The sequence below is a fragment of the Equus asinus genome, chromosome 1 (assembly GCF_041296235.1).
Source record: "Equus asinus isolate D_3611 breed Donkey chromosome 1, EquAss-T2T_v2, whole genome shotgun sequence".
Lineage (NCBI taxonomy): Eukaryota > Metazoa > Chordata > Mammalia > Perissodactyla > Equidae > Equus > Equus asinus.
The window spans coordinates 67,085,159-67,157,247 of record NC_091790.1 but is presented as its reverse complement, the minus strand read 5'-3'; positions in this window follow the sequence as shown (position 1 = coordinate 67,157,247).

Sequence of the window (72,089 nt, the reverse complement as noted above, 5' to 3'; positions counted from 1 at the left end):
CCTCGAGGGCATTATGTTAAGCGAAATAAGTCAGTCAGAGAAAGACAGACTCTATATGACTCCACTCATAGGTGGAAATTAGTATATTGAGAAGGAGATCTGATCGGTGGTTACCAGGGAAAAGGGGGGGTGGGGGGAGGGCACGGAGGGGGAAGTGGTGTTCCCACAACATGACTAACAAAAATGTACAACTGAAATTTCACAAGCTTGTAATCCATCATAAGATTAATAAACAACAACACAAAAAAAAGATGCTTTGGGGCCCATCTGCCCCTATGGAAAGAACGCAGCACTTTGTGCCTTGCAGCTCTAGGGCAATGTAGCACACCCAGAGCAGAAGTTCTACTTCAGCCAGATCAGGCCCGCAAAGAAACTGCGTTTCACAGGCCTTTGTAAGAGATGTTCCCGGTAGGCTGTTAGAGCACTGTGCAGAGCGAGTTGTTTCTTAGCTTCCCAACGAGCTGGAAGCAAGATGCTTTAGGGGCCATCTGCCCTTAAGGAAAGAAGGCAGCACTTTGTGCCTTGCAGCTCTAGGGCAAAGTAGCACACCCAGAGCAGAAGTTCTACTTCAGCCAGATCAGGCCTGCAAAGAAACTGCGTTTCACAGGCCTTTGTAAGAGATGTTCCCAGTAGGCTGTTAGAGCACTGTGCAGAGCGAGTTGTTTCTTAGCTTCCCAGAGAGCTGGAAGCAAGATGCTTTGGGGCCCGTTAATTTTATACCCTGCTACTTTGCTGTAGTTGTTGATTATTTCTAATAGTTTTTCTGTGGATTCTTTGGGGTTTTCTATGTATAAGATCATGTCGTCTGCAAGCAACGCGAGTTTTACTTCTTCGTTACCCATTTGGATTCCTTTTATTTTTTTTTCCTGCCGAATTGCTCTGGCCAGCACCTCCAGTACTATGTTGAATAGGAGTGGTGAAAGTGGGCACCCTTGTCTTGTTCCTGTCCTCAGAGGGATGGCTTTCAGCTTTTGTCCATTGAGTATGATGTTGGCTGTGGGTCTATCATATATGGCCTTTATTATGTTGAGGTACTTTCCTTCTATACCCATTTTACTGAGGGTTGTTATCATAAATGGGTGTTGGATCTTGTCGAATGCTTTCTCTGCGTCTATTGAGATGATCATGTGGTTTTTGTTTTTCATTTTGTTGATGTAGTGTATCACGTTGATTGACTCGCGGGTGTTGAACCATCCCTGTGTCCCTGGTATAAATCCCACTTGATCATGGTGTATAATCTTTTTGATGTATTGCTGTAATCGGTTTGCCAAAATTTGGTTGAGGATTTTTGCATCTATGTTCATCAGTGATATCGGCCTGTAGTTCTCCTTCTTTGTGTTGTCCTTGTCAGGTTTGGGGATCAGAGTGATGTTGGCTTCATAGAATGTGTTAGGGAGTTCTCCATCTTTCTCAATTTTCTGGAACAGTTTGAGGAGAATAGGTACAAAGAACTCACACTGCTTAACAACAAAAAAACAAACAACCCGATCAAAAAATGGGCAGAGGACATGAACAGACATTTCTCCAAAGAAGATATGAACATGGCCAATAGACACATGAAAAGATGTTCATCATCGCTAATCATCAGGGAAATGCAAATCCAAACTACACTAAGATATCACCTTACCCCCGTTAGATTGGCAAAAACATCCAAAACCAAGAACGACAAATGTTGGAGAGGTTGTGGAGAAAGAGGAACCCTCATACACTGTTGGTGGGAATGCAAACTGGTACAGCCACTATGGAAAACAGTATGGAGATTTCTCAAAAAGTTAAAAATAGAAATACCCTATGACCCAGCCATCCCATTACTGGGTATCTATCCTAAGAACCTGATATCAGATATCTCAAGAGTCCGTTGCACCCCTATGTTCATCGCAGCATTATTTACAATAGCCAAGACGTGGAACCAGCCTACGTGCCCAGAAACTGATGATTGGATAAAGAAGATGTGGTATATATACACAAAGGAATACTACTCAGCCATAAAAAAAGACGACATTGGCCCATTCACAACAATGTGGATGGACCTCGAGGGCATTATGTTAAGCGAAATAAGTCAGTCAGAGAAAGACAGACTCTATATGACTCCACTCATAGGTGGAAATTAGTATATTGAGAAGGAGATCTGATCGGTGGTTACCAGGGAAAAGGGGGGGTGGGGGGAGGGCACGGAGGGGGAAGTGGTGTTCCCACAACATGACTAACAAAAATGTACAACTGAAATTTCACAAGCTTGTAATCCATCATAAGATTAATAAACAACAACACAAAAAAAAGATGCTTTGGGGCCCATCTGCCCCTATGGAAAGAACGCAGCACTTTGTGCCTTGCAGCTCTAGGGCAATGTAGCACACCCAGAGCAGAAGTTCTACTTCAGCCAGATCAGGCCCGCAAAGAAACTGCGTTTCACAGGCCTTTGTAAGAGATGTTCCCGGTAGGCTGTTAGAGCACTGTGCAGAGCGAGTTGTTTCTTAGCTTCCCAACGAGCTGGAAGCAAGATGCTTTAGGGGCCATCTGCCCTTAAGGAAAGAAGGCAGCACTTTGTGCCTTGCAGCTCTAGGGCAAAGTAGCACACCCAGAGCAGAAGTTCTACTTCAGCCAGATCAGGCCTGCAAAGAAACTGCGTTTCACAGGCCTTTGTAAGAGATGTTCCCAGTAGGCTGTTAGAGCACTGTGCAGAGCGAGTTGTTTCTTAGCTTCCCAGAGAGCTGGAAGCAAGATGCTTTGGGGCCCGTTAATTTTATACCCTGCTACTTTGCTGTAGTTGTTGATTATTTCTAATAGTTTTTCTGTGGATTCTTTGGGGTTTTCTATGTATAAGATCATGTCGTCTGCAAGCAACGCGAGTTTTACTTCTTCGTTACCCATTTGGATTCCTTTTATTTTTTTTTCCTGCCGAATTGCTCTGGCCAGCACCTCCAGTACTATGTTGAATAGGAGTGGTGAAAGTGGGCACCCTTGTCTTGTTCCTGTCCTCAGAGGGATGGCTTTCAGCTTTTGTCCATTGAGTATGATGTTGGCTGTGGGTCTATCATATATGGCCTTTATTATGTTGAGGTACTTTCCTTCTATACCCATTTTACTGAGGGTTGTTATCATAAATGGGTGTTGGATCTTGTCGAATGCTTTCTCTGCGTCTATTGAGATGATCATGTGGTTTTTGTTTTTCATTTTGTTGATGTAGTGTATCACGTTGATTGACTTGCGGGTGTTGAACCATCCCTGTGTCCCTGGTATAAATCCCACTTGATCATGGTGTATAATCTTTTTGATGTATTGCTGTAATCGGTTTGCCAAAATTTGGTTGAGGATTTTTGCATCTATGTTCATCAGTGATATCGGCCTGTAGTTCTCCTTCTTTGTGTTGTCCTTGTCAGGTTTGGGGATCAGAGTGATGTTGGCTTCATAGAATGTGTTAGGGAGTTCTCCATCTTTCTCAATTTTCTGGAACAGTTTGAGGAGAATAGGTACAAAGAACTCACACTGCTTAACAACAAAAAAACAAACAACCCGATCAAAAAATGGGCAGAGGACATGAACAGACATTTCTCCAAAGAAGATATGAACATGGCCAATAGACACATGAAAAGATGTTCATCATCGCTAATCATCAGGGAAATGCAAATCCAAACTACACTAAGATATCACCTTACCCCCGTTAGATTGGCAAAAACATCCAAAACCAAGAACGACAAATGTTGGAGAGGTTGTGGAGAAAGAGGAACCCTCATACACTGTTGGTGGGAATGCAAACTGGTACAGCCACTATGGAAAACAGTATGGAGATTTCTCAAAAAGTTAAAAATAGAAATACCCTATGACCCAGCCATCCCATTACTGGGTATCTATCCTAAGAACCTGATATCAGATATCTCAAGAGTCCGTTGCACCCCTATGTTCATCGCAGCATTATTTACAATAGCCAAGACGTGGAACCAGCCTACGTGCCCAGAAACTGATGATTGGATAAAGAAGATGTGGTATATATACACAAAGGAATACTACTCAGCCATAAAAAAAGACGACATTGGCCCATTCACAACAATGTGGATGGACCTCGAGGGCATTATGTTAAGCGAAATAAGTCAGTCAGAGAAAGACAGACTCTATATGACTCCACTCATAGGTGGAAATTAGTATATTGAGAAGGAGATCTGATCGGTGGTTACCAGGGAAAAGGGGGGGTGGGGGGAGGGCACGGAGGGGGAAGTGGTGTTCCCACAACATGACTAACAAAAATGTACAACTGAAATTTCACAAGCTTGTAATCCATCATAAGATTAATAAACAACAACACAAAAAAAAGATGCTTTGGGGCCCATCTGCCCCTATGGAAAGAACGCAGCACTTTGTGCCTTGCAGCTCTAGGGCAATGTAGCACACCCAGAGCAGAAGTTCTACTTCAGCCAGATCAGGCCCGCAAAGAAACTGCGTTTCACAGGCCTTTGTAAGAGATGTTCCCGGTAGGCTGTTAGAGCACTGTGCAGAGCGAGTTGTTTCTTAGCTTCCCAACGAGCTGGAAGCAAGATGCTTTAGGGGCCATCTGCCCTTAAGGAAAGAAGGCAGCACTTTGTGCCTTGCAGCTCTAGGGCAAAGTAGCACACCCAGAGCAGAAGTTCTACTTCAGCCAGATCAGGCCTGCAAAGAAACTGCGTTTCACAGGCCTTTGTAAGAGATGTTCCCAGTAGGCTGTTAGAGCACTGTGCAGAGCGAGTTGTTTCTTAGCTTCCCAGAGAGCTGGAAGCAAGATGCTTTGGGGCCCGTTAATTTTATACCCTGCTACTTTGCTGTAGTTGTTGATTATTTCTAATAGTTTTTCTGTGGATTCTTTGGGGTTTTCTATGTATAAGATCATGTCGTCTGCAAGCAACGCGAGTTTTACTTCTTCGTTACCCATTTGGATTCCTTTTATTTTTTTTTCCTGCCGAATTGCTCTGGCCAGCACCTCCAGTACTATGTTGAATAGGAGTGGTGAAAGTGGGCACCCTTGTCTTGTTCCTGTCCTCAGAGGGATGGCTTTCAGCTTTTGTCCATTGAGTATGATGTTGGCTGTGGGTCTATCATATATGGCCTTTATTATGTTGAGGTACTTTCCTTCTATACCCATTTTACTGAGGGTTGTTATCATAAATGGGTGTTGGATCTTGTCGAATGCTTTCTCTGCGTCTATTGAGATGATCATGTGGTTTTTGTTTTTCATTTTGTTGATGTAGTGTATCACGTTGATTGACTTGCGGGTGTTGAACCATCCCTGTGTCCCTGGTATAAATCCCACTTGATCATGGTGTATAATCTTTTTGATGTATTGCTGTAATCGGTTTGCCAAAATTTGGTTGAGGATTTTTGCATCTATGTTCATCAGTGATATCGGCCTGTAGTTCTCCTTCTTTGTGTTGTCCTTGTCAGGTTTGGGGATCAGAGTGATGTTGGCTTCATAGAATGTGTTAGGGAGTTCTCCATCTTTCTCAATTTTCTGGAACAGTTTGAGGAGAATAGGTACAAAGAACTCACACTGCTTAACAACAAAAAAACAAACAACCCGATCAAAAAATGGGCAGAGGACATGAACAGACATTTCTCCAAAGAAGATATGAACATGGCCAATAGACACATGAAAAGATGTTCATCATCGCTAATCATCAGGGAAATGCAAATCCAAACTACACTAAGATATCACCTTACCCCCGTTAGATTGGCAAAAACATCCAAAACCAAGAACGACAAATGTTGGAGAGGTTGTGGAGAAAGAGGAACCCTCATACACTGTTGGTGGGAATGCAAACTGGTACAGCCACTATGGAAAACAGTATGGAGATTTCTCAAAAAGTTAAAAATAGAAATACCCTATGACCCAGCCATCCCATTACTGGGTATCTATCCTAAGAACCTGATATCAGATATCTCAAGAGTCCGTTGCACCCCTATGTTCATCGCAGCATTATTTACAATAGCCAAGACGTGGAACCAGCCTACGTGCCCAGAAACTGATGATTGGATAAAGAAGATGTGGTATATATACACAAAGGAATACTACTCAGCCATAAAAAAAGACGACATTGGCCCATTCACAACAATGTGGATGGACCTCGAGGGCATTATGTTAAGCGAAATAAGTCAGTCAGAGAAAGACAGACTCTATATGACTCCACTCATAGGTGGAAATTAGTATATTGAGAAGGAGATCTGATCGGTGGTTACCAGGGAAAAGGGGGGGTGGGGGGAGGGCACGGAGGGGGAAGTGGTGTTCCCACAACATGACTAACAAAAATGTACAACTGAAATTTCACAAGCTTGTAATCCATCATAAGATTAATAAACAACAACACAAAAAAAAGATGCTTTGGGGCCCATCTGCCCCTATGGAAAGAACGCAGCACTTTGTGCCTTGCAGCTCTAGGGCAATGTAGCACACCCAGAGCAGAAGTTCTACTTCAGCCAGATCAGGCCCGCAAAGAAACTGCGTTTCACAGGCCTTTGTAAGAGATGTTCCCGGTAGGCTGTTAGAGCACTGTGCAGAGCGAGTTGTTTCTTAGCTTCCCAACGAGCTGGAAGCAAGATGCTTTAGGGGCCATCTGCCCTTAAGGAAAGAAGGCAGCACTTTGTGCCTTGCAGCTCTAGGGCAAAGTAGCACACCCAGAGCAGAAGTTCTACTTCAGCCAGATCAGGCCTGCAAAGAAACTGCGTTTCACAGGCCTTTGTAAGAGATGTTCCCAGTAGGCTGTTAGAGCACTGTGCAGAGCGAGTTGTTTCTTAGCTTCCCAGAGAGCTGGAAGCAAGATGCTTTGGGGCCCGTTAATTTTATACCCTGCTACTTTGCTGTAGTTGTTGATTATTTCTAATAGTTTTTCTGTGGATTCTTTGGGGTTTTCTATGTATAAGATCATGTCGTCTGCAAGCAACGCGAGTTTTACTTCTTCGTTACCCATTTGGATTCCTTTTATTTTTTTTTCCTGCCGAATTGCTCTGGCCAGCACCTCCAGTACTATGTTGAATAGGAGTGGTGAAAGTGGGCACCCTTGTCTTGTTCCTGTCCTCAGAGGGATGGCTTTCAGCTTTTGTCCATTGAGTATGATGTTGGCTGTGGGTCTATCATATATGGCCTTTATTATGTTGAGGTACTTTCCTTCTATACCCATTTTACTGAGGGTTGTTATCATAAATGGGTGTTGGATCTTGTCGAATGCTTTCTCTGCGTCTATTGAGATGATCATGTGGTTTTTGTTTTTCATTTTGTTGATGTAGTGTATCACGTTGATTGACTTGCGGGTGTTGAACCATCCCTGTGTCCCTGGTATAAATCCCACTTGATCATGGTGTATAATCTTTTTGATGTATTGCTGTAATCGGTTTGCCAAAATTTGGTTGAGGATTTTTGCATCTATGTTCATCAGTGATATCGGCCTGTAGTTCTCCTTCTTTGTGTTGTCCTTGTCAGGTTTGGGGATCAGAGTGATGTTGGCTTCATAGAATGTGTTAGGGAGTTCTCCATCTTTCTCAATTTTCTGGAACAGTTTGAGGAGAATAGGTACAAAGAACTCACACTGCTTAACAACAAAAAAACAAACAACCCGATCAAAAAATGGGCAGAGGACATGAACAGACATTTCTCCAAAGAAGATATGAACATGGCCAATAGACACATGAAAAGATGTTCATCATCGCTAATCATCAGGGAAATGCAAATCCAAACTACACTAAGATATCACCTTACCCCCGTTAGCTTGGCAAAAACATCCAAAACCAAGAACGACAAATGTTGGAGAGGTTGTGGAGAAAGAGGAACCCTCATACACTGTTGGTGGGAATGCAAACTGGTACAGCCACTATGGAAAACAGTATGGAGATTTCTCAAAAAGTTAAAAATAGAAATACCCTATGACCCAGCCATCCCATTACTGGGTATCTATCCTAAGAACCTGATATCAGATATCTCAAGAGTCCGTTGCACCCCTATGTTCATCGCAGCATTATTTACAATAGCCAAGACGTGGAACCAGCCTACGTGCCCAGAAACTGATGATTGGATAAAGAAGATGTGGTATATATACACAAAGGAATACTACTCAGCCATAAAAAAAGACGACATTGGCCCATTCACAACAATGTGGATGGACCTCGAGGGCATTATGTTAAGCGAAATAAGTCAGTCAGAGAAAGACAGACTCTATATGACTCCACTCATAGGTGGAAATTAGTATATTGAGAAGGAGATCTGATCGGTGGTTACCAGGGAAAAGGGGGGGTGGGGGGAGGGCACGGAGGGGGAAGTGGTGTTCCCACAACATGACTAACAAAAATGTACAACTGAAATTTCACAAGCTTGTAATCCATCATAAGATTAATAAACAACAACACAAAAAAAAGATGCTTTGGGGCCCATCTGCCCCTATGGAAAGAACGCAGCACTTTGTGCCTTGCAGCTCTAGGGCAATGTAGCACACCCAGAGCAGAAGTTCTACTTCAGCCAGATCAGGCCCGCAAAGAAACTGCGTTTCACAGGCCTTTGTAAGAGATGTTCCCGGTAGGCTGTTAGAGCACTGTGCAGAGCGAGTTGTTTCTTAGCTTCCCAACGAGCTGGAAGCAAGATGCTTTAGGGGCCATCTGCCCTTAAGGAAAGAAGGCAGCACTTTGTGCCTTGCAGCTCTAGGGCAAAGTAGCACACCCAGAGCAGAAGTTCTACTTCAGCCAGATCAGGCCTGCAAAGAAACTGCGTTTCACAGGCCTTTGTAAGAGATGTTCCCAGTAGGCTGTTAGAGCACTGTGCAGAGCGAGTTGTTTCTTAGCTTCCCAGAGAGCTGGAAGCAAGATGCTTTGGGGCCCGTTAATTTTATACCCTGCTACTTTGCTGTAGTTGTTGATTATTTCTAATAGTTTTTCTGTGGATTCTTTGGGGTTTTCTATGTATAAGATCATGTCGTCTGCAAGCAACGCGAGTTTTACTTCTTCGTTACCCATTTGGATTCCTTTTATTTTTTTTTCCTGCCGAATTGCTCTGGCCAGCACCTCCAGTACTATGTTGAATAGGAGTGGTGAAAGTGGGCACCCTTGTCTTGTTCCTGTCCTCAGAGGGATGGCTTTCAGCTTTTGTCCATTGAGTATGATGTTGGCTGTGGGTCTATCATATATGGCCTTTATTATGTTGAGGTACTTTCCTTCTATACCCATTTTACTGAGGGTTGTTATCATAAATGGGTGTTGGATCTTGTCGAATGCTTTCTCTGCGTCTATTGAGATGATCATGTGGTTTTTGTTTTTCATTTTGTTGATGTAGTGTATCACGTTGATTGACTTGCGGGTGTTGAACCATCCCTGTGTCCCTGGTATAAATCCCACTTGATCATGGTGTATAATCTTTTTGATGTATTGCTGTAATCGGTTTGCCAAAATTTGGTTGAGGATTTTTGCATCTATGTTCATCAGTGATATCGGCCTGTAGTTCTCCTTCTTTGTGTTGTCCTTGTCAGGTTTGGGGATCAGAGTGATGTTGGCTTCATAGAATGTGTTAGGGAGTTCTCCATCTTTCTCAATTTTCTGGAACAGTTTGAGGAGAATAGGTACAAAGAACTCACACTGCTTAACAACAAAAAAACAAACAACCCGATCAAAAAATGGGCAGAGGACATGAACAGACATTTCTCCAAAGAAGATATGAACATGGCCAATAGACACATGAAAAGATGTTCATCATCGCTAATCATCAGGGAAATGCAAATCCAAACTACACTAAGATATCACCTTACCCCCGTTAGATTGGCAAAAACATCCAAAACCAAGAACGACAAATGTTGGAGAGGTTGTGGAGAAAGAGGAACCCTCATACACTGTTGGTGGGAATGCAAACTGGTACAGCCACTATGGAAAACAGTATGGAGATTTCTCAAAAAGTTAAAAATAGAAATACCCTATGACCCAGCCATCCCATTACTGGGTATCTATCCTAAGAACCTGATATCAGATATCTCAAGAGTCCGTTGCACCCCTATGTTCATCGCAGCATTATTTACAATAGCCAAGACGTGGAACCAGCCTACGTGCCCAGAAACTGATGATTGGATAAAGAAGATGTGGTATATATACACAAAGGAATACTACTCAGCCATAAAAAAAGACGACATTGGCCCATTCACAACAATGTGGATGGACCTCGAGGGCATTATGTTAAGCGAAATAAGTCAGTCAGAGAAAGACAGACTCTATATGACTCCACTCATAGGTGGAAATTAGTATATTGAGAAGGAGATCTGATCGGTGGTTACCAGGGAAAAGGGGGGGTGGGGGGAGGGCACGGAGGGGGAAGTGGTGTTCCCACAACATGACTAACAAAAATGTACAACTGAAATTTCACAAGCTTGTAATCCATCATAAGATTAATAAACAACAACACAAAAAAAAGATGCTTTGGGGCCCATCTGCCCCTATGGAAAGAACGCAGCACTTTGTGCCTTGCAGCTCTAGGGCAATGTAGCACACCCAGAGCAGAAGTTCTACTTCAGCCAGATCAGGCCCGCAAAGAAACTGCGTTTCACAGGCCTTTGTAAGAGATGTTCCCGGTAGGCTGTTAGAGCACTGTGCAGAGCGAGTTGTTTCTTAGCTTCCCAACGAGCTGGAAGCAAGATGCTTTAGGGGCCATCTGCCCTTAAGGAAAGAAGGCAGCACTTTGTGCCTTGCAGCTCTAGGGCAAAGTAGCACACCCAGAGCAGAAGTTCTACTTCAGCCAGATCAGGCCTGCAAAGAAACTGCGTTTCACAGGCCTTTGTAAGAGATGTTCCCAGTAGGCTGTTAGAGCACTGTGCAGAGCGAGTTGTTTCTTAGCTTCCCAGAGAGCTGGAAGCAAGATGCTTTGGGGCCCGTTAATTTTATACCCTGCTACTTTGCTGTAGTTGTTGATTATTTCTAATAGTTTTTCTGTGGATTCTTTGGGGTTTTCTATGTATAAGATCATGTCGTCTGCAAGCAACGCGAGTTTTACTTCTTCGTTACCCATTTGGATTCCTTTTATTTTTTTTTCCTGCCGAATTGCTCTGGCCAGCACCTCCAGTACTATGTTGAATAGGAGTGGTGAAAGTGGGCACCCTTGTCTTGTTCCTGTCCTCAGAGGGATGGCTTTCAGCTTTTGTCCATTGAGTATGCTGTTGGCTGTGGGTCTATCATATATGGCCTTTATTATGTTGAGGTACTTTCCTTCTATACCCATTTTACTGAGGGTTGTTATCATAAATGGGTGTTGGATCTTGTCGAATGCTTTCTCTGCGTCTATTGAGATGATCATGTGGTTTTTGTTTTTCATTTTGTTGATGTAGTGTATCACGTTGATTGACTTGCGGGTGTTGAACCATCCCTGTGTCCCTGGTATAAATCCCACTTGATCATGGTGTATAATCTTTTTGATGTATTGCTGTAATCGGTTTGCCAAAATTTGGTTGAGGATTTTTGCATCTATGTTCATCAGTGATATCGGCCTGTAGTTCTCCTTCTTTGTGTTGTCCTTGTCAGGTTTGGGGATCAGAGTGATGTTGGCTTCATAGAATGTGTTAGGGAGTTCTCCATCTTTCTCAATTTTCTGGAACAGTTTGAGGAGAATAGGTACAAAGAACTCACACTGCTTAACAACAAAAAAACAAACAACCCGATCAAAAAATGGGCAGAGGACATGAACAGACATTTCTCCAAAGAAGATATGAACATGGCCAATAGACACATGAAAAGATGTTCATCATCGCTAATCATCAGGGAAATGCAAATCCAAACTACACTAAGATATCACCTTACCCCCGTTAGATTGGCAAAAACATCCAAAACCAAGAACGACAAATGTTGGAGAGGTTGTGGAGAAAGAGGAACCCTCATACACTGTTGGTGGGAATGCAAACTGGTACAGCCACTATGGAAAACAGTATGGAGATTTCTCAAAAAGTTAAAAATAGAAATACCCTATGACCCAGCCATCCCATTACTGGGTATCTATCCTAAGAACCTGATATCAGATATCTCAAGAGTCCGTTGCACCCCTATGTTCATCGCAGCATTATTTACAATAGCCAAGACGTGGAACCAGCCTACGTGCCCAGAAACTGATGATTGGATAAAGAAGATGTGGTATATATACACAAAGGAATACTACTCAGCCATAAAAAAAGACGACATTGGCCCATTCACAACAATGTGGATGGACCTCGAGGGCATTATGTTAAGCGAAATAAGTCAGTCAGAGAAAGACAGACTCTATATGACTCCACTCATAGGTGGAAATTAGTATATTGAGAAGGAGATCTGATCGGTGGTTACCAGGGAAATGGGGGGGTGGGGGGAGGGCACGGAGGGGGAAGTGGTGTTCCCACAACATGACTAACAAAAATGTACAACTGAAATTTCACAAGCTTGTAATCCATCATAACATTAATAAACAAACAAACAAAAAAAAGATGCTTTGGGGCCCATCTGCCCCTATGGAAAGAACGCAGCACTTTGTGCCTTGCAGCTCTAGGGCAATGTAGCACACCCAGAGCAGAAGTTCTACTTCAGCCAGATCAGGCCCGCAAAGAAACTGCGTTTCACAGGCCTTTGTAAGAGATGTTCCCGGTAGGCTGTTAGAGCACTGTGCAGAGCGAGTTGTTTCTTAGCTTCCCAACGAGCTGGAAGCAAGATGCTTTAGGGGCCATCTGCCCTTAAGGAAAGAAGGCAGCACTTTGTGCCTTGCAGCTCTAGGGCAAAGTAGCACACCCAGAGCAGAAGTTCTACTTCAGCCAGATCAGGCCTGCAAAGAAACTGCGTTTCACAGGCCTTTGTAAGAGATGTTCCCAGTAGGCTGTTAGAGCACTGTGCAGAGCGAGTTGTTTCTTAGCTTCCCAGAGAGCTGGAAGCAAGATGCTTTGGGGCCCGTTAATTTTATACCCTGCTACTTTGCTGTAGTTGTTGATTATTTCTAATAGTTTTTCTGTGGATTCTTTGGGGTTTTCTATGTATAAGATCATGTCGTCTGCAAGCAACGCGAGTTTTACTTCTTCGTTACCCATTTGGATTCCTTTTATTTTTTTTTCCTGCCGAATTGCTCTGGCCAGCACCTCCAGTACTATGTTGAATAGGAGTGGTGAAAGTGGGCACCCTTGTCTTGTTCCTGTCCTCAGAGGGATGGCTTTCAGCTTTTGTCCATTGAGTATGCTGTTGGCTGTGGGTCTATCATATATGGCCTTTATTATGTTGAGGTACTTTCCTTCTATACCCATTTTACTGAGGGTTGTTATCATAAATGGGTGTTGGATCTTGTCGAATGCTTTCTCTGCGTCTATTGAGATGATCATGTGGTTTTTGTTTTTCATTTTGTTGATGTAGTGTATCACGTTGATTGACTTGCGGGTGTTGAACCATCCCTGTGTCCCTGGTATAAATCCCACTTGATCATGGTGTATAATCTTTTTGATGTATTGCTGTAATCGGTTTGCCAAAATTTGGTTGAGGATTTTTGCATCTATGTTCATCAGTGATATCGGCCTGTAGTTCTCCTTCTTTGTGTTGTCCTTGTCAGGTTTGGGGATCAGAGTGATGTTGGCTTCATAGAATGTGTTAGGGAGTTCTCCATCTTTCTCAATTTTCTGGAACAGTTTGAGGAGAATAGGTACAAAGAACTCACACTGCTTAACAACAAAAAAACAAACAACCCGATCAAAAAATGGGCAGAGGACATGAACAGACATTTCTCCAAAGAAGATATGAACATGGCCAATAGACACATGAAAAGATGTTCATCATCGCTAATCATTTGGGAAATGCAAATCCAAACTACACTAAGATATCACCTTACCCCCGTTAGATTGGCAAAAACATCCAAAACCAAGAACGACAAATGTTGGAGAGGTTGTGGAGAAAGAGGAACCCTCATACACTGTTGGTGGGAATGCAAACTGGTACAGCCACTATGGAAAACAGTATGGAGATTTCTCAAAAAGTTAAAAATAGAAATACCCTATGACCCAGCCATCCCATTACTGGGTATCTATCCTAAGAACCTGATATCAGATATCTCAAGAGTCCGTTGCACCCCTATGTTCATCGCAGCATTATTTACAATAGCCAAGACGTGGAACCAGCCTACGTGCCCAGAAACTGATGATTGGATAAAGAAGATGTGGTATATATACACAAAGGAATACTACTCAGCCATAAAAAAAGACGACATTGGCCCATTCACAACAATGTGGATGGACCTCGAGGGCATTATGTTAAGCGAAATAAGTCAGTCAGAGAAAGACAGACTCTATATGACTCCACTCATAGGTGGAAATTAGTATATTGAGAAGGAGATCTGATCGGTGGTTACCAGGGAAATGGGGGGGTGGGGGGAGGGCACGGAGGGGGAAGTGGTGTTCCCACAACATGACTAACAAAAATGTACAACTGAAATTTCACAAGCTTGTAATCCATCATAACATTAATAAACAAACAAACAAAAAAAAGATGCTTTGGGGCCCATCTGCCCCTATGGAAAGAACGCAGCACTTTGTGCCTTGCAGCTCTAGGGCAATGTAGCACACCCAGAGCAGAAGTTCTACTTCAGCCAGATCAGGCCCGCAAAGAAACTGCGTTTCACAGGCCTTTGTAAGAGATGTTCCCGGTAGGCTGTTAGAGCACTGTGCAGAGCGAGTTGTTTCTTAGCTTCCCAACGAGCTGGAAGCAAGATGCTTTAGGGGCCATCTGCCCTTAAGGAAAGAAGGCAGCACTTTGTGCCTTGCAGCTCTAGGGCAAAGTAGCACACCCAGAGCAGAAGTTCTACTTCAGCCAGATCAGGCCTGCAAAGAAACTGCGTTTCACAGGCCTTTGTAAGAGATGTTCCCAGTAGGCTGTTAGAGCACTGTGCAGAGCGAGTTGTTTCTTAGCTTCCCAGAGAGCTGGAAGCAAGATGCTTTGGGGCCCGTTAATTTTATACCCTGCTACTTTGCTGTAGTTGTTGATTATTTCTAATAGTTTTTCTGTGGATTCTTTGGGGTTTTCTATGTATAAGATCATGTCGTCTGCAAGCAACGCGAGTTTTACTTCTTCGTTACCCATTTGGATTCCTTTTATTTTTTTTTCCTGCCGAATTGCTCTGGCCAGCACCTCCAGTACTATGTTGAATAGGAGTGGTGAAAGTGGGCACCCTTGTCTTGTTCCTGTCCTCAGAGGGATGGCTTTCAGCTTTTGTCCATTGAGTATGATGTTGGCTGTGGGTCTATCATATATGGCCTTTATTATGTTGAGGTACTTTCCTTCTATACCCATTTTACTGAGGGTTGTTATCATAAATGGGTGTTGGATCTTGTCGAATGCTTTCTCTGCGTCTATTGAGATGATCATGTGGTTTTTGTTTTTCATTTTGTTGATGTAGTGTATCACGTTGATTGACTTGCGGGTGTTGAACCATCCCTGTGTCCCTGGTATAAATCCCACTTGATCATGGTGTATAATCTTTTTGATGTATTGCTGTAATCGGTTTGCCAAAATTTGGTTGAGGATTTTTGCATCTATGTTCATCAGTGATATCGGCCTGTAGTTCTCCTTCTTTGTGTTGTCCTTGTCAGGTTTGGGGATCAGAGTGATGTTGGCTTCATAGAATGTGTTAGGGAGTTCTCCATCTTTCTCAATTTTCTGGAACAGTTTGAGGAGAATAGGTACAAAGAACTCACACTGCTTAACAACAAAAAAACAAACAACCCGATCAAAAAATGGGCAGAGGACATGAACAGACATTTCTCCAAAGAAGATATGAACATGGCCAATAGACACATGAAAAGATGTTCATCATCGCTAATCATCAGGGAAATGCAAATCCAAACTACACTAAGATATCACCTTACCCCCGTTAGATTGGCAAAAACATCCAAAACCAAGAACGACGAATGTTGGAGAGGTTGTGGAGAAAGAGGAACCCTCATACACTGTTGGTGGGAATGCAAACTGGTACAGCCACTATGGAAAACAGTATGGAGATTTCTCAAAAAGTTAAAAATAGAAATACCCTATGACCCAGCCATCCCATTACTGGGTATCTATCCTAAGAACCTGATATCAGATATCTCAAGAGTCCGTTGCACCCCTATGTTCATCGCAGCATTATTTACAATAGCCAAGACGTGGAACCAGCCTACGTGCCCAGAAACTGATGATTGGATAAAGAAGATGTGGTATATATACACAAAGGAATACTACTCAGCCATAAAAAAAGACGACATTGGCCCATTCACAACAATGTGGATGGACCTCGAGGGCATTATGTTAAGCGAAATAAGTCAGTCAGAGAAAGACAGACTCTATATGACTCCACTCATAGGTGGAAATTAGTATATTGAGAAGGAGATCTGATCGGTGGTTACCAGGGAAATGGGGGGGTGGGGGGAGGGCACGGAGGGGGAAGTGGTGTTCCCACAACATGACTAACAAAAATGTACAACTGAAATTTCACAAGCTTGTAATCCATCATAACATTAATAAACAAACAAACAAAAAAAAGATGCTTTGGGGCCCATCTGCCCCTATGGAAAGAACGCAGCACTTTGTGCCTTGCAGCTCTAGGGCAATGTAGCACACCCAGAGCAGAAGTTCTACTTCAGCCAGATCAGGCCCGCAAAGAAACTGCGTTTCACAGGCCTTTGTAAGAGATGTTCCCGGTAGGCTGTTAGAGCACTGTGCAGAGCGAGTTGTTTCTTAGCTTCCCAACGAGCTGGAAGCAAGATGCTTTAGGGGCCATCTGCCCTTAAGGAAAGAAGGCAGCACTTTGTGCCTTGCAGCTCTAGGGCAAAGTAGCACACCCAGAGCAGAAGTTCTACTTCAGCCAGATCAGGCCTGCAAAGAAACTGCGTTTCACAGGCCTTTGTAAGAGATGTTCCCAGTAGGCTGTTAGAGCACTGTGCAGAGCGAGTTGTTTCTTAGCTTCCCAGAGAGCTGGAAGCAAGATGCTTTGGGGCCCGTTAATTTTATACCCTGCTACTTTGCTGTAGTTGTTGATTATTTCTAATAGTTTTTCTGTGGATTCTTTGGGGTTTTCTATGTATAAGATCATGTCGTCTGCAAGCAACGCGAGTTTTACTTCTTCGTTACCCATTTGGATTCCTTTTATTTTTTTTTCCTGCCGAATTGCTCTGGCCAGCACCTCCAGTACTATGTTGAATAGGAGTGGTGAAAGTGGGCACCCTTGTCTTGTTCCTGTCCTCAGAGGGATGGCTTTCAGCTTTTGTCCATTGAGTATGATGTTGGCTGTGGGTCTATCATATATGGCCTTTATTATGTTGAGGTACTTTCCTTCTATACCCATTTTACTGAGGGTTGTTATCATAAATGGGTGTTGGATCTTGTCGAATGCTTTCTCTGCGTCTATTGAGATGATCATGTGGTTTTTGTTTTTCATTTTGTTGATGTAGTGTATCACGTTGATTGACTTGCGGGTGTTGAACCATCCCTGTGTCCCTGGTATAAATCCCACTTGATCATGGTGTATAATCTTTTTGATGTATTGCTGTAATCGGTTTGCCAAAATTTGGTTGAGGATTTTTGCATCTATGTTCATCAGTGATATCGGCCTGTAGTTCTCCTTCTTTGTGTTGTCCTTGTCAGGTTTGGGGATCAGAGTGATGTTGGCTTCATAGAATGTGTTAGGGAGTTCTCCATCTTTCTCAATTTTCTGGAACAGTTTGAGGAGAATAGGTACAAAGAACTCACACTGCTTAACAACAAAAAAACAAACAACCCGATCAAAAAATGGGCAGAGGACATGAACAGACATTTCTCCAAAGAAGATATGAACATGGCCAATAGACACATGAAAAGATGTTCATCATCGCTAATCATCAGGGAAATGCAAATCCAAACTACACTAAGATATCACCTTACCCCCGTTAGATTGGCAAAAACATCCAAAACCAAGAACGACGAATGTTGGAGAGGTTGTGGAGAAAGAGGAACCCTCATACACTGTTGGTGGGAATGCAAACTGGTACAGCCACTATGGAAAACAGTATGGAGATTTCTCAAAAAGTTAAAAATAGAAATACCCTATGACCCAGCCATCCCATTACTGGGTATCTATCCTAAGAACCTGATATCAGATATCTCAAGAGTCCGTTGCACCCCTATGTTCATCGCAGCATTATTTACAATAGCCAAGACGTGGAACCAGCCTACGTGCCCAGAAACTGATGATTGGATAAAGAAGATGTGGTATATATACACAAAGGAATACTACTCAGCCATAAAAAAAGACGACATTGGCCCATTCACAACAATGTGGATGGACCTCGAGGGCATTATGTTAAGCGAAATAAGTCAGTCAGAGAAAGACAGACTCTATATGACTCCACTCATAGGTGGAAATTAGTATATTGAGAAGGAGATCTGATCGGTGGTTACCAGGGAAATGGGGGGGTGGGGGGAGGGCACGGAGGGGGAAGTGGTGTTCCCACAACATGACTAACAAAAATGTACAACTGAAATTTCACAAGCTTGTAATCCATCATAACATTAATAAACAAACAAACAAAAAAAAGATGCTTTGGGGCCCATCTGCCCCTATGGAAAGAACGCAGCACTTTGTGCCTTGCAGCTCTAGGGCAATGTAGCACACCCAGAGCAGAAGTTCTACTTCAGCCAGATCAGGCCCGCAAAGAAACTGCGTTTCACAGGCCTTTGTAAGAGATGTTCCCGGTAGGCTGTTAGAGCACTGTGCAGAGCGAGTTGTTTCTTAGCTTCCCAACGAGCTGGAAGCAAGATGCTTTAGGGGCCATCTGCCCTTAAGGAAAGAAGGCAGCACTTTGTGCCTTGCAGCTCTAGGGCAAAGTAGCACACCCAGAGCAGAAGTTCTACTTCAGCCAGATCAGGCCTGCAAAGAAACTGCGTTTCACAGGCCTTTGTAAGAGATGTTCCCAGTAGGCTGTTAGAGCACTGTGCAGAGCGAGTTGTTTCTTAGCTTCCCAGAGAGCTGGAAGCAAGATGCTTTGGGGCCCGTTAATTTTATACCCTGCTACTTTGCTGTAGTTGTTGATTATTTCTAATAGTTTTTCTGTGGATTCTTTGGGGTTTTCTATGTATAAGATCATGTCGTCTGCAAGCAACGCGAGTTTTAATTCTTCGTTACCCATTTGGATTCCTTTTATTTTTTTTTCCTGCCGAATTGCTCTGGCCAGCACCTCCAGTACTATGTTGAATAGGAGTGGTGAAAGTGGGCACCCTTGTCTTGTTCCTGTCCTCAGAGGGATGGCTTTCAGCTTTTGTCCATTGAGTATGATGTTGGCTGTGGGTCTATCATATATGGCCTTTATTATGTTGAGGTACTTTCCTTCTATACCCATTTTACTGAGGGTTGTTATCATAAATGGGTGTTGGATCTTGTCGAATGCTTTCTCTGCGTCTATTGAGATGATCATGTGGTTTTTGTTTTTCATTTTGTTGATGTAGTGTATCACGTTGATTGACTTGCGGGTGTTGAACCATCCCTGTGTCCCTGGTATAAATCCCACTTGATCATGGTGTATAATCTTTTTGATGTATTGCTGTAATCGGTTTGCCAAAATTTGGTTGAGGATTTTTGCATCTATGTTCATCAGTGATATCGGCCTGTAGTTCTCCTTCTTTGTGTTGTCCTTGTCAGGTTTGGGGATCAGAGTGATGTTGGCTTCATAGAATGTGTTAGGGAGTTCTCCATCTTTCTCAATTTTCTGGAACAGTTTGAGGAGAATAGGTACAAAGAACTCACACTGCTTAACAACAAAAAAACAAACAACCCGATCAAAAAATGGGCAGAGGACATGAACAGACATTTCTCCAAAGAAGATATGAACATGGCCAATAGACACATGAAAAGATGTTCATCATCGCTAATCATCAGGGAAATGCAAATCCAAACTACACTAAGATATCACCTTACCCCCGTTAGATTGGCAAAAACATCCAAAACCAAGAACGACAAATGTTGGAGAGGTTGTGGAGAAAGAGGAACCCTCATACACTGTTGGTGGGAATGCAAACTGGTACAGCCACTATGGAAAACAGTATGGAGATTTCTCAAAAAGTTAAAAATAGAAATACCCTATGACCCAGCCATCCCATTACTGGGTATCTATCCTAAGAACCTGATATCAGATATCTCAAGAGTCCGTTGCACCCCTATGTTCATCGCAGCATTATTTACAATAGCCAAGACGTGGAACCAGCCTACGTGCCCAGAAACTGATGATTGGATAAAGAAGATGTGGTATATATACACAAAGGAATACTACTCAGCCATAAAAAAAGACGACATTGGCCCATTCACAACAATGTGGATGGACCTCGAGGGCATTATGTTAAGCGAAATAAGTCAGTCAGAGAAAGACAGACTCTATATGACTCCACTCATAGGTGGAAATTAGTATATTGAGAAGGAGATCTGATCGGTGGTTACCAGGGAAAAGGGGGGGTGGGGGAGGGCACGGAGGGGGAAGTGGTGTTCCCACAACATGACTAACAAAAATGTACAACTGAAATTTCACAAGCTTGTAATCCATCATAACATTAATAAACAAACAAACAAAAAAAAGATGCTTTGGGGCCCATCTGCCCCTATGGAAAGAACGCAGCACTTTGTGCCTTGCAGCTCTAGGGCAATGTAGCACACCCAGAGCAGAAGTTCTACTTCAGCCAGATCAGGCCCGCAAAGAAACTGCGTTTCACAGGCCTTTGTAAGAGATGTTCCCGGTAGGCTGTTAGAGCACTGTGCAGAGCGAGTTGTTTCTTAGCTTCCCAACGAGCTGGAAGCAAGATGCTTTAGGGGCCATCTGCCCTTAAGGAAAGAAGGCAGCACTTTGTGCCTTGCAGCTCTAGGGCAAAGTAGCACACCCAGAGCAGAAGTTCTACTTCAGCCAGATCAGGCCTGCAAAGAAACTGCGTTTCACAGGCCTTTGTAAGAGATGTTCCCAGTAGGCTGTTAGAGCACTGTGCAGAGCGAGTTGTTTCTTAGCTTCCCAGAGAGCTGGAAGCAAGATGCTTTGGGGCCCGTTAATTTTATACCCTGCTACTTTGCTGTAGTTGTTGATTATTTCTAATAGTTTTTCTGTGGATTCTTTGGGGTTTTCTATGTATAAGATCATGTCGTCTGCAAGCAACGCGAGTTTTACTTCTTCGTTACCCATTTGGATTCCTTTTATTTTTTTTTCCTGCCGAATTGCTCTGGCCAGCACCTCCAGTACTATGTTGAATAGGAGTGGTGAAAGTGGGCACCCTTGTCTTGTTCCTGTCCTCAGAGGGATGGCTTTCAGCTTTTGTCCATTGAGTATGATGTTGGCTGTGGGTCTATCATATATGGCCTTTATTATGTTGAGGTACTTTCCTTCTATACCCATTTTACTGAGGGTTGTTATCATAAATGGGTGTTGGATCTTGTCGAATGCTTTCTCTGCGTCTATTGAGATGATCATGTGGTTTTTGTTTTTCATTTTGTTGATGTAGTGTATCACGTTGATTGACTTGCGGGTGTTGAACCATCCCTGTGTCCCTGGTATAAATCCCACTTGATCATGGTGTATAATCTTTTTGATGTATTGCTGTAATCGGTTTGCCAAAATTTGGTTGAGGATTTTTGCATCTATGTTCATCAGTGATATCGGCCTGTAGTTCTCCTTCTTTGTGTTGTCCTTGTCAGGTTTGGGGATCAGAGTGATGTTGGCTTCATAGAATGTGTTAGGGAGTTCTCCATCTTTCTCAATTTTCTGGAACAGTTTGAGGAGAATAGGTACAAAGAACTCACACTGCTTAACAACAAAAAAACAAACAACCCGATCAAAAAATGGGCAGAGGACATGAACAGACATTTCTCCAAAGAAGATATGAACATGGCCAATAGACACATGAAAAGATGTTCATCATCGCTAATCATCAGGGAAATGCAAATCCAAACTACACTAAGATATCACCTTACCCCCGTTAGATTGGCAAAAACATCCAAAACCAAGAACGACAAATGTTGGAGAGGTTGTGGAGAAAGAGGAACCCTCATACACTGTTGGTGGGAATGCAAACTGGTACAGCCACTATGGAAAACAGTATGGAGATTTCTCAAAAAGTTAAAAATAGAAATACCCTATGACCCAGCCATCCCATTACTGGGTATCTATCCTAAGAACCTGATATCAGATATCTCAAGAGTCCGTTGCACCCCTATGTTCATCGCAGCATTATTTACAATAGCCAAGACGTGGAACCAGCCTACGTGCCCAGAAACTGATGATTGGATAAAGAAGATGTGGTATATATACACAAAGGAATACTACTCAGCCATAAAAAAAGACGACATTGGCCCATTCACAACAATGTGGATGGACCTCGAGGGCATTATGTTAAGCGAAATAAGTCAGTCAGAGAAAGACAGACTCTATATGACTCCACTCATAGGTGGAAATTAGTATATTGAGAAGGAGATCTGATCGGTGGTTACCAGGGAAAAGGGGGGGTGGGGGGAGGGCACGGAGGGGGAAGTGGTGTTCCCACAACATGACTAACAAAAATGTACAACTGAAATTTCACAAGCTTGTAATCCATCATAAGATTAATAAACAACAACAAAAAAAAAAGATGCTTTGGGGCCCATCTGCCCCTATGGAAAGAACGCAGCACTTTGTGCCTTGCAGCTCTAGGGCAATGTAGCACACCCAGAGCAGAAGTTCTACTTCAGCCAGATCAGGCCCGCAAAGAAACTGCGTTTCACAGGCCTTTGTAAGAGATGTTCCCGGTAGGCTGTTAGAGCACTGTGCAGAGCGAGTTGTTTCTTAGCTTCCCAACGAGCTGGAAGCAAGATGCTTTAGGGGCCATCTGCCCTTAAGGAAAGAAGGCAGCACTTTGTGCCTTGCAGCTCTAGGGCAAAGTAGCACACCCAGAGCAGAAGTTCTACTTCAGCCAGATCAGGCCTGCAAAGAAACTGCGTTTCACAGGCCTTTGTAAGAGATGTTCCCAGTAGGCTGTTAGAGCACTGTGCAGAGCGAGTTGTTTCTTAGCTTCCCAGAGAGCTGGAAGCAAGATGCTTTGGGGCCCGTTAATTTTATACCCTGCTACTTTGCTGTAGTTGTTGATTATTTCTAATAGTTTTTCTGTGGATTCTTTGGGGTTTTCTATGTATAAGATCATGTCGTCTGCAAGCAACGCGAGTTTTACTTCTTCGTTACCCATTTGGATTCCTTTTATTTTTTTTTCCTGCCGAATTGCTCTGGCCAGCACCTCCAGTACTATGTTGAATAGGAGTGGTGAAAGTGGGCACCCTTGTCTTGTTCCTGTCCTCAGAGGGATGGCTTTCAGCTTTTGTCCATTGAGTATGATGTTGGCTGTGGGTCTATCATATATGGCCTTTATTATGTTGAGGTACTTTCCTTCTATACCCATTTTACTGAGGGTTGTTATCATAAATGGGTGTTGGATCTTGTCGAATGCTTTCTCTGCGTCTATTGAGATGATCATGTGGTTTTTGTTTTTCATTTTGTTGATGTAGTGTATCACGTTGATTGACTTGCGGGTGTTGAACCATCCCTGTGTCCCTGGTATAAATCCCACTTGATCATGGTGTATAATCTTTTTGATGTATTGCTGTAATCGGTTTGCCAAAATTTGGTTGAGGATTTTTGCATCTATGTTCATCAGTGATATCGGCCTGTAGTTCTCCTTCTTTGTGTTGTCCTTGTCAGGTTTGGGGATCAGAGTGATGTTGGCTTCATAGAATGTGTTAGGGAGTTCTCCATCTTTCTCAATTTTCTGGAACAGTTTGAGGAGAATAGGTACAAAGAACTCACACTGCTTAACAACAAAAAAACAAACAACCCGATCAAAAAATGGGCAGAGGACATGAACAGACATTTCTCCAAAGAAGATATGAACATGGCCAATAGACACATGAAAAGATGTTCATCATCGCTAATCATCAGGGAAATGCAAATCCAAACTACACTAAGATATCACCTTACCCCCGTTAGATTGGCAAAAACATCCAAAACCAAGAACGACAAATGTTGGAGAGGTTGTGGAGAAAGAGGAACCCTCATACACTGTTGGTGGGAATGCAAACTGGTACAGCCACTATGGAAAACAGTATGGAGATTTCTCAAAAAGTTAAAAATAGAAATACCCTATGACCCAGCCATCCCATTACTGGGTATCTATCCTAAGAACCTGATATCAGATATCTCAAGAGTCCGTTGCACCCCTATGTTCATCGCAGCATTATTTACAATAGCCAAGACGTGGAACCAGCCTACGTGCCCAGAAACTGATGATTGGATAAAGAAGATGTGGTATATATACACAAAGGAATACTACTCAGCCATAAAAAAAGACGACATTGGCCCATTCACAACAATGTGGATGGACCTCGAGGGCATTATGTTAAGCGAAATAAGTCAGTCAGAGAAAGACAGACTCTATATGACTCCACTCATAGGTGGAAATTAGTATATTGAGAAGGAGATCTGATCGGTGGTTACCAGGGAAAAGGGGGGGTGGGGGGAGGGCACGGAGGGGGAAGTGGTGTTCCCACAACATGACTAACAAAAATGTACAACTGAAATTTCACAAGCTTGTAATCCATCATAAGATTAATAAACAACAACACAAAAAAAAGATGCTTTGGGGCCCATCTGCCCCTATGGAAAGAACGCAGCACTTTGTGCCTTGCAGCTCTAGGGCAATGTAGCACACCCAGAGCAGAAGTTCTACTTCAGCCAGATCAGGCCCGCAAAGAAACTGCGTTTCACAGGCCTTTGTAAGAGATGTTCCCGGTAGGCTGTTAGAGCACTGTGCAGAGCGAGTTGTTTCTTAGCTTCCCAACGAGCTGGAAGCAAGATGCTTTAGGGGCCATCTGCCCTTAAGGAAAGAAGGCAGCACTTTGTGCCTTGCAGCTCTAGGGCAAAGTAGCACACCCAGAGCAGAAGTTCTACTTCAGCCAGATCAGGCCTGCAAAGAAACTGCGTTTCACAGGCCTTTGTAAGAGATGTTCCCGGTAGGCTGTTAGAGCACTGTGCAGAGCGAGTTGTTTCTTAGCTTCCCAGAGAGCTGGAAGCAAGATGCTTTGGGGCCCGTTAATTTTATACCCTGCTACTTTGCTGTAGTTGTTGATTATTTCTAATAGTTTTTCTGTGGATTCTTTGGGGTTTTCTATGTATAAGATCATGTCGTCTGCAAGCAACGCGAGTTTTACTTCTTCGTTACCCATTTGGATTCCTTTTATTTTTTTTTCCTGCCGAATTGCTCTGGCCAGCACCTCCAGTACTATGTTGAATAGGAGTGGTGAAAGTGGGCACCCTTGTCTTGTTCCTGTCCTCAGAGGGATGGCTTTCAGCTTTTGTCCATTGAGTATGATGTTGGCTGTGGGTCTATCATATATGGCCTTTATTATGTTGAGGTACTTTCCTTCTATACCCATTTTACTGAGGGTTGTTATCATAAATGGGTGTTGGATCTTGTCGAATGCTTTCTCTGCGTCTATTGAGATGATCATGTGGTTTTTGTTTTTCATTTTGTTGATGTAGTGTATCACGTTGATTGACTTGCGGGTGTTGAACCATCCCTGTGTCCCTGGTATAAATCCCACTTGATCATGGTGTATAATCTTTTTGATGTATTGCTGTAATCGGTTTGCCAAAATTTGGTTGAGGATTTTTGCATCTATGTTCATCAGTGATATCGGCCTGTAGTTCTCCTTCTTTGTGTTGTCCTTGTCAGGTTTGGGGATCAGAGTGATGTTGGCTTCATAGAATGTGTTAGGGAGTTCTCCATCTTTCTCAATTTTCTGGAACAGTTTGAGGAGAATAGGTACAAAGAACTCACACTGCTTAACAACAAAAAAACAAACAACCCGATCAAAAAATGGGCAGAGGACATGAACAGACATTTCTCCAAAGAAGATATGAACATGGCCAATAGACACATGAAAAGATGTTCATCATCGCTAATCATCAGGGAAATGCAAATCCAAACTACACTAAGATATCACCTTACCCCCGTTAGATTGGCAAAAACATCCAAAACCAAGAACGACAAATGTTGGAGAGGTTGTGGAGAAAGAGGAACCCTCATACACTGTTGGTGGGAATGCAAACTGGTACAGCCACTATGGAAAACAGTATGGAGATTTCTCAAAAAGTTAAAAATAGAAATACCCTATGACCCAGCCATCCCATTACTGGGTATCTATCCTAAGAACCTGATATCAGATATCTCAAGAGTCCGTTGCACCCCTATGTTCATCGCAGCATTATTTACAATAGCCAAGACGTGGAACCAGCCTACGTGCCCAGAAACTGATGATTGGATAAAGAAGATGTGGTATATATACACAAAGGAATACTACTCAGCCATAAAAAAAGACGACATTGGCCCATTCACAACAATGTGGATGGACCTCGAGGGCATTATGTTAAGCGAAATAAGTCAGTCAGAGAAAGACAGACTCTATATGACTCCACTCATAGGTGGAAATTAGTATATTGAGAAGGAGATCTGATCGGTGGTTACCAGGGAAAAGGGGGGGTGGGGGGAGGGCACGGAGGGGGAAGTGGTGTTCCCACAACATGACTAACAAAAATGTACAACTGAAATTTCACAAGCTTGTAATCCATCATAAGATTAATAAACAACAACACAAAAAAAAGATGCTTTGGGGCCCATCTGCCCCTATGGAAAGAACGCAGCACTTTGTGCCTTGCAGCTCTAGGGCAATGTAGCACACCCAGAGCAGAAGTTCTACTTCAGCCAGATCAGGCCCGCAAAGAAACTGCGTTTCACAGGCCTTTGTAAGAGATGTTCCCGGTAGGCTGTTAGAGCACTGTGCAGAGCGAGTTGTTTCTTAGCTTCCCAACGAGCTGGAAGCAAGATGCTTTAGGGGCCATCTGCCCTTAAGGAAAGAAGGCAGCACTTTGTGCCTTGCAGCTCTAGGGCAAAGTAGCACACCCAGAGCAGAAGTTCTACTTCAGCCAGATCAGGCCTGCAAAGAAACTGCGTTTCACAGGCCTTTGTAAGAGATGTTCCCAGTAGGCTGTTAGAGCACTGTGCAGAGCGAGTTGTTTCTTAGCTTCCCAGAGAGCTGGAAGCAAGATGCTTTGGGGCCCGTTAATTTTATACCCTGCTACTTTGCTGTAGTTGTTGATTATTTCTAATAGTTTTTCTGTGGATTCTTTGGGGTTTTCTATGTATAAGATCATGTCGTCTGCAAGCAACGCGAGTTTTACTTCTTCGTTACCCATTTGGATTCCTTTTATTTTTTTTTCCTGCCGAATTGCTCTGGCCAGCACCTCCAGTACTATGTTGAATAGGAGTGGTGAAAGTGGGCACCCTTGTCTTGTTCCTGTCCTCAGAGGGATGGCTTTCAGCTTTTGTCCATTGAGTATGATGTTGGCTGTGGGTCTATCATATATGGCCTTTATTATGTTGAGGTACTTTCCTTCTATACCCATTTTACTGAGGGTTGTTATCATAAATGGGTGTTGGATCTTGTCGAATGCTTTCTCTGCGTCTATTGAGATGATCATGTGGTTTTTGTTTTTCATTTTGTTGATGTAGTGTATCACGTTGATTGACTTGCGGGTGTTGAACCATCCCTGTGTCCCTGGTATAAATCCCACTTGATCATGGTGTATAATCTTTTTGATGTATTGCTGTAATCGGTTTGCCAAAATTTGGTTGAGGATTTTTGCATCTATGTTCATCAGTGATATCGGCCTGTAGTTCTCCTTCTTTGTGTTGTCCTTGTCAGGTTTGGGGATCAGAGTGATGTTGGCTTCATAGAATGTGTTAGGGAGTTCTCCATCTTTCTCAATTTTCTGGAACAGTTTGAGGAGAATAGGTACAAAGAACTCACACTGCTTAACAACAAAAAAACAAACAACCCGATCAAAAAATGGGCAGAGGACATGAACAGACATTTCTCCAAAGAAGATATGAACATGGCCAATAGACACATGAAAAGATGTTCATCATCGCTAATCATCAGGGAAATGCAAATCCAAACTACACTAAGATATCACCTTACCCCCGTTAGATTGGCAAAAACATCCAAAACCAAGAACGACAAATGTTGGAGAGGTTGTGGAGAAAGAGGAACCCTCATACACTGTTGGTGGGAATGCAAACTGGTACAGCCACTATGGAAAACAGTATGGAGATTTCTCAAAAAGTTAAAAATAGAAATACCCTATGACCCAGCCATCCCATTACTGGGTATCTATCCTAAGAACCTGATATCAGATATCTCAAGAGTCCGTTGCACCCCTATGTTCATCGCAGCATTATTTACAATAGCCAAGACGTGGAACCAGCCTACGTGCCCAGAAACTGATGATTGGATAAAGAAGATGTGGTATATATACACAAAGGAATACTACTCAGCCATAAAAAAAGACGACATTGGCCCATTCACAACAATGTGGATGGACCTCGAGGGCATTATGTTAAGCGAAATAAGTCAGTCAGAGAAAGACAGACTCTATATGACTCCACTCATAGGTGGAAATTAGTATATTGAGAAGGAGATCTGATCGGTGGTTACCAGGGAAATGGGGGGGTGGGGGGAGGGCACGGAGGGGGAAGTGGTGTTCCCACAACATGACTAACAAAAATGTACAACTGAAATTTCACAAGCTTGTAATCCATCATAAGATTAATAAACAACAACAAAAAAAAAAGATGCTTTGGGGCCCATCTGCCCCTATGGAAAGAACGCAGCACTTTGTGCCTTGCAGCTCTAGGGCAATGTAGCACACCCAGAGCAGAAGTTCTACTTCAGCCAGATCAGGCCCGCAAAGAAACTGCGTTTCACAGGCCTTTGTAAGAGATGTTCCCGGTAGGCTGTTAGAGCACTGTGCAGAGCGAGTTGTTTCTTAGCTTCCCAACGAGCTGGAAGCAAGATGCTTTAGGGGCCATCTGCCCTTAAGGAAAGAAGGCAGCACTTTGTGCCTTGCAGCTCTAGGGCAAAGTAGCACACCCAGAGCAGAAGTTCTACTTCAGCCAGATCAGGCCTGCAAAGAAACTGCGTTTCACAGGCCTTTGTAAGAGATGTTCCCAGTAGGCTGTTAGAGCACTGTGCAGAGCGAGTTGTTTCTTAGCTTCCCAGAGAGCTGGAAGCAAGATGCTTTGGGGCCCGTTAATTTTATACCCTGCTACTTTGCTGTAGTTGTTGATTATTTCTAATAGTTTTTCTGTGGATTCTTTGGGGTTTTCTATGTATAAGATCATGTCGTCTGCAAGCAACGCGAGTTTTACTTCTTCGTTACCCATTTGGATTCCTTTTATTTTTTTTTCCTGCCGAATTGCTCTGGCCAGCACCTCCAGTACTATGTTGAATAGGAGTGGTGAAAGTGGGCACCCTTGTCTTGTTCCTGTCCTCAGAGGGATGGCTTTCAGCTTTTGTCCATTGAGTATGATGTTGGCTGTGGGTCTATCATATATGGCCTTTATTATGTTGAGGTACTTTCCTTCTATACCCATTTTACTGAGGGTTGTTATCATAAATGGGTGTTGGATCTTGTCGAATGCTTTCTCTGCGTCTATTGAGATGATCATGTGGTTTTTGTTTTTCATTTTGTTGATGTAGTGTATCACGTTGATTGACTTGCGGGTGTTGAACCATCCCTGTGTCCCTGGTATAAATCCCACTTGATCATGGTGTATAATCTTTTTGATGTATTGCTGTAATCGGTTTGCCAAAATTTGGTTGAGGATTTTTGCATCTATGTTCATCAGTGATATCGGCCTGTAGTTCTCCTTCTTTGTGTTGTCCTTGTCAGGTTTGGGGATCAGAGTGATGTTGGCTTCATAGAATGTGTTAGGGAGTTCTCCATCTTTCTCAATTTTCTGGAACAGTTTGAGGAGAATAGGTACAAAGAACTCACACTGCTTAACAACAAAAAAACAAACAACCCGATCAAAAAATGGGCAGAGGACATGAACAGACATTTCTCCAAAGAAGATATGAACATGGCCAATAGACACATGAAAAGATGTTCATCATCGCTAATCATCAGGGAAATGCAAATCCAAACTACACTAAGATATCACCTTACCCCCGTTAGATTGGCAAAAACATCCAAAACCAAGAACGACAAATGTTGGAGAGGTTGTGGAGAAAGAGGAACCCTCATACACTGTTGGTGGGAATGCAAACTGGTACAGCCACTATGGAAAACAGTATGGAGATTTCTCAAAAAGTTAAAAATAGAAATACCCTATGACCCAGCCATCCCATTACTGGGTATCTATCCTAAGAACCTGATATCAGATATCTCAAGAGTCCGTTGCACCCCTATGTTCATCGCAGCATTATTTACAATAGCCAAGACGTGGAACCAGCCTACGTGCCCAGAAACTGATGATTGGATAAAGAAGATGTGGTATATATACACAAAGGAATACTACTCAGCCATAAAAAAAGACGACATTGGCCCATTCACAACAATGTGGATGGACCTCGAGGGCATTATGTTAAGCGAAATAAGTCAGTCAGAGAAAGACAGACTCTATATGACTCCACTCATAGGTGGAAATTAGTATATTGAGAAGGAGATCTGATCGGTGGTTACCAGGGAAAAGGGGGGGTGGGGGGAGGGCACGGAGGGGGAAGTGGTGTTCCCACAACATGACTAACAAAAATGTACAACTGAAATTTCACAAGCTTGTAATCCATCATAACATTAATAAACAAACAAACAAAAAAAAGATGCTTTGGGGCCCATCTGCCCCTATGGAAAGAACGCAGCACTTTGTGCCTTGCAGCTCTAGGGCAATGTAGCACACCCAGAGCAGAAGTTCTACTTCAGCCAGATCAGGCCCGCAAAGAAACTGCGTTTCACAGGCCTTTGTAAGAGATGTTCCCGGTAGGCTGTTAGAGCACTGTGCAGAGCGAGTTGTTTCTTAGCTTCCCAACGAGCTGGAAGCAAGATGCTTTAGGGGCCATCTGCCCTTAAGGAAAGAAGGCAGCACTTTGTGCCTTGCAGCTCTAGGGCAAAGTAGCACACCCAGAGCAGAAGTTCTACTTCAGCCAGATCAGGCCTGCAAAGAAACTGCGTTTCACAGGCCTTTGTAAGAGATGTTCCCAGTAGGCTGTTAGAGCACTGTGCAGAGCGAGTTGTTTCTTAGCTTCCCAGAGAGCTGGAAGCAAGATGCTTTGGGGCCCGTTAATTTTATACCCTGCTACTTTGCTGTAGTTGTTGATTATTTCTAATAGTTTTTCTGTGGATTCTTTGGGGTTTTCTATGTATAAGATCATGTCGTCTGCAAGCAACGCGAGTTTTACTTCTTCGTTACCCATTTGGATTCCTTTTATTTTTTTTTCCTGCCGAATTGCTCTGGCCAGCACCTCCAGTACTATGTTGAATAGGAGTGGTGAAAGTGGGCACCCTTGTCTTGTTCCTGTCCTCAGAGGGATGGCTTTCAGCTTTTGTCCATTGAGTATGATGTTGGCTGTGGGTCTATCATATATGGCCTTTATTATGTTGAGGTACTTTCCTTCTATACCCATTTTACTGAGGGTTGTTATCATAAATGGGTGTTGGATCTTGTCGAATGCTTTCTCTGCGTCTATTGAGATGATCATGTGGTTTTTGTTTTTCATTTTGTTGATGTAGTGTATCACGTTGATTGACTTGCGGGTGTTGAACCATCCCTGTGTCCCTGGTATAAATCCCACTTGATCATGGTGTATAATCTTTTTGATGTATTGCTGTAATCGGTTTGCCAAAATTTGGTTGAGGATTTTTGCATCTATGTTCATCAGTGATATCGGCCTGTAGTTCTCCTTCTTTGTGTTGTCCTTGTCAGGTTTGGGGATCAGAGTGATGTTGGCTTCATAGAATGTGTTAGGGAGTTCTCCATCTTTCTCAATTTTCTGGAACAGTTTGAGGAGAATAGGTACAAAGAACTCACACTGCTTAACAACAAAAAAACAAACAACCCGATCAAAAAATGGGCAGAGGACATGAACAGACATTTCTCCAAAGAAGATATGAACATGGCCAATAGACACATGAAAAGATGTTCATCATCGCTAATCATCAGGGAAATGCAAATCCAAACTACACTAAGATATCACCTTACCCCCGTTAGATTGGCAAAAACATCCAAAACCAAGAACGACAAATGTTGGAGAGGTTGTGGAGAAAGAGGAACCCTCATACACTGTTGGTGGGAATGCAAACTGGTACAGCCACTATGGAAAACAGTATGGAGATTTCTCAAAAAGTTAAAAATAGAAATACCCTATGACCCAGCCATCCCATTACTGGGTATCTATCCTAAGAACCTGATATCAGATATCTCAAGAGTCCGTTGCACCCCTATGTTCATCGCAGCATTATTTACAATAGCCAAGACGTGGAACCAGCCTACGTGCCCAGAAACTGATGATTGGATAAAGAAGATGTGGTATATATACACAAAGGAATACTACTCAGCCATAAAAAAAGACGACATTGGCCCATTCACAACAATGTGGATGGACCTCGAGGGCATTATGTTAAGCGAAATAAGTCAGTCAGAGAAAGACAGACTCTATATGACTCCACTCATAGGTGGAAATTAGTATATTGAGAAGGAGATCTGATCGGTGGTTACCAGGGAAAAGGGGGGTTGGGGGGAGGGCACGGAGGGGGAAGTGGTGTTCCCACAACATGACTAACAAAAATGTACAACTGAAATTTCACAAGCTTGTAATCCATCATAAGATTAATAAACAACAACACAAAAAAAAGATGCTTTGGGGCCCATCTGCCCCTATGGAAAGAACGCAGCACTTTGTGCCTTGCAGCTCTAGGGCAATGTAGCACACCCAGAGCAGAAGTTCTACTTCAGCCAGATCAGGCCCGCAAAGAAACTGCGTTTCACAGGCCTTTGTAAGAGATGTTCCCGGTAGGCTGTTAGAGCACTGTGCAGAGCGAGTTGTTTCTTAGCTTCCCAACGAGCTGGAAGCAAGATGCTTTAGGGGCCATCTGCCCTTAAGGAAAGAAGGCAGCACTTTGTGCCTTGCAGCTCTAGGGCAAAGTAGCACACCCAGAGCAGAAGTTCTACTTCAGCCAGATCAGGCCTGCAAAGAAACTGCGTTTCACAGGCCTTTGTAAGAGATGTTCCCAGTAGGCTGTTAGAGCACTGTGCAGAGCGAGTTGTTTCTTAGCTTCCCAGAGAGCTGGAAGCAAGATGCTTTGGGGCCCGTTAATTTTATACCCTGCTACTTTGCTGTAGTTGTTGATTATTTCTAATAGTTTTTCTGTGGATTCTTTGGGGTTTTCTATGTATAAGATCATGTCGTCTGCAAGCAACGCGAGTTTTACTTCTTCGTTACCCATTTGGATTCCTTTTATTTTTTTTTCCTGCCGAATTGCTCTGGCCAGCACCTCCAGTACTATGTTGAATAGGAGTGGTGAAAGTGGGCACCCTTGTCTTGTTCCTGTCCTCAGAGGGATGGCTTTCAGCTTTTGTCCATTGAGTATGATGTTGGCTGTGGGTCTATCATATATGGCCTTTATTATGTTGAGGTACTTTCCTTCTATACCCATTTTACTGAGGGTTGTTATAATAAATGGGTGTTGGATCTTGTCGAATGCTTTCTCTGCGTCTATTGAGATGATCATGTGGTTTTTGTTTTTCATTTTGTTGATGTAGTGTATCACGTTGATTGACTTGCGGGTGTTGAACCATCCCTGTGTCCCTGGTATAAATCCCACTTGATCATGGTGTATAATCTTTTTGATGTATTGCTGTAATCGGTTTGCCAAAATTTGGTTGAGGATTTTTGCATCTATGTTCATCAGTGATATCGGCCTGTAGTTCTCCTTCTTTGTGTTGTCCTTGTCAGGTTTGGGGATCAGAGTGATGTTGGCTTCATAGAATGTGTTAGGGAGTTCTCCATCTTTCTCAATTTTCTGGAACAGTTTGAGGAGAATAGGTACAAAGAACTCACACTGCTTAACAACAAAAAAACAAACAACCCGATCAAAAAATGGGCAGAGGACATGAACAGACATTTCTCCAAAGAAGATATGAACATGGCCAATAGACACATGAAAAGATGTTCATCATCGCTAATCATCAGGGAAATGCAAATCCAAACTACACTAAGATATCACCTTACCCCCGTTAGATTGGCAAAAACATCCAAAACCAAGAACGACAAATGTTGGAGAGGTTGTGGAGAAAGAGGAACCCTCATACACTGTTGGTGGGAATGCAAACTGGTACAGCCACTATGGAAAACAGTATGGAGATTTCTCAAAAAGTTAAAAATAGAAATACCCTATGACCCAGCCATCCCATTACTGGGTATCTATCCTAAGAACCTGATATCAGATATCTCAAGAGTCCGTTGCACCCCTATGTTCATCGCAGCATTATTTACAATAGCCAAGACGTGGAACCAGCCTACGTGCCCAGAAACTGATGATTGGATAAAGAAGATGTGGTATATATACACAAAGGAATACTACTCAGCCATAAAAAAAGACGACATTGGCCCATTCACAACAATGTGGATGGACCTCGAGGGCATTATGTTAAGCGAAATAAGTCAGTCAGAGAAAGACAGACTCTATATGACTCCACTCATAGGTGGAAATTAGTATATTGAGAAGGAGATCTGATCGGTGGTTACCAGGGAAATGGGGGGGTGGGGGGAGGGCACGGAGGGGGAAGTGGTGTTCCCACAACATGACTAACAAAAATGTACAACTGAAATTTCACAAGCTTGTAATCCATCATAACATTAATAAACAAACAAACAAAAAAAAGATGCTTTGGGGCCCATCTGCCCCTATGGAAAGAACGCAGCACTTTGTGCCTTGCAGCTCTAGGGCAATGTAGCACACCCAGAGCAGAAGTTCTACTTCAGCCAGATCAGGCCCGCAAAGAAACTGCGTTTCACAGGCCTTTGTAAGAGATGTTCCCGGTAGGCTGTTAGAGCACTGTGCAGAGCGAGTTGTTTCTTAGCTTCCCAACGAGCTGGAAGCAAGATGCTTTAGGGGCCATCTGCCCTTAAGGAAAGAAGGCAGCACTTTGTGCCTTGCAGCTCTAGGGCAAAGTAGCACACCCAGAGCAGAAGTTCTACTTCAGCCAGATCAGGCCTGCAAAGAAACTGCGTTTCACAGGCCTTTGTAAGAGATGTTCCCAGTAGGCTGTTAGAGCACTGTGCAGAGCGAGTTGTTTCTTAGCTTCCCAGAGAGCTGGAAGCAAGATGCTTTGGGGCCCGTTAATTTTATACCCTGCTACTTTGCTGTAGTTGTTGATTATTTCTAATAGTTTTTCTGTGGATTCTTTGGGGTTTTCTATGTATAAGATCATGTCGTCTGCAAGCAACGCGAGTTTTACTTCTTCGTTACCCATTTGGATTCCTTTTATTTTTTTTTCCTGCCGAATTGCTCTGGCCAGCACCTCCAGTACTATGTTGAATAGGAGTGGTGAAAGTGGGCACCCTTGTCTTGTTCCTGTCCTCAGAGGGATGGCTTTCAGCTTTTGTCCATTGAGTATGATGTTGGCTGTGGGTCTATCATATATGGCCTTTATTATGTTGAGGTACTTTCCTTCTATACCCATTTTACTGAGGGTTGTTATCATAAATGGGTGTTGGATCTTGTCGAATGCTTTCTCTGCGTCTATTGAGATGATCATGTGGTTTTTGTTTTTCATTTTGTTGATGGAGTGTATCACGTTGATTGACTTGCGGGTGTTGAACCATCCCTGTGTCCCTGGTATAAATCCCACTTGATCATGGTGTATAATCTTTTTGATGTATTGCTGTAATCGGTTTGCCAAAATTTGGTTGAGGATTTTTGCATCTATGTTCATCAGTGATATCGGCCTGTAGTTCTCCTTCTTTGTGATGTCCTTGTCAGGTTTGGGGATCAGAGTGATGTTGGCTTCATAGAATGTGTTAGGGAGTTCTCCATCTTTCTCAATTTTCTGGAACAGTTTGAGGAGAATAGGTACAAAGAACTCACACTGCTTAACAACAAAAAAACAAACAACCCGATCAAAAAATGGGCAGAGGACATGAACAGACATTTCTCCAAAGAAGATATGAACATGGCCAATAGACACATGAAAAGATGTTCATCATCGCTAATCATCAGGGAAATGCAAATCCAAACTACACTAAGATATCACCTTACCCCCGTTAGATTGGCAAAAACATCCAAAACCAAGAACGACAAATGTTGGAGAGGTTGTGGAGAAAGAGGAACCCTCATACACTGTTGGTGGGAATGCAAACTGGTACAGCCACTATGGAAAACAGTATGGAGATTTCTCAAAAAGTTAAAAATAGAAATACCCTATGACCCAGCCATCCCATTACTGGGTATCTATCCTAAGAACCTGATATCAGATATCTCAAGAGTCCGTTGCACCCCTATGTTCATCGCAGCATTATTTACAATAGCCAAGACGTGGAACCAGCCTACGTGCCCAGAAACTGATGATTGGATAAAGAAGATGTGGTATATATACACAAAGGAATACTACTCAGCCATAAAAAAAGACGACATTGGCCCATTCACAACAATGTGGATGGACCTCGAGGGCATTATGTTAAGCGAAATAAGTCAGTCAGAGAAAGACAGACTCTATATGACTCCACTCATAGGTGGAAATTAGTATATTGAGAAGGAGATCTGATCGGTGGTTACCAGGGAAAAGGGGGGGTGGGGGGAGGGCACGGAGGGGGAAGTGGTGTTCCCACAACATGACTAACAAAAATGTACAACTGAAATTTCACAAGCTTGTAATCCATCATAAGATTAATAAACAACAACACAAAAAAAAGATGCTTTGGGGCCCATCTGCCCCTATGGAAAGAACGCAGCACTTTGTGCCTTGCAGCTCTAGGGCAATGTAGCACACCCAGAGCAGAAGTTCTACTTCAGCCAGATCAGGCCCGCAAAGAAACTGCGTTTCACAGGCCTTTGTAAGAGATGTTCCCGGTAGGCTGTTAGAGCACTGTGCAGAGCGAGTTGTTTCTTAGCTTCCCAACGAGCTGGAAGCAAGATGCTTTAGGGGCCATCTGCCCTTAAGGAAAGAAGGCAGCACTTTGTGCCTTGCAGCTCTAGGGCAAAGTAGCACACCCAGAGCAGAAGTTCTACTTCAGCCAGATCAGGCCTGCAAAGAAACTGCGTTTCACAGGCCTTTGTAAGAGATGTTCCCAGTAGGCTGTTAGAGCACTGTGCAGAGCGAGTTGTTTCTTAGCTTCCCAGAGAGCTGGAAGCAAGATGCTTTGGGGCCCGTTAATTTTATACCCTGCTACTTTGCTGTAGTTGTTGATTATTTCTAATAGTTTTTCTGTGGATTCTTTGGGGTTTTCTATGTATAAGATCATGTCGTCTGCAAGCAACGCGAGTTTTACTTCTTCGTTACCCATTTGGATTCCTTTTATTTTTTTTTCCTGCCGAATTGCTCTGGCCAGCACCTCCAGTACTATGTTGAATAGGAGTGGTGAAAGTGGGCACCCTTGTCTTGTTCCTGTCCTCAGAGGGATGGCTTTCAGCTTTTGTCCATTGAGTATGATGTTGGCTGTGGGTCTATCATATATGGCCTTTATTATGTTGAGGTACTTTCCTTCTATACCCATTTTACTGAGGGTTGTTATCATAAATGGGTGTTGGATCTTGTCGAATGCTTTCTCTGCGTCTATTGAGATGATCATGTGGTTTTTGTTTTTCATTTTGTTGATGTAGTGTATCACGTTGATTGACTTGCGGGTGTTGAACCATCCCTGTGTCCCTGGTATAAATCCCACTTGATCATGGTGTATAATCTTTTTGATGTATTGCTGTAATCGGTTTGCCAAAATTTGGTTGAGGATTTTTGCATCTATGTTCATCAGTGATATCGGCCTGTAGTTCTCCTTCTTTGTGTTGTCCTTGTCAGGTTTGGGGATCAGAGTGATGTTGGCTTCATAGAATGTGTTAGGGAGTTCTCCATCTTTCTCAATTTTCTGGAACAGTTTGAGGAGAATAGGTACAAAGAACTCACACTGCTTAACAACAAAAAAACAAACAACCCGATCAAAAAATGGGCAGAGGACATGAACAGACATTTCTCCAAAGAAGATATGAACATGGCCAATAGACACATGAAAAGATGTTCATCATCGCTAATCATCAGGGAAATGCAAATCCAAACTACACTAAGATATCACCTTACCCCCGTTAGATTGGCAAAAACATCCAAAACCAAGAACGACAAATGTTGGAGAGGTTGTGGAGAAAGAGGAACCCTCATACACTGTTGGTGGGAATGCAAACTGGTACAGCCACTATGGAAAACAGTATGGAGATTTCTCAAAAAGTTAAAAATAGAAATACCCTATGACCCAGCCATCCCATTACTGGGTATCTATCCTAAGAACCTGATATCAGATATCTCAAGAGTCCGTTGCACCCCTATGTTCATCGCAGCATTATTTACAATAGCCAAGACGTGGAACCAGCCTACGTGCCCAGAAACTGATGATTGGATAAAGAAGATGTGGTATATATACACAAAGGAATACTACTCAGCCATAAAAAAAGACGACATTGGCCCATTCACAACAATGTGGATGGACCTCGAGGGCATTATGTTAAGCGAAATAAGTCAGTCAGAGAAAGACAGACTCTATATGACTCCACTCATAGGTGGAAATTAGTATATTGAGAAGGAGATCTGATCGGTGGTTACCAGGGAAAAGGGGGGGTGGGGGGAGGGCACGGAGGGGGAAGTGGTGTTCCCACAACATGACTAACAAAAATGTACAACTGAAATTTCACAAGCTTGTAATCCATCATAACATTAATAAACAACAACACAAAAAAAAGATGCTTTGGGGCCCATCTGCCCCTATGGAAAGAACGCAGCACTTTGTGCCTTGCAGCTCTAGGGCAATGTAGCACACCCAGAGCAGAAGTTCTACTTCAGCCAGATCAGGCCCGCAAAGAAACTGCGTTTCACAGGCCTTTGTAAGAGATGTTCCCGGTAGGCTGTTAGAGCACTGTGCAGAGCGAGTTGTTTCTTAGCTTCCCAACGAGCTGGAAGCAAGATGCTTTAGGGGCCATCTGCCCTTAAGGAAAGAAGGCAGCACTTTGTGCCTTGCAGCTCTAGGGCAAAGTAGCACACCCAGAGCAGAAGTTCTACTTCAGCCAGATCAGGCCTGCAAAGAAACTGCGTTTCACAGGCCTTTGTAAGAGATGTTCCCAGTAGGCTGTTAGAGCACTGTGCAGAGCGAGTTGTTTCTTAGCTTCCCAGAGAGCTGGAAGCAAGATGCTTTGGGGCCCGTTAATTTTATACCCTGCTACTTTGCTGTAGTTGTTGATTATTTCTAATAGTTTTTCTGTGGATTCTTTGGGGTTTTCTATGTATAAGATCATGTCGTCTGCAAGCAACGCGAGTTTTACTTCTTCGTTACCCATTTGGATTCCTTTTATTTTTTTTTCCTGCCGAATTGCTCTGGCCAGCACCTCCAGTACTATGTTGAATAGGAGTGGTGAAAGTGGGCACCCTTGTCTTGTTCCTGTCCTCAGAGGGATGGCTTTCAGCTTTTGTCCATTGAGTATGATGTTGGCTGTGGGTCTATCATATATGGCCTTTATTATGTTGAGGTACTTTCCTTCTATACCCATTTTACTGAGGGTTGTTATCATAAATGGGTGTTGGATCTTGTCGAATGCTTTCTCTGCGTCTATTGAGATGATCATGTGGTTTTTGTTTTTCATTTTGTTGATGTAGTGTATCACGTTGATTGACTTGCGGGTGTTGAACCATCCCTGTGTCCCTGGTATAAATCCCACTTGATCATGGTGTATAATCTTTTTGATGTATTGCTGTAATCGGTTTGCCAAAATTTGGTTGAGGATTTTTGCATCTATGTTCATCAGTGATATCGGCCTGTAGTTCTCCTTCTTTGTGTTGTCCTTGTCAGGTTTGGGGATCAGAGTGATGTTGGCTTCATAGAATGTGTTAGGGAGTTCTCCATCTTTCTCAATTTTCTGGAACAGTTTGAGGAGAATAGGTACAAAGAACTCACACTGCTTAACAACAAAAAAACAAACAACCCGATCAAAAAATGGGCAGAGGACATGAACAGACATTTCTCCAAAGAAGATATGAACATGGCCAATAGACACATGAAAAGATGTTCATCATCGCTAATCATCAGGGAAATGCAAATCCAAACTACACTAAGATATCACCTTACCCCCGTTAGATTGGCAAAAACATCCAAAACCAAGAACGACAAATGTTGGAGAGGTTGTGGAGAAAGAGGAACCCTCATACACTGTTGGTGGGAATGCAAACTGGTACAGCCACTATGGAAAACAGTATGGAGATTTCTCAAAAAGTTAAAAATAGAAATACCCTATGACCCAGCCATCCCATTACTGGGTATCTATCCTAAGAACCTGATATCAGATATCTCAAGAGTCCGTTGCACCCCTATGTTCATCGCAGCATTATTTACAATAGCCAAGACGTGGAACCAGCCTACGTGCCCAGAAACTGATGATTGGATAAAGAAGATGTGGTATATATACACAAAGGAATACTACTCAGCCATAAAAAAAGACGACATTGGCCCATTCACAACAATGTGGATGGACCTCGAGGGCATTATGTTAAGCGAAATAAGTCAGTCAGAGAAAGACAGACTCTATATGACTCCACTCATAGGTGGAAATTAGTATATTGAGAAGGAGATCTGATCGGTGGTTACCAGGGAAATGGGGGGGTGGGGGGAGGGCACGGAGGGGGAAGTGGTGTTCCCACAACATGACTAACAAAAATGTACAACTGAAATTTCACAAGCTTGTAATCCATCATAACATTAATAAACAAACAAACAAAAAAAAGATGCTTTGGGGCCCATCTGCCCCTATGGAAAGAACGCAGCACTTTGTGCCTTGCAGCTCTAGGGCAATGTAGCACACCCAGAGCAGAAGTTCTACTTCAGCCAGATCAGGCCCGCAAAGAAACTGCGTTTCACAGGCCTTTGTAAGAGATGTTCCCGGTAGGCTGTTAGAGCACTGTGCAGAGCGAGTTGTTTCTTAGCTTCCCAACGAGCTGGAAGCAAGATGCTTTAGGGGCCATCTGCCCTTAAGGAAAGAAGGCAGCACTTTGTGCCTTGCAGCTCTAGGGCAAAGTAGCACACCCAGAGCAGAAGTTCTACTTCAGCCAGATCAGGCCTGCAAAGAAACTGCGTTTCACAGGCCTTTGTAAGAGATGTTCCCAGTAGGCTGTTAGAGCACTGTGCAGAGCGAGTTGTTTCTTAGCTTCCCAGAGAGCTGGAAGCAAGATGCTTTGGGGCCCGTTAATTTTATACCCTGCTACTTTGCTGTAGTTGTTGATTATTTCTAATAGTTTTTCTGTGGATTCTTTGGGGTTTTCTATGTATAAGATCATGTCGTCTGCAAGCAACGCGAGTTTTACTTCTTCGTTACCCATTTGGATTCCTTTTATTTTTTTTTCCTGCCGAATTGCTCTGGCCAGCACCTCCAGTACTATGTTGAATAGGAGTGGTGAAAGTGGGCACCCTTGTCTTGTTCCTGTCCTCAGAGGGATGGCTTTCAGCTTTTGTCCATTGAGTATGATGTTGGCTGTGGGTCTATCATATATGGCCTTTATTATGTTGAGGTACTTTCCTTCTATACCCATTTTACTGAGGGTTGTTATCATAAATGGGTGTTGGATCTTGTCGAATGCTTTCTCTGCGTCTATTGAGATGATCATGTGGTTTTTGTTTTTCATTTTGTTGATGTAGTGTATCACGTTGATTGACTTGCGGGTGTTGAACCATCCCTGTGTCCCTGGTATAAATCCCACTTGATCATGGTGTATAATCTTTTTGATGTATTGCTGTAATCGGTTTGCCAAAATTTGGTTGAGGATTTTTGCATCTATGTTCATCAGTGATATCGGCCTGTAGTTCTCCTTCTTTGTGTTGTCCTTGTCAGGTTTGGGGATCAGAGTGATGTTGGCTTCATAGAATGTGTTAGGGAGTTCTCCATCTTTCTCAATTTTCTGGAACAGTTTGAGGAGAATAGGTACAAAGAACTCACACTGCTTAACAACAAAAAAACAAACAACCCGATCAAAAAATGGGCAGAGGACATGAACAGACATTTCTCCAAAGAAGATATGAACATGGCCAATAGACACATGAAAAGATGTTCATCATCGCTAATCATCAGGGAAATGCAAATCCAAACTACACTAAGATATCACCTTACCCCCGTTAGATTGGCAAAAACATCCAAAACCAAGAACGACAAATGTTGGAGAGGTTGTGGAGAAAGAGGAACCCTCATACACTGTTGGTGGGAATGCAAACTGGTACAGCCACTATGGAAAACAGTATGGAGATTTCTCAAAAAGTTAAAAATAGAAATACCCTATGACCCAGCCATCCCATTACTGGGTATCTATCCTAAGAACCTGATATCAGATATCTCAAGAGTCCGTTGCACCCCTATGTTCATCGCAGCATTATTTACAATAGCCAAGACGTGGAACCAGCCTACGTGCCCAGAAACTGATGATTGGATAAAGAAGATGTGGTATATATACACAAAGGAATACTACTCAGCCATAAAAAAAGACGACATTGGCCCATTCACAACAATGTGGATGGACCTCGAGGGCATTATGTTAAGCGAAATAAGTCAGTCAGAGAAAGACAGACTCTATATGACTCCACTCATAGGTGGAAATTAGTATATTGAGAAGGAGATCTGATCGGTGGTTACCAGGGAAATGGGGGGGTGGGGGGAGGGCACGGAGGGGGAAGTGGTGTTCCCACAACATGACTAACAAAAATGTACAACTGAAATTTCACAAGCTTGTAATCCATCATAACATTAATAAACAAACAAACAAAAAAAAGATGCTTTGGGGCCCATCTGCCCCTATGGAAAGAACGCAGCACTTTGTGCCTTGCAGCTCTAGGGCAATGTAGCACACCCAGAGCAGAAGTTCTACTTCAGCCAGATCAGGCCCGCAAAGAAACTGCGTTTCACAGGCCTTTGTAAGAGATGTTCCCGGTAGGCTGTTAGAGCACTGTGCAGAGCGAGTTGTTTCTTAGCTTCCCAACGAGCTGGAAGCAAGATGCTTTAGGGGCCATCTGCCCTTAAGGAAAGAAGGCAGCACTTTGTGCCTTGCAGCTCTAGGGCAAAGTAGCACACCCAGAGCAGAAGTTCTACTTCAGCCAGATCAGGCCTGCAAAGAAACTGCGTTTCACAGGCCTTTGTAAGAGATGTTCCCAGTAGGCTGTTAGAGCACTGTGCAGAGCGAGTTGTTTCTTAGCTTCCCAGAGAGCTGGAAGCAAGATGCTTTGGGGCCCGTTAATTTTATACCCTGCTACTTTGCTGTAGTTGTTGATTATTTCTAATAGTTTTTCTGTGGATTCTTTGGGGTTTTCTATGTATAAGATCATGTCGTCTGCAAGCAACGCGAGTTTTACTTCTTCGTTACCCATTTGGATTCCTTTTATTTTTTTTTCCTGCCGAATTGCTCTGGCCAGCACCTCCAGTACTATGTTGAATAGGAGTGGTGAAAGTGGGCACCCTTGTCTTGTTCCTGTCCTCAGAGGGATGGCTTTCAGCTTTTGTCCATTGAGTATGATGTTGGCTGTGGGTCTATCATATATGGCCTTTATTATGTTGAGGTACTTTCCTTCTATACCCATTTTACTGAGGGTTGTTATCATAAATGGGTGTTGGATCTTGTCGAATGCTTTCTCTGCGTCTATTGAGATGATCATGTGGTTTTTGTTTTTCATTTTGTTGATGTAGTGTATCACGTTGATTGACTTGCGGGTGTTGAACCATCCCTGTGTCCCTGGTATAAATCCCACTTGATCATGGTGTATAATCTTTTTGATGTATTGCTGTAATCGGTTTGCCAAAATTTGGTTGAGGATTTTTGCATCTATGTTCATCAGTGATATCGGCCTGTAGTTCTCCTTCTTTGTGTTGTCCTTGTCAGGTTTGGGGATCAGAGTGATGTTGGCTTCATAGAATGTGTTAGGGAGTTCTCCATCTTTCTCAATTTTCTGGAACAGTTTGAGGAGAATAGGTACAAAGAACTCACACTGCTTAACAACAAAAAAACAAACAACCCGATCAAAAAATGGGCAGAGGACATGAACAGACATTTCTCCAAAGAAGATATGAACATGGCCAATAGACACATGAAAAGATGTTCATCATCGCTAATCATCAGGGAAATGCAAATCCAAACTACACTAAGATATCACCTTACCCCCGTTAGATTGGCAAAAACATCCAAAACCAAGAACGACAAATGTTGGAGAGGTTGTGGAGAAAGAGGAACCCTCATACACTGTTGGTGGGAATGCAAACTGGTACAGCCACTATGGAAAACAGTATGGAGATTTCTCAAAAAGTTAAAAATAGAAATACCCTATGACCCAGCCATCCCATTACTGGGTATCTATCCTAAGAACCTGATATCAGATATCTCAAGAGTCCGTTGCACCCCTATGTTCATCGCAGCATTATTTACAATAGCCAAGACGTGGAACCAGCCTACGTGCCCAGAAACTGATGATTGGATAAAGAAGATGTGGTATATATACACAAAGGAATACTACTCAGCCATAAAAAAAGACGACATTGGCCCATTCACAACAATGTGGATGGACCTCGAGGGCATTATGTTAAGCGAAATAAGTCAGTCAGAGAAAGACAGACTCTATATGACTCCACTCATAGGTGGAAATTAGTATATTGAGAAGGAGATCTGATCGGTGGTTACCAGGGAAATGGGGGGGTGGGGGGAGGGCACGGAGGGGGAAGTGGTGTTCCCACAACATGACTAACAAAAATGTACAACTGAAATTTCACAAGCTTGTAATCCATCATAACATTAATAAACAAACAAACAAAAAAAAGATGCTTTGGGGCCCATCTGCCCCTATGGAAAGAACGCAGCACTTTGTGCCTTGCAGCTCTAGGGCAATGTAGCACACCCAGAGCAGAAGTTCTACTTCAGCCAGATCAGGCCCGCAAAGAAACTGCGTTTCACAGGCCTTTGTAAGAGATGTTCCCGGTAGGCTGTTAGAGCACTGTGCAGAGCGAGTTGTTTCTTAGCTTCCCAACGAGCTGGAAGCAAGATGCTTTAGGGGCCATCTGCCCTTAAGGAAAGAAGGCAGCACTTTGTGCCTTGCAGCTCTAGGGCAAAGTAGCACACCCAGAGCAGAAGTTCTACTTCAGCCAGATCAGGCCTGCAAAGAAACTGCGTTTCACAGGCCTTTGTAAGAGATGTTCCCAGTAGGCTGTTAGAGCACTGTGCAGAGCGAGTTGTTTCTTAGCTTCCCAGAGAGCTGGAAGCAAGATGCTTTGGGGCCCGTTAATTTTATACCCTGCTACTTTGCTGTAGTTGTTGATTATTTCTAATAGTTTTTCTGTGGATTCTTTGGGGTTTTCTATGTATAAGATCATGTCGTCTGCAAGCAACGCGAGTTTTACTTCTTCGTTACCCATTTGGATTCCTTTTATTTTTTTTTCCTGCCGAATTGCTCTGGCCAGCACCTCCAGTACTATGTTGAATAGGAGTGGTGAAAGTGGGCACCCTTGTCTTGTTCCTGTCCTCAGAGGGATGGCTTTCAGCTTTTGTCCATTGAGTATGATGTTGGCTGTGGGTCTATCATATATGGCCTTTATTATGTTGAGGTACTTTCCTTCTATACCCATTTTACTGAGGGTTGTTATCATAAATGGGTGTTGGATCTTGTCGAATGCTTTCTCTGCGTCTATTGAGATGATCATGTGGTTTTTGTTTTTCATTTTGTTGATGTAGTGTATCACGTTGATTGACTTGCGGGTGTTGAACCATCCCTGTGTCCCTGGTATAAATCCCACTTGATCATGGTGTATAATCTTTTTGATGTATTGCTGTAATCGGTTTGCCAAAATTTGGTTGAGGATTTTTGCATCTATGTTCATCAGTGATATCGGCCTGTAGTTCTCCTTCTTTGTGTTGTCCTTGTCAGGTTTGGGGATCAGAGTGATGTTGGCTTCATAGAATGTGTTAGGGAGTTCTCCATCTTTCTCAATTTTCTGGAACAGTTTGAGGAGAATAGGTACAAAGAACTCACACTGCTTAACAACAAAAAAACAAACAACCCGATCAAAAAATGGGCAGAGGACATGAACAGACATTTCTCCAAAGAAGATATGAACATGGCCAATAGACACATGAAAAGATGTTCATCATCGCTAATCATCAGGGAAATGCAAATCCAAACTACACTAAGATATCACCTTACCCCCGTTAGATTGGCAAAAACATCCAAAACCAAGAACGACAAATGTTGGAGAGGTTGTGGAGAAAGAGGAACCCTCATACACTGTTGGTGGGAATGCAAACTGGTACAGCCACTATGGAAAACAGTATGGAGATTTCTCAAAAAGTTAAAAATAGAAATACCCTATGACCCAGCCATCCCATTACTGGGTATCTATCCTAAGAACCTGATATCAGATATCTCAAGAGTCCGTTGCACCCCTATGTTCATCGCAGCATTATTTACAATAGCCAAGACGTGGAACCAGCCTACGTGCCCAGAAACTGATGATTGGATAAAGAAGATGTGGTATATATACACAAAGGAATACTACTCAGCCATAAAAAAAGACGACATTGGCCCATTCACAACAATGTGGATGGACCTCGAGGGCATTATGTTAAGCGAAATAAGTCAGTCAGAGAAAGACAGACTCTATATGACTCCACTCATAGGTGGAAATTAGTATATTGAGAAGGAGATCTGATCGGTGGTTACCAGGGAAATGGGGGGGTGGGGGGAGGGCACGGAGGGGGAAGTGGTGTTCCCACAACATGACTAACAAAAATGTACAACTGAAATTTCACAAGCTTGTAATCCATCATAACATTAATAAACAAACAAACAAAAAAAAGATGCTTTGGGGCCCATCTGCCCCTATGGAAAGAACGCAGCACTTTGTGCCTTGCAGCTCTAGGGCAATGTAGCACACCCAGAGCAGAAGTTCTACTTCAGCCAGATCAGGCCCGCAAAGAAACTGCGTTTCACAGGCCTTTGTAAGAGATGTTCCCGGTAGGCTGTTAGAGCACTGTGCAGAGCGAGTTGTTTCTTAGCTTCCCAACGAGCTGGAAGCAAGATGCTTTAGGGGCCATCTGCCCTTAAGGAAAGAAGGCAGCACTTTGTGCCTTGCAGCTCTAGGGCAAAGTAGCACACCCAGAGCAGAAGTTCTACTTCAGCCAGATCAGGCCTGCAAAGAAACTGCGTTTCACAGGCCTTTGTAAGAGATGTTCCCAGTAGGCTGTTAGAGCACTGTGCAGAGCGAGTTGTTTCTTAGCTTCCCAGAGAGCTGGAAGCAAGATGCTTTGGGGCCCGTTAATTTTATACCCTGCTACTTTGCTGTAGTTGTTGATTATTTCTAATAGTTTTTCTGTGGATTCTTTGGGGTTTTCTATGTATAAGATCATGTCGTCTGCAAGCAACGCGAGTTTTACTTCTTCGTTACCCATTTGGATTCCTTTTATTTTTTTTTCCTGCCGAATTGCTCTGGCCAGCACCTCCAGTACTATGTTGAATAGGAGTGGTGAAAGTGGGCACCCTTGTCTTGTTCCTGTCCTCAGAGGGATGGCTTTCAGCTTTTGTCCATTGAGTATGATGTTGGCTGTGGGTCTATCATATATGGCCTTTATTATGTTGAGGTACTTTCCTTCTATACCCATTTTACTGAGGGTTGTTATCATAAATGGGTGTTGGATCTTGTCGAATGCTTTCTCTGCGTCTATTGAGATGATCATGTGGTTTTTGTTTTTCATTTTGTTGATGTAGTGTATCACGTTGATTGACTTGCGGGTGTTGAACCATCCCTGTGTCCCTGGTATAAATCCCACTTGATCATGGTGTATAATCTTTTTGATGTATTGCTGTAATCGGTTTGCCAAAATTTGGTTGAGGATTTTTGCATCTATGTTCATCAGTGATATCGGCCTGTAGTTCTCCTTCTTTGTGTTGTCCTTGTCAGGTTTGGGGATCAGAGTGATGTTGGCTTCATAGAATGTGTTAGGGAGTTCTCCATCTTTCTCAATTTTCTGGAACAGTTTGAGGAGAATAGGTACAAAGAACTCACACTGCTTAACAACAAAAAAACAAACAACCCGATCAAAAAATGGGCAGAGGACATGAACAGACATTTCTCCAAAGAAGATATGAACATGGCCAATAGACACATGAAAAGATGTTCATCATCGCTAATCATCAGGGAAATGCAAATCCAAACTACACTAAGATATCACCTTACCCCCGTTAGATTGGCAAAAACATCCAAAACCAAGAACGACAAATGTTGGAGAGGTTGTGGAGAAAGAGGAACCCTCATACACTGTTGGTGGGAATGCAAACTGGTACAGCCACTATGGAAAACAGTATGGAGATTTCTCAAAAAGTTAAAAATAGAAATACCCTATGACCCAGCCATCCCATTACTGGGTATCTATCCTAAGAACCTGATATCAGATATCTCAAGAGTCCGTTGCACCCCTATGTTCATCGCAGCATTATTTACAATAGCCAAGACGTGGAACCAGCCTACGTGCCCAGAAACTGATGATTGGATAAAGAAGATGTGGTATATATACACAAAGGAATACTACTCAGCCATAAAAATAGACGACATTGGCCCATTCACAACAATGTGGATGGACCTCGAGGGCATTATGTTAAGCGAAATAAGTCAGTCAGAGAAAGACAGACTCTATATGACTCCACTCATAGGTGGAAATTAGTATATTGAGAAGGAGATCTGATCGGTGGTTACCAGGGAAATGGGGGGGTGGGGGGAGGGCACGGAGGGGGAAGTGGTGTTCCCACAACATGACTAACAAAAATGTACAACTGAAATTTCACAAGCTTGTAATCCATCATAACATTAATAAACAAACAAACAAAAAAAAGATGCTTTGGGGCCCATCTGCCCCTATGGAAAGAACGCAGCACTTTGTGCCTTGCAGCTCTAGGGCAATGTAGCACACCCAGAGCAGAAGTTCTACTTCAGCCAGATCAGGCCCGCAAAGAAACTGCGTTTCACAGGCCTTTGTAAGAGATGTTCCCGGTAGGCTGTTAGAGCACTGTGCAGAGCGAGTTGTTTCTTAGCTTCCCAACGAGCTGGAAGCAAGATGCTTTAGGGGCCATCTGCCCTTAAGGAAAGAAGGCAGCACTTTGTGCCTTGCAGCTCTAGGGCAAAGTAGCACACCCAGAGCAGAAGTTCTACTTCAGCCAGATCAGGCCTGCAAAGAAACTGCGTTTCACAGGCCTTTGTAAGAGATGTTCCCAGTAGGCTGTTAGAGCACTGTGCAGAGCGAGTTGTTTCTTAGCTTCCCAGAGAGCTGGAAGCAAGATGCTTTGGGGCCCGTTAATTTTATACCCTGCTACTTTGCTGTAGTTGTTGATTATTTCTAATAGTTTTTCTGTGGATTCTTTGGGGTTTTCTATGTATAAGATCATGTCGTCTGCAAGCAACGCGAGTTTTACTTCTTCGTTACCCATTTGGATTCCTTTTATTTTTTTTTCCTGCCGAATTGCTCTGGCCAGCACCTCCAGTACTATGTTGAATAGGAGTGGTGAAAGTGGGCACCCTTGTCTTGTTCCTGTCCTCAGAGGGATGGCTTTCAGCTTTTGTCCATTGAGTATGATGTTGGCTGTGGGTCTATCATATATGGCCTTTATTATGTTGAGGTACTTTCCTTCTATACCCATTTTACTGAGGGTTGTTATCATAAATGGGTGTTGGATCTTGTCGAATGCTTTCTCTGCGTCTATTGAGATGATCATGTGGTTTTTGTTTTTCATTTTGTTGATGTAGTGTATCACGTTGATTGACTTGCGGGTGTTGAACCATCCCTGTGTCCCTGGTATAAATCCCACTTGATCATGGTGTATAATCTTTTTGATGTATTGCTGTAATCGGTTTGCCAAAATTTGGTTGAGGATTTTTGCATCTATGTTCATCAGTGATATCGGCCTGTAGTTCTCCTTCTTTGTGTTGTCCTTGTCAGGTTGGGGGATCAGAGTGATGTTGGCTTCATAGAATGTGTTAGGGAGTTCTCCATCTTTCTCAATTTTCTGGAACAGTTTGAGGAGAATAGGTACAAAGAACTCACACTGCTTAACAACAAAAAAACAAACAACCCGATCAAAAAATGGGCAGAGGACATGAACAGACATTTCTCCAAAGAAGATATGAACATGGCCAATAGACACATGAAAAGATGTTCATCATCGCTAATCATCAGGGAAATGCAAATCCAAACTACACTAAGATATCACCTTACCCCCGTTAGATTGGCAAAAACATCCAAAACCAAGAACGACAAATGTTGGAGAGGTTGTGGAGAAAGAGGAACCCTCATACACTGTTGGTGGGAATGCAAACTGGTACAGCCACTATGGAAAACAGTATGGAGATTTCTCAAAAAGTTAAAAATAGAAATACCCTATGACCCAGCCATCCCATTACTGGGTATCTATCCTAAGAACCTGATATCAGATATCTCAAGAGTCCGTTGCACCCCTATGTTCATCGCAGCATTATTTACAATAGCCAAGACGTGGAACCAGCCTACGTGCCCAGAAACTGATGATTGGATAAAGAAGATGTGGTATATATACACAAAGGAATACTACTCAGCCATAAAAAAAGACGACATTGGCCCATTCACAACAATGTGGATGGACCTCGAGGGCATTATGTTAAGCGAAATAAGTCAGTCAGAGAAAGACAGACTCTATATGACTCCACTCATAGGTGGAAATTAGTATATTGAGAAGGAGATCTGATCGGTGGTTACCAGGGAAATGGGGGGGTGGGGGGAGGGCACGGAGGGGGAAGTGGTGTTCCCACAACATGACTAACAAAAATGTACAACTGAAATTTCACAAGCTTGTAATCCATCATAACATTAATAAACAAACAAACAAAAAAAAGATGCTTTGGGGCCCATCTGCCCCTATGGAAAGAACGCAGCACTTTGTGCCTTGCAGCTCTAGGGCAATGTAGCACACCCAGAGCAGAAGTTCTACTTCAGCCAGATCAGGCCCGCAAAGAAACTGCGTTTCACAGGCCTTTGTAAGAGATGTTCCCGGTAGGCTGTTAGAGCACTGTGCAGAGCGAGTTGTTTCTTAGCTTCCCAACGAGCTGGAAGCAAGATGCTTTAGGGGCCATCTGCCCTTAAGGAAAGAAGGCAGCACTTTGTGCCTTGCAGCTCTAGGGCAAAGTAGCACACCCAGAGCAGAAGTTCTACTTCAGCCAGATCAGGCCTGCAAAGAAACTGCGTTTCACAGGCCTTTGTAAGAGATGTTCCCAGTAGGCTGTTAGAGCACTGTGCAGAGCGAGTTGTTTCTTAGCTTCCCAGAGAGCTGGAAGCAAGATGCTTTGGGGCCCGTTAATTTTATACCCTGCTACTTTGCTGTAGTTGTTGATTATTTCTAATAGTTTTTCTGTGGATTCTTTGGGGTTTTCTATGTATAAGATCATGTCGTCTGCAAGCAACGCGAGTTTTACTTCTTCGTTACCCATTTGGATTCCTTTTATTTTTTTTTCCTGCCGAATTGCTCTGGCCAGCACCTCCAGTACTATGTTGAATAGGAGTGGTGAAAGTGGGCACCCTTGTCTTGTTCCTGTCCTCAGAGGGATGGCTTTCAGCTTTTGTCCATTGAGTATGATGTTGGCTGTGGGTCTATCATATATGGCCTTTATTATGTTGAGGTACTTTCCTTCTATACCCATTTTACTGAGGGTTGTTATCATAAATGGGTGTTGGATCTTGTCGAATGCTTTCTCTGCGTCTATTGAGATGATCATGTGGTTTTTGTTTTTCATTTTGTTGATGTAGTGTATCACGTTGATTGACTTGCGGGTGTTGAACCATCCCTGTGTCCCTGGTATAAATCCCACTTGATCATGGTGTATAATCTTTTTGATGTATTGCTGTAATCGGTTTGCCAAAATTTGGTTGAGGATTTTTGCATCTATGTTCATCAGTGATATCGGCCTGTAGTTCTCCTTCTTTGTGTTGTCCTTGTCAGGTTTGGGGATCAGAGTGATGTTGGCTTCATAGAATGTGTTAGGGAGTTCTCCATCTTTCTCAATTTTCTGGAACAGTTTGAGGAGAATAGGTACAAAGAACTCACACTGCTTAACAACAAAAAAACAAACAACCCGATCAAAAAATGGGCAGAGGACATGAACAGACATTTCTCCAAAGAAGATATGAACATGGCCAATAGACACATGAAAAGATGTTCATCATCGCTAATCATCAGGGAAATGCAAATCCAAACTACACTAAGATATCACCTTACCCCCGTTAGATTGGCAAAAACATCCAAAACCAAGAACGACAAATGTTGGAGAGGTTGTGGAGAAAGAGGAACCCTCATACACTGTTGGTGGGAATGCAAACTGGTACAGCCACTATGGAAAACAGTATGGAGATTTCTCAAAAAGTTAAAAATAGAAATACCCTATGACCCAGCCATCCCATTACTGGGTATCTATCCTAAGAACCTGATATCAGATATCTCAAGAGTCCGTTGCACCCCTATGTTCATCGCAGCATTATTTACAATAGCCAAGACGTGGAACCAGCCTACGTGCCCAGAAACTGATGATTGGATAAAGAAGATGTGGTATATATACACAAAGGAATACTACTCAGCCATAAAAAAAGACGACATTGGCCCATTCACAACAATGTGGATGGACCTCGAGGGCATTATGTTAAGCGAAATAAGTCAGTCAGAGAAAGACAGACTCTATATGACTCCACTCATAGGTGGAAATTAGTATATTGAGAAGGAGATCTGATCGGTGGTTACCAGGGAAATGGGGGGGTGGGGGGAGGGCACGGAGGGGGAAGTGGTGTTCCCACAACATGACTAACAAAAATGTACAACTGAAATTTCACAAGCTTGTAATCCATCATAAGATTAATAAACAACAACACAAAAAAAAGATGCTTTGGGGCCCATCTGCCCCTATGGAAAGAACGCAGCACTTTGTGCCTTGCAGCTCTAGGGCAATGTAGCACACCCAGAGCAGAAGTTCTACTTCAGCCAGATCAGGCCCGCAAAGAAACTGCGTTTCACAGGCCTTTGTAAGAGATGTTCCCGGTAGGCTGTTAGAGCACTGTGCAGAGCGAGTTGTTTCTTAGCTTCCCAACGAGCTGGAAGCAAGATGCTTTAGGGGCCATCTGCCCTTAAGGAAAGAAGGCAGCACTTTGTGCCTTGCAGCTCTAGGGCAAAGTAGCACACCCAGAGCAGAAGTTCTACTTCAGCCAGATCAGGCCTGCAAAGAAACTGCGTTTCACAGGCCTTTGTAAGAGATGTTCCCAGTAGGCTGTTAGAGCACTGTGCAGAGCGAGTTGTTTCTTAGCTTCCCAGAGAGCTGGAAGCAAGATGCTTTGGGGCCCGTTAATTTTATACCCTGCTACTTTGCTGTAGTTGTTGATTATTTCTAATAGTTTTTCTGTGGATTCTTTGGGGTTTTCTATGTATAAGATCATGTCGTCTGCAAGCAACGCGAGTTTTACTTCTTCGTTACCCATTTGGATTCCTTTTATTTTTTTTTCCTGCCGAATTGCTCTGGCCAGCACCTCCAGTACTATGTTGAATAGGAGTGGTGAAAGTGGGCACCCTTGTCTTGTTCCTGTCCTCAGAGGGATGGCTTTCAGCTTTTGTCCATTGAGTATGATGTTGGCTGTGGGTCTATCATATATGGCCTTTATTATGTTGAGGTACTTTCCTTCTATACCCATTTTACTGAGGGTTGTTATCATAAATGGGTGTTGGATCTTGTCGAATGCTTTCTCTGCGTCTATTGAGATGATCATGTGGTTTTTGTTTTTCATTTTGTTGATGTAGTGTATCACGTTGATTGACTTGCGGGTGTTGAACCATCCCTGTGTCCCTGGTATAAATCCCACTTGATCATGGTGTATAATCTTTTTGATGTATTGCTGTAATCGGTTTGCCAAAATTTGGTTGAGGATTTTTGCATCTATGTTCATCAGTGATATCGGCCTGTAGTTCTCCTTCTTTGTGTTGTCCTTGTCAGGTTTGGGGATCAGAGTGATGTTGGCTTCATAGAATGTGTTAGGGAGTTCTCCATCTTTCTCAATTTTCTGGAACAGTTTGAGGAGAATAGGTACAAAGAACTCACACTGCTTAACAACAAAAAAACAAACAACCCGATCAAAAAATGGGCAGAGGACATGAACAGACATTTCTCCAAAGAAGATATGAACATGGCCAATAGACACATGAAAAGATGTTCATCATCGCTAATCATCAGGGAAATGCAAATCCAAACTACACTAAGATATCACCTTACCCCCGTTAGATTGGCAAAAACATCCAAAACCAAGAACGACAAATGTTGGAGAGGTTGTGGAGAAAGAGGAACCCTCATACACTGTTGGTGGGAATGCAAACTGGTACAGCCACTATGGAAAACAGTATGGAGATTTCTCAAAAAGTTAAAAATAGAAATACCCTATGACCCAGCCATCCCATTACTGGGTATCTATCCTAAGAACCTGATATCAGATATCTCAAGAGTCCGTTGCACCCCTATGTTCATCGCAGCATTATTTACAATAGCCAAGACGTGGAACCAGCCTACGTGCCCAGAAACTGATGATTGGATAAAGAAGATGTGGTATATATACACAAAGGAATACTACTCAGCCATAAAAAAAGACGACATTGGCCCATTCACAACAATGTGGATGGACCTCGAGGGCATTATGTTAAGCGAAATAAGTCAGTCAGAGAAAGACAGACTCTATATGACTCCACTCATAGGTGGAAATTAGTATATTGAGAAGGAGATCTGATCGGTGGTTACCAGGGAAATGGGGGGGTGGGGGGAGGGCACGGAGGGGGAAGTGGTGTTCCCACAACATGACTAACAAAAATGTACAACTGAAATTTCACAAGCTTGTAATCCATCATAACATTAATAAACAAACAAACAAAAAAAAGATGCTTTGGGGCCCATCTGCCCCTATGGAAAGAACGCAGCACTTTGTGCCTTGCAGCTCTAGGGCAATGTAGCACACCCAGAGCAGAAGTTCTACTTCAGCCAGATCAGGCCCGCAAAGAAACTGCGTTTCACAGGCCTTTGTAAGAGATGTTCCCGGTAGGCTGTTAGAGCACTGTGCAGAGCGAGTTGTTTCTTAGCTTCCCAACGAGCTGGAAGCAAGATGCTTTAGGGGCCATCTGCCCTTAAGGAAAGAAGGCAGCACTTTGTGCCTTGCAGCTCTAGGGCAAAGTAGCACACCCAGAGCAGAAGTTCTACTTCAGCCAGATCAGGCCTGCAAAGAAACTGCGTTTCACAGGCCTTTGTAAGAGATGTTCCCAGTAGGCTGTTAGAGCACTGTGCAGAGCGAGTTGTTTCTTAGCTTCCCAGAGAGCTGGAAGCAAGATGCTTTGGGGCCCGTTAATTTTATACCCTGCTACTTTGCTGTAGTTGTTGATTATTTCTAATAGTTTTTCTGTGGATTCTTTGGGGTTTTCTATGTATAAGATCATGTCGTCTGCAAGCAACGCGAGTTTTACTTCTTCGTTACCCATTTGGATTCCTTTTATTTTTTTTTCCTGCCGAATTGCTCTGGCCAGCACCTCCAGTACTATGTTGAATAGGAGTGGTGAAAGTGGGCACCCTTGTCTTGTTCCTGTCCTCAGAGGGATGGCTTTCAGCTTTTGTCCATTGAGTATGATGTTGGCTGTGGGTCTATCATATATGGCCTTTATTATGTTGAGGTACTTTCCTTCTATACCCATTTTACTGAGGGTTGTTATCATAAATGGGTGTTGGATCTTGTCGAATGCTTTCTCTGCGTCTATTGAGATGATCATGTGGTTTTTGTTTTTCATTTTGTTGATGTAGTGTATCACGTTGATTGACTTGCGGGTGTTGAACCATCCCTGTGTCCCTGGTATAAATCCCACTTGATCATGGTGTATAATCTTTTTGATGTATTGCTGTAATCGGTTTGCCAAAATTTGGTTGAGGATTTTTGCATCTATGTTCATCAGTGATATCGGCCTGTAGTTCTCCTTCTTTGTGTTGTCCTTGTCAGGTTTGGGGATCAGAGTGATGTTGGCTTCATAGAATGTGTTAGGGAGTTCTCCATCTTTCTCAATTTTCTGGAACAGTTTGAGGAGAATAGGTACAAAGAACTCACACTGCTTAACAACAAAAAAACAAACAACCCGATCAAAAAATGGGCAGAGGACATGAACAGACATTTCTCCAAAGAAGATATGAACATGGCCAATAGACACATGAAAAGATGTTCATCATCGCTAATCATCAGGGAAATGCAAATCCAAACTACACTAAGATATCACCTTACCCCCGTTAGATTGGCAAAAACATCCAAAACCAAGAACGACGAATGTTGGAGAGGTTGTGGAGAAAGAGGAACCCTCATACACTGTTGGTGGGAATGCAAACTGGTACAGCCACTATGGAAAACAGTATGGAGATTTCTCAAAAAGTTAAAAATAGAAATACCCTATGACCCAGCCATCCCATTACTGGGTATCTATCCTAAGAACCTGATATCAGATATCTCAAGAGTCCGTTGCACCCCTATGTTCATCGCAGCATTATTTACAATAGCCAAGACGTGGAACCAGCCTACGTGCCCAGAAACTGATGATTGGATAAAGAAGATGTGGTATATATACACAAAGGAATACTACTCAGCCATAAAAAAAGACGACATTGGCCCATTCACAACAATGTGGATGGACCTCGAGGGCATTATGTTAAGCGAAATAAGTCAGTCAGAGAAAGACAGACTCTATATGACTCCACTCATAGGTGGAAATTAGTATATTGAGAAGGAGATCTGATCGGTGGTTACCAGGGAAAAGGGGGGGTGGGGGGAGGGCACGGAGGGGGAAGTGGTGTTCCCACAACATGACTAACAAAAATGTACAACTGAAATTTCACAAGCTTGTAATCCATCATAAGATTAATAAACAACAACACAAAAGAAAGATGCTTTGGGGCCCATCTGCCCCTATGGAAAGAACGCAGCACTTTGTGCCTTGCAGCTCTAGGGCAATGTAGCACACCCAGAGCAGAAGTTCTACTTCAGCCAGATCAGGCCCGCAAAGAAACTGCGTTTCACAGGCCTTTGTAAGAGATGTTCCCGGTAGGCTGTTAGAGCACTGTGCAGAGCGAGTTGTTTCTTAGCTTCCCAACGAGCTGGAAGCAAGATGCTTTAGGGGCCATCTGCCCTTAAGGAAAGAAGGCAGCACTTTGTGCCTTGCAGCTCTAGGGCAAAGTAGCACACCCAGAGCAGAAGTTCTACTTCAGCCAGATCAGGCCTGCAAAGAAACTGCGTTTCACAGGCCTTTGTAAGAGATGTTCCCAGTAGGCTGTTAGAGCACTGTGCAGAGCGAGTTGTTTCTTAGCTTCCCAGAGAGCTGGAAGCAAGATGCTTTGGGGCCCGTTAATTTTATACCCTGCTACTTTGCTGTAGTTGTTGATTATTTCTAATAGTTTTTCTGTGGATTCTTTGGGGTTTTCTATGTATAAGATCATGTCGTCTGCAAGCAACGCGAGTTTTACTTCTTCGTTACCCATTTGGATTCCTTTTATTTTTTTTTCCTGCCGAATTGCTCTGGCCAGCACCTCCAGTACTATGTTGAATAGGAGTGGTGAAAGTGGGCACCCTTGTCTTGTTCCTGTCCTCAGAGGGATGGCTTTCAGCTTTTGTCCATTGAGTATGATGTTGGCTGTGGGTCTATCATATATGGCCTTTATTATGTTGAGGTACTTTCCTTCTATACCCATTTTACTGAGGGTTGTTATCATAAATGGGTGTTGGATCTTGTCGAATGCTTTCTCTGCGTCTATTGAGATGATCATGTGGTTTTTGTTTTTCATTTTGTTGATGTAGTGTATCACGTTGATTGACTTGCGGGTGTTGAACCATCCCTGTGTCCCTGGTATAAATCCCACTTGATCATGGTGTATAATCTTTTTGATGTATTGCTGTAATCGGTTTGCCAAAATTTGGTTGAGGATTTTTGCATCTATGTTCATCAGTGATATCGGCCTGTAGTTCTCCTTCTTTGTGTTGTCCTTGTCAGGTTTGGGGATCAGAGTGATGTTGGCTTCATAGAATGTGTTAGGGAGTTCTCCATCTTTCTCAATTTTCTGGAACAGTTTGAGGAGAATAGGTACAAAGAACTCACACTGCTTAACAACAAAAAAACAAACAACCCGATCAAAAAATGGGCAGAGGACATGAACAGACATTTCTCCAAAGAAGATATGAACATGGCCAATAGACACATGAAAAGATGTTCATCATCGCTAATCATCAGGGAAATGCAAATCCAAACTACACTAAGATATCACCTTACCCCCGTTAGATTGGCAAAAACATCCAAAACCAAGAACGACAAATGTTGGAGAGGTTGTGGAGAAAGAGGAACCCTCATACACTGTTGGTGGGAATGCAAACTGGTACAGCCACTATGGAAAACAGTATGGAGATTTCTCAAAAAGTTAAAAATAGAAATACCCTATGACCCAGCCATCCCATTACTGGGTATCTATCCTAAGAACCTGATATCAGATATCTCAAGAGTCCGTTGCACCCCTATGTTCATCGCAGCATTATTTACAATAGCCAAGACGTGGAACCAGCCTACGTGCCCAGAAACTGATGATTGGATAAAGAAGATGTGGTATATATACACAAAGGAATACTACTCAGCCATAAAAAAAGACGACATTGGCCCATTCACAACAATGTGGATGGACCTCGAGGGCATTATGTTAAGCGAAATAAGTCAGTCAGAGAAAGACAGACTCTATATGACTCCACTCATAGGTGGAAATTAGTATATTGAGAAGGAGATCTGATCGGTGGTTACCAGGGAAAAGGGGGGGTGGGGGGAGGGCACGGAGGGGGAAGTGGTGTTCCCACAACATGACTAACAAAAATGTACAACTGAAATTTCACAAGCTTGTAATCCATCATAAGATTAATAAACAACAACACAAAAGAAAGATGCTTTGGGGCCCATCTGCCCCTATGGAAAGAACGCAGCACTTTGTGCCTTGCAGCTCTAGGGCAATGTAGCACACCCAGAGCAGAAGTTCTACTTCAGCCAGATCAGGCCCGCAAAGAAACTGCGTTTCACAGGCCTTTGTAAGAGATGTTCCCGGTAGGCTGTTAGAGCACTGTGCAGAGCGAGTTGTTTCTTAGCTTCCCAACGAGCTGGAAGCAAGATGCTTTAGGGGCCATCTGCCCTTAAGGAAAGAAGGCAGCACTTTGTGCCTTGCAGCTCTAGGGCAAAGTAGCACACCCAGAGCAGAAGTTCTACTTCAGCCAGATCAGGCCTGCAAAGAAACTGCGTTTCACAGGCCTTTGTAAGAGATGTTCCCAGTAGGCTGTTAGAGCACTGTGCAGAGCGAGTTGTTTCTTAGCTTCCCAGAGAGCTGGAAGCAAGATGCTTTGGGGCCCGTTAATTTTATACCCTGCTACTTTGCTGTAGTTGTTGATTATTTCTAATAGTTTTTCTGTGGATTCTTTGGGGTTTTCTATGTATAAGATCATGTCGTCTGCAAGCAACGCGAGTTTTACTTCTTCGTTACCCATTTGGATTCCTTTTATTTTTTTTTCCTGCCGAATTGCTCTGGCCAGCACCTCCAGTACTATGTTGAATAGGAGTGGTGAAAGTGGGCACCCTTGTCTTGTTCCTGTCCTCAGAGGGATGGCTTTCAGCTTTTGTCCATTGAGTATGATGTTGGCTGTGGGTCTATCATATATGGCCTTTATTATGTTGAGGTACTTTCCTTCTATACCCATTTTACTGAGGGTTGTTATCATAAATGGGTGTTGGATCTTGTCGAATGCTTTCTCTGCGTCTATTGAGATGATCATGTGGTTTTTGTTTTTCATTTTGTTGATGTAGTGTATCACGTTGATTGACTTGCGGGTGTTGAACCATCCCTGTGTCCCTGGTATAAATCCCACTTGATCATGGTGTATAATCTTTTTGATGTATTGCTGTAATCGGTTTGCCAAAATTTGGTTGAGGATTTTTGCATCTATGTTCATCAGTGATATCGGCCTGTAGTTCTCCTTCTTTGTGTTGTCCTTGTCAGGTTTGGGGATCAGAGTGATGTTGGCTTCATAGAATGTGTTAGGGAGTTCTCCATCTTTCTCAATTTTCTGGAACAGTTTGAGGAGAATAGGTACAAAGAACTCACACTGCTTAACAACAAAAAAACAAACAACCCGATCAAAAAATGGGCAGAGGACATGAACAGACATTTCTCCAAAGAAGATATGAACATGGCCAATAGACACATGAAAAGATGTTCATCATCGCTAATCATCAGGGAAATGCAAATCCAAACTACACTAAGATATCACCTTACCCCCGTTAGATTGGCAAAAACATCCAAAACCAAGAACGACAAATGTTGGAGAGGTTGTGGAGAAAGAGGAACCCTCATACACTGTTGGTGGGAATGCAAACTGGTACAGCCACTATGGAAAACAGTATGGAGATTTCTCAAAAAGTTAAAAATAGAAATACCCTATGACCCAGCCATCCCATTACTGGGTATCTATCCTAAGAACCTGATATCAGATATCTCAAGAGTCCGTTGCACCCCTATGTTCATCGCAGCATTATTTACAATAGCCAAGACGTGGAACCAGCCTACGTGCCCAGAAACTGATGATTGGATAAAGAAGATGTGGTATATATACACAAAGGAATACTACTCAGCCATAAAAAAAGACGACATTGGCCCATTCACAACAATGTGGATGGACCTCGAGGGCATTATGTTAAGCGAAATAAGTCAGTCAGAGAAAGACAGACTCTATATGACTCCACTCATAGGTGGAAATTAGTATATTGAGAAGGAGATCTGATCGGTGGTTACCAGGGAAAAGGGGGGGTGGGGGGAGGGCACGGAGGGGGAAGTGGTGTTCCCACAACATGACTAACAAAAATGTACAACTGAAATTTCACAAGCTTGTAATCCATCATAAGATTAATAAACAACAACACAAAAAAAAGATGCTTTGGGGCCCATCTGCCCCTATGGAAAGAACGCAGCACTTTGTGCCTTGCAGCTCTAGGGCAATGTAGCACACCCAGAGCAGAAGTTCTACTTCAGCCAGATCAGGCCCGCAAAGAAACTGCGTTTCACAGGCCTTTGTAAGAGATGTTCCCGGTAGGCTGTTAGAGCACTGTGCAGAGCGAGTTGTTTCTTAGCTTCCCAACGAGCTGGAAGCAAGATGCTTTAGGGGCCATCTGCCCTTAAGGAAAGAAGGCAGCACTTTGTGCCTTGCAGCTCTAGGGCAAAGTAGCACACCCAGAGCAGAAGTTCTACTTCAGCCAGATCAGGCCTGCAAAGAAACTGCGTTTCACAGGCCTTTGTAAGAGATGTTCCCAGTAGGCTGTTAGAGCACTGTGCAGAGCGAGTTGTTTCTTAGCTTCCCAGAGAGCTGGAAGCAAGATGCTTTGGGGCCCGTTAATTTTATACCCTGCTACTTTGCTGTAGTTGTTGATTATTTCTAATAGTTTTTCTGTGGATTCTTTGGGGTTTTCTATGTATAAGATCATGTCGTCTGCAAGCAACGCGAGTTTTACTTCTTCGTTACCCATTTGGATTCCTTTTATTTTTTTTTCCTGCCGAATTGCTCTGGCCAGCACCTCCAGTACTATGTTGAATAGGAGTGGTGAAAGTGGGCACCCTTGTCTTGTTCCTGTCCTCAGAGGGATGGCTTTCAGCTTTTGTCCATTGAGTATGATGTTGGCTGTGGGTCTATCATATATGGCCTTTATTATGTTGAGGTACTTTCCTTCTATACCCATTTTACTGAGGGTTGTTATCATAAATGGGTGTTGGATCTTGTCGAATGCTTTCTCTGCGTCTATTGAGATGATCATGTGGTTTTTGTTTTTCATTTTGTTGATGTAGTGTATCACGTTGATTGACTTGCGGGTGTTGAACCATCCCTGTGTCCCTGGTATAAATCCCACTTGATCATGGTGTATAATCTTTTTGATGTATTGCTGTAATCGGTTTGCCAAAATTTGGTTGAGGATTTTTGCATCTATGTTCATCAGTGATATCGGCCTGTAGTTCTCCTTCTTTGTGTTGTCCTTGTCAGGTTTGGGGATCAGAGTGATGTTGGCTTCATAGAATGTGTTAGGGAGTTCTCCATCTTTCTCAATTTTCTGGAACAGTTTGAGGAGAATAGGTACAAAGAACTCACACTGCTTAACAACAAAAAAACAAACAACCCGATCAAAAAATGGGCAGAGGACATGAACAGACATTTCTCCAAAGAAGATATGAACATGGCCAATAGACACATGAAAAGATGTTCATCATCGCTAATCATCAGGGAAATGCAAATCCAAACTACACTAAGATATCACCTTACCCCCGTTAGATTGGCAAAAACATCCAAAACCAAGAACGACAAATGTTGGAGAGGTTGTGGAGAAAGAGGAACCCTCATACACTGTTGGTGGGAATGCAAACTGGTACAGCCACTATGGAAAACAGTATGGAGATTTCTCAAAAAGTTAAAAATAGAAATACCCTATGACCCAGCCATCCCATTACTGGGTATCTATCCTAAGAACCTGATATCAGATATCTCAAGAGTCCGTTGCACCCCTATGTTCATCGCAGCATTATTTACAATAGCCAAGACGTGGAACCAGCCTACGTGCCCAGAAACTGATGATTGGATAAAGAAGATGTGGTATATATACACAAAGGAATACTACTCAGCCATAAAAAAAGACGACATTGGCCCATTCACAACAATGTGGATGGACCTCGAGGGCATTATGTTAAGCGAAATAAGTCAGTCAGAGAAAGACAGACTCTATATGACTCCACTCATAGGTGGAAATTAGTATATTGAGAAGGAGATCTGATCGGTGGTTACCAGGGAAAAGGGGGGGTGGGGGGAGGGCACGGAGGGGGAAGTGGTGTTCCCACAACATGACTAACAAAAATGTACAACTGAAATTTCACAAGCTTGTAATCCATCATAAGATTAATAAACAACAACACAAAAAAAAGATGCTTTGGGGCCCATCTGCCCCTATGGAAAGAACGCAGCACTTTGTGCCTTGCAGCTCTAGGGCAATGTAGCACACCCAGAGCAGAAGTTCTACTTCAGCCAGATCAGGCCCGCAAAGAAACTGCGTTTCACAGGCCTTTGTAAGAGATGTTCCCGGTAGGCTGTTAGAGCACTGTGCAGAGCGAGTTGTTTCTTAGCTTCCCAACGAGCTGGAAGCAAGATGCTTTAGGGGCCATCTGCCCTTAAGGAAAGAAGGCAGCACTTTGTGCCTTGCAGCTCTAGGGCAAAGTAGCACACCCAGAGCAGAAGTTCTACTTCAGCCAGATCAGGCCTGCAAAGAAACTGCGTTTCACAGGCCTTTGTAAGAGATGTTCCCAGTAGGCTGTTAGAGCACTGTGCAGAGCGAGTTGTTTCTTAGCTTCCCAGAGAGCTGGAAGCAAGATGCTTTGGGGCCCGTTAATTTTATACCCTGCTACTTTGCTGTAGTTGTTGATTATTTCTAATAGTTTTTCTGTGGATTCTTTGGGGTTTTCTATGTATAAGATCATGTCGTCTGCAAGCAACGCGAGTTTTACTTCTTCGTTACCCATTTGGATTCCTTTTATTTTTTTTTCCTGCCGAATTGCTCTGGCCAGCACCTCCAGTACTATGTTGAATAGGAGTGGTGAAAGTGGGCACCCTTGTCTTGTTCCTGTCCTCAGAGGGATGGCTTTCAGCTTTTGTCCATTGAGTATGATGTTGGCTGTGGGTCTATCATATATGGCCTTTATTATGTTGAGGTACTTTCCTTCTATACCCATTTTACTGAGGGTTGTTATCATAAATGGGTGTTGGATCTTGTCGAATGCTTTCTCTGCGTCTATTGAGATGATCATGTGGTTTTTGTTTTTCATTTTGTTGATGTAGTGTATCACGTTGATTGACTTGCGGGTGTTGAACCATCCCTGTGTCCCTGGTATAAATCCCACTTGATCATGGTGTATAATCTTTTTGATGTATTGCTGTAATCGGTTTGCCAAAATTTGGTTGAGGATTTTTGCATCTATGTTCATCAGTGATATCGGCCTGTAGTTCTCCTTCTTTGTGTTGTCCTTGTCAGGTTTGGGGATCAGAGTGATGTTGGCTTCATAGAATGTGTTAGGGAGTTCTCCATCTTTCTCAATTTTCTGGAACAGTTTGAGGAGAATAGGTACAAAGAACTCACACTGCTTAACAACAAAAAAACAAACAACCCGATCAAAAAATGGGCAGAGGACATGAACAGACATTTCTCCAAAGAAGATATGAACATGGCCAATAGACACATGAAAAGATGTTCATCATCGCTAATCATCAGGGAAATGCAAATCCAAACTACACTAAGATATCACCTTACCCCCGTTAGATTGGCAAAAACATCCAAAACCAAGAACGACAAATGTTGGAGAGGTTGTGGAGAAAGAGGAACCCTCATACACTGTTGGTGGGAATGCAAACTGGTACAGCCACTATGGAAAACAGTATGGAGATTTCTCAAAAAGTTAAAAATAGAAATACCCTATGACCCAGCCATCCCATTACTGGGTATCTATCCTAAGAACCTGATATCAGATATCTCAAGAGTCCGTTGCACCCCTATGTTCATCGCAGCATTATTTACAATAGCCAAGACGTGGAACCAGCCTACGTGCCCAGAAACTGATGATTGGATAAAGAAGATGTGGTATATATACACAAAGGAATACTACTCAGCCATAAAAAAAGACGACATTGGCCCATTCACAACAATGTGGATGGACCTCGAGGGCATTATGTTAAGCGAAATAAGTCAGTCAGAGAAAGACAGACTCTATATGACTCCACTCATAGGTGGAAATTAGTATATTGAGAAGGAGATCTGATCGGTGGTTACCAGGGAAAAGGGGGGGTGGGGGGAGGGCACGGAGGGGGAAGTGGTGTTCCCACAACATGACTAACAAAAATGTACAACTGAAATTTCACAAGCTTGTAATCCATCATAAGATTAATAAACAACAACACAAAAGAAAGATGCTTTGGGGCCCATCTGCCCCTATGGAAAGAACGCAGCACTTTGTGCCTTGCAGCTCTAGGGCAATGTAGCACACCCAGAGCAGAAGTTCTACTTCAGCCAGATCAGGCCCGCAAAGAAACTGCGTTTCACAGGCCTTTGTAAGAGATGTTCCCGGTAGGCTGTTAGAGCACTGTGCAGAGCGAGTTGTTTCTTAGCTTCCCAACGAGCTGGAAGCAAGATGCTTTAGGGGCCATCTGCCCTTAAGGAAAGAAGGCAGCACTTTGTGCCTTGCAGCTCTAGGGCAAAGTAGCACACCCAGAGCAGAAGTTCTACTTCAGCCAGATCAGGCCTGCAAAGAAACTGCGTTTCACAGGCCTTTGTAAGAGATGTTCCCAGTAGGCTGTTAGAGCACTGTGCAGAGCGAGTTGTTTCTTAGCTTCCCAGAGAGCTGGAAGCAAGATGCTTTGGGGCCCGTTAATTTTATACCCTGCTACTTTGCTGTAGTTGTTGATTATTTCTAATAGTTTTTCTGTGGATTCTTTGGGGTTTTCTATGTATAAGATCATGTCGTCTGCAAGCAACGCGAGTTTTACTTCTTCGTTACCCATTTGGATTCCTTTTATTTTTTTTTCCTGCCGAATTGCTCTGGCCAGCACCTCCAGTACTATGTTGAATAGGAGTGGTGAAAGTGGGCACCCTTGTCTTGTTCCTGTCCTCAGAGGGATGGCTTTCAGCTTTTGTCCATTGAGTATGATGTTGGCTGTGGGTCTATCATATATGGCCTTTATTATGTTGAGGTACTTTCCTTCTATACCCATTTTACTGAGGGTTGTTATCATAAATGGGTGTTGGATCTTGTCGAATGCTTTCTCTGCGTCTATTGAGATGATCATGTGGTTTTTGTTTTTCATTTTGTTGATGTAGTGTATCACGTTGATTGACTTGCGGGTGTTGAACCATCCCTGTGTCCCTGGTATAAATCCCACTTGATCATGGTGTATAATCTTTTTGATGTATTGCTGTAATCGGTTTGCCAAAATTTGGTTGAGGATTTTTGCATCTATGTTCATCAGTGATATCGGCCTGTAGTTCTCCTTCTTTGTGTTGTCCTTGTCAGGTTTGGGGATCAGAGTGATGTTGGCTTCATAGAATGTGTTAGGGAGTTCTCCATCTTTCTCAATTTTCTGGAACAGTTTGAGGAGAATAGGTACAAAGAACTCACACTGCTTAACAACAAAAAAACAAACAACCCGATCAAAAAATGGGCAGAGGACATGAACAGACATTTCTCCAAAGAAGATATGAACATGGCCAATAGACACATGAAAAGATGTTCATCATCGCTAATCATCAGGGAAATGCAAATCCAAACTACACTAAGATATCACCTTACCCCCGTTAGATTGGCAAAAACATCCAAAACCAAGAACGACAAATGTTGGAGAGGTTGTGGAGAAAGAGGAACCCTCATACACTGTTGGTGGGAATGCAAACTGGTACAGCCACTATGGAAAACAGTATGGAGATTTCTCAAAAAGTTAAAAATAGAAATACCCTATGACCCAGCCATCCCATTACTGGGTATCTATCCTAAGAACCTGATATCAGATATCTCAAGAGTCCGTTGCACCCCTATGTTCATCGCAGCATTATTTACAATAGCCAAGACGTGGAACCAGCCTACGTGCCCAGAAACTGATGATTGGATAAAGAAGATGTGGTATATATACACAAAGGAATACTACTCAGCCATAAAAAAAGACGACATTGGCCCATTCACAACAATGTGGATGGACCTCGAGGGCATTATGTTAAGCGAAATAAGTCAGTCAGAGAAAGACAGACTCTATATGACTCCACTCATAGGTGGAAATTAGTATATTGAGAAGGAGATCTGATCGGTGGTTACCAGGGAAAAGGGGGGGTGGGGGGAGGGCACGGAGGGGGAAGTGGTGTTCCCACAACATGACTAACAAAAATGTACAACTGAAATTTCACAAGCTTGTAATCCATCATAAGATTAATAAACAACAACACAAAAGAAAGATGCTTTGGGGCCCATCTGCCCCTATGGAAAGAACGCAGCACTTTGTGCCTTGCAGCTCTAGGGCAATGTAGCACACCCAGAGCAGAAGTTCTACTTCAGCCAGATCAGGCCCGCAAAGAAACTGCGTTTCACAGGCCTTTGTAAGAGATGTTCCCGGTAGGCTGTTAGAGCACTGTGCAGAGCGAGTTGTTTCTTAGCTTCCCAACGAGCTGGAAGCAAGATGCTTTAGGGGCCATCTGCCCTTAAGGAAAGAAGGCAGCACTTTGTGCCTTGCAGCTCTAGGGCAAAGTAGCACACCCAGAGCAGAAGTTCTACTTCAGCCAGATCAGGCCTGCAAAGAAACTGCGTTTCACAGGCCTTTGTAAGAGATGTTCCCAGTAGGCTGTTAGAGCACTGTGCAGAGCGAGTTGTTTCTTAGCTTCCCAGAGAGCTGGAAGCAAGATGCTTTGGGGCCCGTTAATTTTATACCCTGCTACTTTGCTGTAGTTGTTGATTATTTCTAATAGTTTTTCTGTGGATTCTTTGGGGTTTTCTATGTATAAGATCATGTCGTCTGCAAGCAACGCGAGTTTTACTTCTTCGTTACCCATTTGGATTCCTTTTATTTTTTTTTCCTGCCGAATTGCTCTGGCCAGCACCTCCAGTACTATGTTGAATAGGAGTGGTGAAAGTGGGCACCCTTGTCTTGTTCCTGTCCTCAGAGGGATGGCTTTCAGCTTTTGTCCATTGAGTATGATGTTGGCTGTGGGTCTATCATATATGGCCTTTATTATGTTGAGGTACTTTCCTTCTATACCCATTTTACTGAGGGTTGTTATCATAAATGGGTGTTGGATCTTGTCGAATGCTTTCTCTGCGTCTATTGAGATGATCATGTGGTTTTTGTTTTTCATTTAGTTGATGTAGTGTATCACGTTGATTGACTTGCGGGTGTTGAACCATCCCTGTGTCCCTGGTATAAATCCCACTTGATCATGGTGTATAATCTTTTTGATGTATTGCTGTAATCGGTTTGCCAAAATTTGGTTGAGGATTTTTGCATCTATGTTCATCAGTGATATCGGCCTGTAGTTCTCCTTCTTTGTGTTGTCCTTGTCAGGTTTGGGGATCAGAGTGATGTTGGCTTCATAGAATGTGTTAGGGAGTTCTCCATCTTTCTCAACTTTCTGGAACAGTTTGAGGAGAATAGGTACAAAGAACTCACACTGCTTAACAACAAAAAAACAAACAACCCGATCAAAAAATGGGCAGAGGACATGAACAGACATTTCTCCAAAGAAGATATGAACATGGCCAATAGACACATGAAAAGATGTTCATCATCGCTAATCATCAGGGAAATGCAAATCCAAACTACACTAAGATATCACCTTACCCCCGTTAGATTGGCAAAAACATCCAAAACCAAGAACGACAAATGTTGGAGAGGTTGTGGAGAAAGAGGAACCCTCATACACTGTTGGTGGGAATGCAAACTGGTACAGCCACTATGGAAAACAGTATGGAGATTTCTCAAAAAGTTAAAAATAGAAATACCCTATGACCCAGCCATCCCATTACTGGGTATCTATCCTAAGAACCTGATATCAGATATCTCAAGAGTCCGTTGCACCCCTATGTTCATCGCAGCATTATTTACAATAGCCAAGACGTGGAACCAGCCTACGTGCCCAGAAACTGATGATTGGATAAAGAAGATGTGGTATATATACACAAAGGAATACTACTCAGCCATAAAAAAAGACGACATTGGCCCATTCACAACAATGTGGATGGACCTCGAGGGCATTATGTTAAGCGAAATAAGTCAGTCAGAGAAAGACAGACTCTATATGACTCCACTCATAGGTGGAAATTAGTATATTGAGAAGGAGATCTGATGGGTGGTTACCAGGGAAAAGGGGGGGTGGGGGGAGGGCACGGAGGGGGAAGTGGTGTTCCCACAACATGACTAACAAAAATGTACAACTGAAATTTCACAAGCTTGTAATCCATCATAAGATTAATAAACAACAACACAAAAAAAAGATGCTTTGGGGCCCATCTGCCCCTATGGAAAGAACGCAGCACTTTGTGCCTTGCAGCTCTAGGGCAATGTAGCACACCCAGAGCAGAAGTTCTACTTCAGCCAGATCAGGCCCGCAAAGAAACTGCGTTTCACAGGCCTTTGTAAGAGATGTTCCCGGTAGGCTGTTAGAGCACTGTGCAGAGCGAGTTGTTTCTTAGCTTCCCAACGAGCTGGAAGCAAGATGCTTTAGGGGCCATCTGCCCTTAAGGAAAGAAGGCAGCACTTTGTGCCTTGCAGCTCTAGGGCAAAGTAGCACACCCAGAGCAGAAGTTCTACTTCAGCCAGATCAGGCCTGCAAAGAAACTGCGTTTCACAGGCCTTTGTAAGAGATGTTCCCAGTAGGCTGTTAGAGCACTGTGCAGAGCGAGTTGTTTCTTAGCTTCCCAGAGAGCTGGAAGCAAGATGCTTTGGGGCCCGTTAATTTTATACCCTGCTACTTTGCTGTAGTTGTTGATTATTTCTAATAGTTTTTCTGTGGATTCTTTGGGGTTTTCTATGTATAAGATCATGTCGTCTGCAAGCAACGCGAGTTTTACTTCTTCGTTACCCATTTGGATTCCTTTTATTTTTTTTTCCTGCCGAATTGCTCTGGCCAGCACCTCCAGTACTATGTTGAATAGGAGTGGTGAAAGTGGGCACCCTTGTCTTGTTCCTGTCCTCAGAGGGATGGCTTTCAGCTTTTGTCCATTGAGTATGATGTTGGCTGTGGGTCTATCATATATGGCCTTTATTATGTTGAGGTACTTTCCTTCTATACCCATTTTACTGAGGGTTGTTATCATAAATGGGTGTTGGATCTTGTCGAATGCTTTCTCTGCGTCTATTGAGATGATCATGTGGTTTTTGTTTTTCATTTTGTTGATGTAGTGTATCACGTTGATTGACTTGCGGGTGTTGAACCATCCCTGTGTCCCTGGTATAAATCCCACTTGATCATGGTGTATAATCTTTTTGATGTATTGCTGTAATCGGTTTGCCAAAATTTGGTTGAGGATTTTTGCATCTATGTTCATCAGTGATATCGGCCTGTAGTTCTCCTTCTTTGTGTTGTCCTTGTCAGGTTTGGGGATCAGAGTGATGTTGGCTTCATAGAATGTGTTAGGGAGTTCTCCATCTTTCTCAATTTTCTGGAACAGTTTGAGGAGAATAGGTACAAAGAACTCACACTGCTTAACAACAAAAAAACAAACAACCCGATCAAAAAATGGGCAGAGGACATGAACAGACATTTCTCCAAAGAAGATATGAACATGGCCAATAGACACATGAAAAGATGTTCATCATCGCTAATCATCAGGGAAATGCAAATCCAAACTACACTAAGATATCACCTTACCCCCGTTAGATTGGCAAAAACATCCAAAACCAAGAACGACAAATGTTGGAGAGGTTGTGGAGAAAGAGGAACCCTCATACACTGTTGGTGGGAATGCAAACTGGTACAGCCACTATGGAAAACAGTATGGAGATTTCTCAAAAAGTTAAAAATAGAAATACCCTATGACCCAGCCATCCCATTACTGGGTATCTATCCTAAGAACCTGATATCAGATATCTCAAGAGTCCGTTGCACCCCTATGTTCATCGCAGCATTATTTACAATAGCCAAGACGTGGAACCAGCCTACGTGCCCAGAAACTGATGATTGGATAAAGAAGATGTGGTATATATACACAAAGGAATACTACTCAGCCATAAAAAAAGACGACATTGGCCCATTCACAACAATGTGGATGGACCTCGAGGGCATTATGTTAAGCGAAATAAGTCAGTCAGAGAAAGACAGACTCTATATGACTCCACTCATAGGTGGAAATTAGTATATTGAGAAGGAGATCTGATCGGTGGTTACCAGGGAAATGGGGGGGTGGGGGGAGGGCACGGAGGGGGAAGTGGTGTTCCCACAACATGACTAACAAAAATGTACAACTGAAATTTCACAAGCTTGTAATCCATCATAACATTAATAAACAAACAAACAAAAAAAAGATGCTTTGGGGCCCATCTGCCCCTATGGAAAGAACGCAGCACTTTGTGCCTTGCAGCTCTAGGGCAATGTAGCACACCCAGAGCAGAAGTTCTACTTCAGCCAGATCAGGCCCGCAAAGAAACTGCGTTTCACAGGCCTTTGTAAGAGATGTTCCCGGTAGGCTGTTAGAGCACTGTGCAGAGCGAGTTGTTTCTTAGCTTCCCAACGAGCTGGAAGCAAGATGCTTTAGGGGCCATCTGCCCTTAAGGAAAGAAGGCAGCACTTTGTGCCTTGCAGCTCTAGGGCAAAGTAGCACACCCAGAGCAGAAGTTCTACTTCAGCCAGATCAGGCCTGCAAAGAAACTGCGTTTCACAGGCCTTTGTAAGAGATGTTCCCAGTAGGCTGTTAGAGCACTGTGCAGAGCGAGTTGTTTCTTAGCTTCCCAGAGAGCTGGAAGCAAGATGCTTTGGGGCCCGTTAATTTTATACCCTGCTACTTTGCTGTAGTTGTTGATTATTTCTAATAGTTTTTCTGTGGATTCTTTGGGGTTTTCTATGTATAAGATCATGTCGTCTGCAAGCAACGCGAGTTTTACTTCTTCGTTACCCATTTGGATTCCTTTTATTTTTTTTTCCTGCCGAATTGCTCTGGCCAGCACCTCCAGTACTATGTTGAATAGGAGTGGTGAAAGTGGGCACCCTTGTCTTGTTCCTGTCCTCAGAGGGATGGCTTTCAGCTTTTGTCCATTGAGTATGATGTTGGCTGTGGGTCTATCATATATGGCCTTTATTATGTTGAGGTACTTTCCTTCTATACCCATTTTACTGAGGGTTGTTATCATAA